This window comes from Arachis hypogaea, chromosome 13 (genome assembly GCF_003086295.3).
Source record: "Arachis hypogaea cultivar Tifrunner chromosome 13, arahy.Tifrunner.gnm2.J5K5, whole genome shotgun sequence".
NCBI lineage: Eukaryota > Viridiplantae > Streptophyta > Magnoliopsida > Fabales > Fabaceae > Arachis > Arachis hypogaea.
In genome coordinates this window covers 66,204,062-66,275,564 of record NC_092048.1, presented here as the reverse complement: position 1 = coordinate 66,275,564, position 71,503 = coordinate 66,204,062, and positions in this window count along the sequence as shown.

Genomic DNA, 71,503 nt, shown 5'->3' with positions numbered 1-71,503 from the left:
TCCTACCGAAGATGAGGCCATTACGGCTAGCATTTAGTTGTCCTCCTCGCGATACGTCATTTAAAGAACGAGGGTCAGCACAACGTAAAAAAAAAGGAAAAGAAAACGGAGGAGCCAGTAGAAGATGAGGGCATAACGGCTCGCTTTAGGTGTCCTCTTCGGGATAGCGTCATTTAAAGAACGAGGGTCAGCACAACGTAAAGAAAACTAGAAAAAAATCGGAAAAAAAACGGAGGAGACTTGCCGAAGATGAGACCATTACGGCTCGCCTTTAGGTGTCCTCCTCGGGATAGCGTCATTTAAAGAACAAGGGTCAGCACAACGTAAAAAGAAATCGGAAAAAAAAACCCGGAGGATCCTGCCGAAGTTGAGGCCATTACGGCTCGCCTTTAGTTGTCCTCCTCGCGATAGCGTCATTTGAAGAACGAGGGTCAGCACAATGTAAAAAAAAAAGGAAAAAAAAAATGGAAGAGCCAGTATAGATGAGGGCATAACGGCTCGCATTTAGCTGTCCTCCTCGGGATAGCGTCATTTAAAGAACGAGGGTCAGCACAACGTAAAAAAAAAACTAGAAAAAAACTGGGAAAAAAAACGGAGGAGACTTGCCGAAGATAAGACCATTACGGCTCGCCTTTAGGTGTCCTCCTCGGGATAGCGTCATTTAAAGAACGAGGGTCAGAACAATGTAAAAAAATACGGAAAAAAAAAACCGGAGGAGCTTGCCGAAGATGAGGCCATTACGGCTCGCCTTTATGTGTCTTCCTCGGGATAGCGTCATTTAAAGAACGCGGGTCAGCACAACGTACAAAAAAAACCCAGTAAAAAAAACGGAGGAGCCTGCCGAAGATGAGATCATTACGGCTCGCCTTTAGGTGTCCTCCTCGGGATAGGTCAGTTAAAGAACGAGGGACAGCACAACGTAAAAAAAAACCGAAAAAAAATCGGAGGAGCCTGCCGAAGATGAGGCCATTACGGCTCGCCTTTAGGTGTCCTCCTCGGGATAACGTCATTTGAAGAACAAGAGTCAGCACAACGTAAAAAAAAACAAGAAAAAAAATTGGAGGAGCCTGCCGAAGATGAGGCCATAACGGCTCGCCTTTAGGTGTCCTCCTCGGGATAGCATCATTTAAAGAACGAGGGTCAGACAACGTCAAAAAGAGCCCATTACATCTTGCCTTTAGGTGTCCTCCTCAGGATAGCGTTATTTAAAGAACGAGAGTCAGCACAACGTAAAAAAAAAAAAAACCGGAGGATCCTGCCGTAGATGAGGCCGTTACGGCTCGCCTTTAGTTGTCCTCCTCGGGATATTGTCATCTAAACAACGATGGTCAGCACAACTTAAAAAAAAAAAACCGGAAGAGCCTGCCGAAGATGAGGCCATTACGGCTCGCCTTTAGTTGTCCTCTTCGGGATAACATCATTTAAAGAACGAGGGTCAACACAACGTAAAAAAAAAAACCAAAAAAGAAATGGAGGAGCCTACCGAAGATGTGGCCATTACGGCTCGCCTTTAGGTGTCCTCCTCGGGATAGCGTCATTTAAAGAATGAGGGTCAGCACAACGGAAAAAAAAAATTACCGAGGAGCCTGCCGAAGATGAGGCAATTTCGGCTCGTGTTTAGGTGTCCTCCTCGGGATAGCGTCATTTAAAGAACGAGGGTCAGCACAACGTAAAAAAAATGAAAAAAAAAAAACAGAGGAGCCTGCCGAAGATGAGGCCATTATGGCTCGCGTTTAGGTGTCCTCCTCGGATAGCGTCATTTAAAGAACGAGGGTCAGCAAAACGTAAAAAAAAAACTTGAAAAAAACCGGGAAAAAAAATCGGAGGAGACTTGCCGAAGATGAGGCCATTATGGCTCGCATTTAGCTGTCCTCCTCGGGATAGCGTCATTTAAAGAACGAGGGTCAGCACAACGTAAAAAAAAACTAGAAAAAAACTGGGAAAAAAAACGGAGGAGACTTGCCGAAGATAAGACCATTACGGCTCGCCTTTAGGTGTCCTCCTCGGGATAGCGTCATTTAAAGAACGAGGGTCAGAACAATGTAAAAAAATACGGAAAAAAAAAACCGGAGGAGCTTGCCGAAGATGAGGCCATTACGGCTCGCCTTTATGTGTCTTCCTCGGGATAGCGTCATTTAAAGAACGCGGGTCAGCACAACGTACAAAAAAAACCCAGTAAAAAAAACGGAGGAGCCTGCCGAAGATGAGATCATTACGGCTCGCCTTTAGGTGTCCTCCTCGGGATAGGGTCAGTTAAAGAACGAGGGACAGCACAACGTAAAAAAAAACCGAAAAAAAAATCGGAGGAGCCTGCCGAAGATGAGGCCATTACGGCTCGCCTTTAGGTGTCCTCCTCGGGATAACGTCATTTGAAGAACAAGAGTCAGCACAACGTAAAAAAAAAACAAGAAAAAAATTGGAGGAGCCTGCCGAAGATGAGGCCATAACGGCTCGCCTTTAGGTGTCCTCCTCGGGATAGCATCATTTAAAGAACGAGGGTCAGACAACGTCAAAAAGAGCCCATTACATCTTGCCTTTAGGTGTCCTCCTCGGGATAGCGTCATTTAAAGAATGAGGGTCAGCACAACGGAAAAAAAAATTACCGAGGAGCCTGCCGAAGATGAGGCAATTCGGCTCGTGTTTAGGTGTCCTCCTCGGGATAGCGTCATTTAAAGAACGAGGGTCAGCACAACGTAAAAAAAATGAAAAAAAAAAAACAGAGGAGCCTGCCGAAGATGAGGCCATTATGGCTCGCGTTTAGGTGTCCTCCTCGGGATAGCGTCATTTAAAGAACGAGGGTCAGCAAAACGTAAAAAAAAAACTTGAAAAAAAACCGGGAAAAAAAATCGGAGGAGACTTGCCGAAGATGAGACCATTACGGCTCGCCTTTAGGTGTCCTCCTCGGGATAGCGTCATTTAAAGAACAAGGGTTTGCACAACGTAAAAAAAATCGGAAAAAAACAAACCCGGAGGATCCTACCGAAGATGAGGCCATTACGGCTCGCATTTGGTTGTCCTCCTCGCGATAACGTCATTTAAAGAACGAGGGTCAGCACAACGTAAAAAAAAAAGGAAAAGAAAACGGAGGAGCCAGTAGAAGATGAGGGCATAACGGCTCGCCTTTAGGTGTCCTCTTCGGGATAGCGTCATTTAAAGAACGAGGGTCAGCACAACGTAAAGAAAACTAGAAAAAAATCGGGAAAAAAAAACAGAGGAGACTTGCCGAAGATGAGACCATTACGGCTCGCCTTTAGGTGTCCTCCTCGGGATAGCGTCATTTAAAGAACGAGGGTCAGCACAACGTAAAAAAAATGGAGGAGCCTGCCGAAGACGAGGCCGTTACGGCTCGCGTTTAGGTGTCCTCCTCAGGATAGCGTCAATTAAAGAACGAGGGTCAGCACAACATAAAAAAAAAGAAAAAACAGAAAATAAAACCGGAGAAACCTGCTGAAGATTAGGCCATTACGGTTCGCCTTTAGGTGTCCTCCCCGGGATAGCGTCATTTAAAGAACGAGGGTCAGCACAACGTAAAAAAAATGGAAAAAAATCGGAAAAAAAACCAAAGGAGCCTGCTGAAGATGAGGCCATTACGGCTCGCCTTTAGTTGTCCTCCTTGGGATAACGTCATTTGAAGAACGAGGGTCAGCACAACGTAAAAAAAAAAAGAAAAAAAACCCAAAGGAGCCTGCCGAAGATGAGGCCATCATGGCTCGCGTTTAGGTGTCCTCCTCGGGATAGCATCATTTAAAGAACGAGGGTAAGCACAACGTAAAAAAATAATCGGAGGAGCCTGCCGAAGATGAGGCCTTTACGGCTCGAGTTTAGGTGTCCTCCTCGGGATAGAGTCATTTAAAGAACGAGGGTAAAAAAAAAGAAACCAGAAAAAACGGGAGAAACCTTTCAGAGATGAGGCCATTACGGCCCGCCTTTAGGTGTCCTCCTCGGGATAGCGTCATTTAAAGAACGAGCGTTAGCACAACGTAAAAAAAAAATAACTAGAGGAGCCTGTCGAATATGAGGTTTTTACGGCTCGCGTTTACGTGTCCTCCTCGGGATAGCATCATTTAAAGAACGAGGTTTAGCAAAACATAAAAAAAAACCGGAAAAAAATCGAGAAAAAAAAATGGAGGAGCCTTGCCGAAGATGAGGTCATTACGGCTCGCCTTTTGGTGTCCTCCTCGGGATAACGTCATTTAAAGAACGAGGGTCAGCACAACATAAAAAAATGGAGGAGCCTGTCGAAGATAAGGCCGTTACGGCTCTCATTTAGGTGTCCTTCTCGGGATAGCGTCATTTAAAGAACGAGGGTCAGCACAACGTAAAAAAAAAAGAAAAAAACCGGAAAAAAAACCGGAGGAACCTGCCGAAGATTAGGCCATTATGGCTCGCCTTTAGGCGTCCTCCCCGGGATAGCGTCATTTAAAAAACGAGTGTCAGCACAACGTAAAAAAATGCAAAAAAAATCGAAAAAAAAACCGGAGGTGCCTGCCGAAGATGAGGCCGTTACGGCTCGTGTTTAGGTGTCCTCCTCGGGATAGCGTCATTTAAAGAACGAGGGTCAGCACAACGTAAAAAAAAAAAACTGGAGGAGCCTGCCAAAGATGAGGCATTACGGCTCGTGTTTAGTGTCCTTCTCGGGATAGCCTCATTTAAAGAACGAGGGTCACCACAACGTTAAAAAAATAAAAAAATTCGGAAAAAAAATAACCGGAGGAGCCTGGAAGATGAGGCCATTACGGCTCGAGTTTAGGTGTCCTCCTCGGGATAGCATCATTTAAAGAACGAGGGTAAAAAAAAAAAACCGGAAAAAAAACCGAAGGAACCTGCCGAAGATGAGGCCATTACGGCTCGCCTTTAGTTGTCCTCCTCGGGATAGCATCATTTAAAGAACGAGGGTCACACAACGTAAAAAAAAGGGAAAAAACCGGAAAAATAAAGAGGAGCTTGATGAAGATGAGGCCATTACGGCTCGCTTTAGGTGTCCTCCTCAGGATAGCGTCATTTAAAGAACGAGGGTCAGCACAACGAAAAAAAAAAATAAAAATAAAAATAAAAACCCGGAAAAAAACCGAAAAAATTGAAGTAGCCTGCCGAAGATTATGCCATTACGGCTCGCCTTTAGTGTCCTCCTCGAGATAGCGTCATTTAAAGAACGAGGGTCAGCACAACGAAAAAAAACCAAAAAAAAAATCGGAGGAGCCTGCCGAAGATGAGGCCATTACGGCTCACCTTTAGGTGTCTTCCTCGGATAATGTCATTTAAAGAACAAAGATCAGCACAACGAAAAAAAAACCTGGAAAAAAAATCGGAGGATCCTGCCGAAGATTATGCCATTACGGCTCGCCTTTAGGTGTCCTCCTCGGGATAGCGTCAACGAGGGTCAGCACAACGTTTAAAAAATTCGGAAAAAAACCCGAAAAAAAAAATCGGAGGAGCCTGCCGAAGATGAGGCCATTACGGCTCGCCTTAGGTGTCTTCCTCGGGATAGCGTCATTTAAAGAACGAGGGTCAGCACAACGTAAAAAAAAAACCAGAAAAAAATCGAAAAAAACAGGAGGAGCCTGCCGAAGATGAGGCTATTACAGCTCGCCTTTAGGTGTCCTCCTCGGGATAGCGTCATTTAAAGAACGAGGGTCAGCACAACATACAAAAAAAACCCGGTAAAAAAAACCGGAGGAGCTTGCCGAAGATGAGGCCATTACGGCACGCCTTCAGGTGTCCTCCTCGGGATAGCATCATTTAATGAACGAGGATCAGCACAATGTAAAAAAAAAAGGAAATAAAAAAAAGAGTAGCCTGCTGAAGATGAGGCCATTACGACTCGCCTTTAGGTATCCTCCTCACGATAGCGTCATTTAAAGAACGAGGGTCAGCACAACGTTAAAAAAAAACCGGAAAAAGCACCGGTGGAGCCTGCCGAAGATGAGGCCATTACGGCTCGCCTTTAGGTGTCCTCCTTGGGATAGAGTCATTTAAAGAACGAGGGTTAGTACAACGTAAAAAAACCAGAAGAAAAACCGAAAGAAAACCGGAGGAGCCTGCCGAAGATGAGGCCATTACGGCTCGCCTTTAGTTGTCCTCCTCGGGATAGCGTCATTTAAAGAACGAGGGTCAGCACAACGTAAAAAAAAACTGGAAAAAACGGAAAAAAAATCGGAGGAGCTTGCCGAAGATGAGCCATTACGGCTCGCCTTTAGGTGTCCTCCTTGGGATAGCGTCATTTAAAGAACGAGGGTCAGCACAACGTAAAAAAAAATCGGAAAAAAAAACCAAGAGGACCTACCGAAGATGAGGCCATTACGGCTCGCTTTAGTTGTCCTCCTCGCGATAGCGTCATTTAAAGAATGAGGGTCAGCACAACGTAAAAAAAAGGAAAAAAAACGGAGGACCTGCAGAAGATGAGGGCATTACGGCTCACCTTTAGGTGTCCTCTTCGGGATAGCGTCATTTAAAGAACGAGAGTCAGCACAACGTAAAAAAAAAACGAAAGAAAAAAACTGAGGAGACTGCCGAAGATGAGGCCATTACGGCTCGCCTTTAGGTGTCCTCCTCGGGATAGCGTCATTTAAAGAACGAGGGTCAGCACAACGTAAAAAAAAAAAATGGAGGAGCCTGCCGAAGATGAGGCCTTACGGCTCGCTTTAGGTGTCCTCCTCAGGATAGCGTCATTTAAAGAACGAGGGTCAGCACAACGTAAAAAAAAAAGAAAAAAAAAAAAAAACGGAGACCTGCCGAAGATGAGGCCATTACGGTCGCCTTTAGGTGTCCTCCTCGGGATAGCGTCATTTAAAGAACGAGGGTCAGCACAACATAAAAAAACGAAAAAAAAACCAGGAGCCTGCCGAAGATGAGCCATTACGGCTCGCCTTTAGTGTCCTCCTCGGGATAGCGTCATTTAAAGAACGAGGGTCAGCACAACGTAAAAAAAAAAAGAAAAAAACCGGAAAAAAAACCGGAGGAACCTGCCGAAGATGAGGCCATTAGGCTCGCCTTTAGGGTCCTCCCCGGGATAGCGTCATTTAAAAAACGAGGTCAGCACAACGTAAAAAAAAAAAAAAACGAAAAAAAACCGGAGGGCCTGCCGAAGATGAGGCCGTTACGGCTCGTGTTTAGGTGTCCTCCTCGGGATAGCGTCATTTAAAGAACGAGGGTCAGCACAACGTAAAAAAAAAAAAACTGGAGGAGCCTGCCAAAGATGAGGCTATTACGGCTCGTGTTTAGTGTCCTTCTCGGGATAGCCTCATTTAAAGAACGAGGGTCACCACAACGTTAAAAAAATAAAAAAATCGGAAAAAAAATAACCGGAGGAGCCTGGAAGATGAGGCCATTACGGCTCGAGTTTAGGTGTCCTCCTCGGGATAGCATCATTTAAAGAACGAGGGTAAAAAAAAAAAAAAACCGGAAAAAAAACCGAAGGAACCTGCCGAAGATGAGGCCATTACGGCTCGCCTTTAGTTGTCCTCCTCGGGATAGCATCATTTAAAGAACGAGGGTCTACACAACGTAAAAAAAAGGGAAAAAAACCGGAAAAAAAAAGAGGAGCTTGATGAAGATGAGGCCATTACGGCTCGCTTTAGGTGTCCTCCTCAGGATAGCGTCATTTAAAGAACGAGGGTCAGCACAACGTAAAAAAAAAAAAAAAAAAACCCGGAAAAAAAACCGAGGAGCCTGCCGAAGATGAGCCATTACGGCTCGCCTTTAGTGTCCTCCTCGGATAGCGTCATTTAAAGAACGAGGGTCAGCACAACGAAAAAAAAACAAAAAAAAAAATCGGAGGAGCCTGCCGAAGATGAGGCCATTACGGCTCGCCTTTAGGTGTCCTCCTCGGGATAAGTCATTTAAAGAACAAGATCAGCACAACGAAAAAAAAACCTGGAAAAAAAATCGGAGGATCCTGCCGAAGATTATGCCATTACGGCTCGCCTTTAGGTGTCCTCCTCGGGATAGCGTCAACGAGGGTCAGCACAACGTAAAAAATGGAAAAAAACCGAAAAAAAAAATCGGAGGAGCCTGCCGAAGATGAGGCCATTACGGCTCGCCTTAGGTGTCCTCCTCGGATAGCGTCATTTAAAGAACGAGGGTCAGCACAACGTAAAAAAAAAACAGAAAAAAATCGAAAAAAAACAGGAGGAGCCTGCCGAAGATGAGGCCATTACGCTCGCCTTTAGGTGTCCTCCTCGGATAGCGTCATTTAAAGAACGAGGGTCAGCACAACATACAAAAAAAAAACGGAAAAAAAAAACCGGAGGAGCTTGCCGAAGATGAGGCCATTACGGCACGCCTTAGGTGTCCTCCTCGGGATAGCATCATTTAATGAACGAGGATCAGCACAATGTAAAAAAAAAGGAAAAACCGGAAAAAAAAGAGTAGCCTGCTGAAGATGAGGCCATTACGCTCGCCTTTAGGTATCCTCCTCGATAGCGTCATTTAAAGAACGAGGGTCAGCACAACGTTAAAAAAAAAACCCGGAAAAAGCACCGGTGGAGCTGCCGAAGATGAGGCCATTACGGCTCGCCTTTAGGTGTCCTCCTTGGGATAGAGTCATTTAAAGAACGAGGGTAGACAACGTAAAAAAAAAGAAAAAAACCGAAAAAAAAACCGGAGGAGCCTGCCGAAGATGAGGCCATTACGGCTCGCCTTTAGTGTCCTCCTCGGGATAGCGTCATTTAAAGAACAGGGTCAGCACAACGTAAAAAAAAACTGGAAAAAAACGGGAAAAAAATCGGAGGAGACTTGCCGAAGATGAGACCATTACGGCTCGCTTTAGGTGTCCTCCTTGGGATAGCGTCATTTAAAGAACAAGGGTCAGCACAACGTAAAAAAAAATCGGAAAAAAAAAACCAGAGGATCCTACCGAAGCTGAGGCCATTACGGCTCGCCTTTAGTTGTCCTCCTCGCGATAGCCTCATTTAATGAATGAGGGTCAGCACAACGTAAAAAAAAGGAAAAGAAAACGGAGGAACCAGTAGAAGATGAGGGCATAACGGCTCACCTTTAGGTGTCCTCTTCGGGATAGCGTCATTTAAAGAACGAGGGTCAGCACAACGTAAAAAAAAAACTGGAAAAAAACCGGGAAAAAAAAACTGGAGGAGACTTGCCGAAGATGAGACCATTACGGCTCGCCTTTAGGTGTCCTCCTCGGGATAGCGTCATTTAAAGAACGAGGGTCAGCACAACGTAAAAAAAATGGAGGAGCCTGCCGAAGACGAGGCCGTTACGGCTCGCATTTAGGTGTCCTCCTCAGGATAGCGTCATTTAAAGAACGAGGGTCAGCACAACGTAAAAAAAAAAAGAAAAAAATAGAAAATAAAACCGGAGAAACCTGCCGAAGATGAGGCCATTACGGTTCGCCTTTAGGTGTCCTCCCGGGATAGCGTCATTTAAAGAACGAGGGTCAGCACAACGTAAAAAAAATCGGAAAAAAAAACCAAGGAGCCTGCCGAAGATGAAGCCATTACGGCTCGCCTTTAGTTGTCCTCCTCGGGATAACGTCATTTAAAGAACGAGGGTCAGCACAACGTAAAAAAAAAGAAAAAGAAAACGGAGGAGCAGTAGAAGATGAGGCATAACGGCTCACCTTTAGGTGTCCTTCGGGATAGCGTCATTTAAAGAACGAGGGTCAGCACAACGTAAAAAAAACTGAAAAAACCGGGAAAAAAAATGGAGGAGACTTGCCGAAGATGAACCATTACGGCTCGCCTTTAGGTGTCCTCCTCGGGATAGCGTCATTTAAAGAACGAGGGTCAGCACAACGTAAAAAAAAATGGAGGAGCCTGCCGAAGATGAGGCCGTTACGGCTCGCGTTTAGGTGTCCTCCTCAGGATAGCGTCATTTAAAGAACGAGGGTCAGCACAACGTAAAAAAAAAAAAAAAAAGAAAAAAACGGAGAACTGCCGAAGATGAGGCCATTACGGCTCGCCTTTAGGTGTCCTCCCGGGATAGCGTCATTTAAAGAACGAGGGTCAGCACAACGTAAAAAAAAAAAAAAAAAAAAAACGGAGGAGCCTGCCGAAGATGAGGCCATTACGGCTCGCCTTTAGTGTCCTCCTCGGGATAGCGTCATTTAAAGAACGAGGGTCAGCACAACGTAAAAAAAAAAGAAAAAAAAACGGAGGAGCCTGCCGAAGATGAGGCCATTACGGCTCGCTTTAGTGTCCTCCTCGGGATAGCGTCATTTAAAGAACGAGGGTCAGCACAACGTAAAAAAAAACTGAAAAAAATCGGAAAAAAAATCGGAGGAGACTTGCCGAAGATGAGACCATTACGGCTCGCCTTTAGGTGTCCTCCTCGGGATAGCGTCATTTAAAGAACGAGGGTCAGCACAACGTAAAAAAAAATCGGAAAAAAAAAACCGGAGGATCCTACCGAAGATGAGGCCATTACGGCTCGCCTTTAGTGTCCTCCTCGCGATAGCGTCATTTAAAGAACGAGGGTCAGCACAACGTAAAAAAAAAGGAAAAAAAACGGAGGAGCCAGTGAAGATGAGGCATTACGGCTCCCTTTAGGTGTCCTCTCGGGATAGCGTCATTTAAAGAACGAGGGTCAGCACAACGTAAAAAAAAAAAAAACCGGGAAAAAAAACGGAGGAGACTTGCCGAAGATGAGCCATTACGGCTCGCCTTTAGGTGTCCTCCTCGGATAGCATCATTTAAAGAACGAGGGTCAGCACAACGTAAAAAAAAAATGGAGGAGCCTGCCGAAGATGAGGCCATTACGGCTCGCTTTAGGTGTCCTCCTCGGATAGCGTCATTTAAAGAACGAGGGTCAGCACAACGTAAAAAAAAACTGAAAAAAACGGAAAAAATCGGAGGAGACTGCCGAAGATGAGCCATTACGGCTCGCCTTTAGGTGTCCTCCTCGGGATAGCGTCATTTAAAGAACAGGGTCAGCACAACGTAAAAAAAATCGGAAAAAAAAACCGGAGGACCTCCGAAGATGAGGCCATTACGGCTCGCCTTTAGTTGTCCTCCTCGGGATAGCGTCATTTAATGAACGAGGTCAGCACAACGTAAAAAAAAAGGAAAAAAAAGGAGGAGCCTGAAGATGAGGCATACGCTCCCTTTAGGTGTCCTCTTCGGGATAGCGTCATTTAAAGAACGAGGGTCAGCACAACGTAAAAAAAAAAAAACGGAAAAAAAAACGGAGGAGCTTGCCGAAGATGAGACCATTACGGCTCGCCTTTAGGTGTCCTCCTCGGGATAGCGTCATTTAAAGAACGAGGGTCAGCACAACGTAAAAAAAAGAAAAAATGAGGAGCCTGCCGAAGATGAGGCCATTACGGCTCGCTTTAGGTGTCCTCCTCGGATAGCGTCATTTAAAGAACGAGGGTCAGCACAACGTAAAAAAAAAAAGAAAAAAAAAAAATCGGAGAGACCTGCCGAAGATGAGGCCATTACGGCTCGCCTTTAGGTGTCCTCCTCGGATAGCGTCATTTAAAGAACGAGGGTCAGCACAACGTAAAAAAAAATCGAAAAAAAAACCGAGGAGCCTGCCGAAGATGAGGCCATTACGGCTCGCCTTTAGTGTCCTCCTCGGGATAGCGTCATTTAAAGAACGAGGGTCAGCACAACGTAAAAAAAAAAAAAAAAAAATCGGAGGAGCCTGCGAAGATGAGGCCATTACGGCTCGCCTTTAGGTGTCCTCCTCGGGATAGCGTCATTTAAAGAACGAGGGTCAGCACAACGTAAAAAAAAACTGGAAAAAAAACGGGAAAAAAAACGGAGGAGACTGCCGAAGATGAGACCATTACGGCTCGCCTTTAGGTGTCCTCCTCGGGATAGCGTCATTTAAAGAACGAGGGTCAGCACAACGTAAAAAAAATGGAAAAAAAAAACGGAGGACCTGCCGAAGATGAGGCCATTACGGCTCGCTTTAGGTGTCCTCCTCGGATAGCGTCATTTAAAGAACGAGGGTCAGCACAACGTAAAAAAAAAAGAAAAAAGAAAACGGAGGAGCCTGCGAAGATGAGGCCATTACGGCTCGCCTTTAGGTGTCCTCCTCGGGATAGCGTCATTTAAAGAACGAGGGTCAGCACAACGTAAAAAAATGAAAAAAACGAAAAAAAAACCGAGGAGCCTGCCGAAGATGAGGCCATTACGGCTCGCCTTTAGGTGTCCTCCTCGGGATAGCGTCATTTAAAGAACGAGGGTCAGCACAACGTAAAAAAAAAAAAAAAAAAACGGAGGAGCCTGCCGAAGATGAGGCCATTACGGCTCGCGTTTAGGTGTCCTCCTCAGGATAGCGTCATTTAAAGAACGAGGGTCAGCACAACGTAAAAAAAAACTGGAAAAAAACCGGGAAAAAAATCGGAGGAGACTTGCCGAAGATGAGACCATTACGGCTCGCCTTTAGGTGTCCTCCTCGGGATAGCGTCATTTAAAGAACAAGGGTCAGCACAACGTAAAAAAAAATCGGAAAAAAAAACCGGAGGATCCTACCGAAGATGAGGCCATTACGGCTCGCCTTTAGTTGTCCTCCTCGGATAGCGTCATTTAAAGAACGAGGGTCAGCACAACGTAAAAAAAAAGGAAAAGAAAACGGAGGAGCCAGGAAGATGAGGCATACGGCTCCCTTTAGGTGTCCTCTCGGGATAGCGTCATTTAAAGAACGAGGGTCAGCACAACGTAAAAAAAACTGGAAAAAAACCGGAAAAAAAAACGGAGGAGACTGCCGAAGATGAGCCATTACGGCTCGCCTTTAGGTGTCCTCCTCGGATAGCGTCATTTAAAGAACGAGGGTCAGCACAACGTAAAAAAAATGGAGGAGCCTGCGAAGAGAGGCCTTACGGCTCGCTTAGGTGTCCTCCTCGGATAGCGTCATTTAAAGAACGAGGGTCAGCACAACGTAAAAAAAAAAGAAAAAAAACGGAGGAGCTGCCGAAGATGAGGCATTACGGCTCGCCTTTAGGTGTCCTCCTCGGGATAGCGTCATTAAAGAACGAGGGTCAGCACAACGTAAAAAAAAATGGAAAAAAAAAAAACGGAGGAGCCTACCGAAGATGAGGCCATTACGGCTCGCCTTTAGGTGTCCTCCTCGGATAGCGTCATTTAAGAACGAGGGTCAGCACAACGTAAAAAAAAGGAAAAAAAAGGAGGAGCCTGCGAAGATGAGGCATTACGGCTCGCCTTTAGGTGTCCTCTCGGGATAGCGTCATTTAAAGAACGAGGGTCAGCACAACGTAAAAAAAACGGAAAAAAACGGAAAAAAAACGGAGGAGACTGCCGAAGATGAGGCCATTACGGCTCGCCTTTAGGTGTCCTCCTCGGGATAGCGTCATTTAAAGAACGAGGGTCAGCACAACGTAAAAAAAAAGGAGGAGCCTGCGAAGAGAGGCCTACGGCTCGTTTAGGTGTCCTTCGGATAGCGTCATTTAAAGAACGAGGGTCAGCAAACGTAAAAAAAAAAAAAAAAAAAATCGGAGGAGACTTGCGAAGATGAGCCATTACGGCTCGCCTTTAGGTGTCCTCCTCGGGATAGCGTCATTTAAAGAACAGGGTCAGCACAACGTAAAAAAAAATCGAAAAAAAAAACCGGAGGAGCCTCCGAAGATGAGGCCATTACGGCTCGCTTTAGTGTCCTCCTCGGATAGCGTCATTTAAAGAACGAGGGTCAGCACAACGTAAAAAAAAAGGAAAAAAAACGGAGGAGCCAGTAGAAGATGAGGCATACGGCTCCCTTTAGGTGTCCTCTCGGGATAGCGTCATTTAAAGAACGAGGGTCAGCACAACGTAAAAAAAATGAAAAAACGGAAAAAAAAAGGAGGACTTGCCGAAGATGAGACCATTACGGCTCGCCTTTAGGTGTCCTCCTCGGGATAGCGTCATTTAAAGAACGAGGGTCAGCACAACGTAAAAAAAATGGAGGAGCCTGCCGAAGACGAGGCCGTTACGGCTCGCGTTTAGGTGTCCTCCTCAGGATAGCGTCATTTAAAGAACGAGGGTCAGCACAACGTAAAAAAAAAAAAAAAAAAAAAAAAACCGGAGAACCTGCCGAAGATGAGGCCATTACGGTCGCCTTTAGGTGTCCTCCCGGGATAGCGTCATTTAAAGAACGAGGGTCAGCACAACGTAAAAAAATGGAAAAAAAAAAAAAAAACCAGGAGCCTGCCGAAGATGAGGCCATTACGGCTCGCCTTTAGTGTCCTCCTCGGGATAACGTCATTTAAAGAACGAGGGTCAGCACAACGTAAAAAAAAAAAGAAAAAAAAAACCGGAGGAGCTGCCGAAGATGAGGCCATTACGGCTCGCTTTAGGTGTCCTCCTCGGATAGCGTCATTTAAAGAACGAGGGTCAGCACAACGTAAAAAAAAACTGAAAAAAACGGGAAAAAAATCGGAGGAGACTTGCCGAAGATGAGACCATTACGGCTCGCCTTTAGGTGTCCTCCTCGGATAGCGTCATTTAAAGAACAAGGGTCAGCACAACGTAAAAAAAAATGGAAAAAAAAACCGGAGGAGCCTACCGAAGATGAGGCCATTACGGCTCGCCTTTAGTTGTCCTCCTCGGATAGCGTCATTTAAAGAACGAGGGTCAGCACAACGTAAAAAAAAAAGGAAAAGAAAACGGAGGAGCCGTGAAGATGAGGCATACGGCTCACCTTTAGGTGTCCTCTCGGGATAGCGTCATTTAAAGAACGAGGGTCAGCACAACGTAAAAAAAAACTGGAAAAAAACGGAAAAAAAACGGAGGAGACTTGCCGAAGATGAGGCCATTACGGCTCGCCTTTAGGTGTCCTCCTCGGGATAGCGTCATTTAAAGAACGAGGGTCAGCACAACGTAAAAAAAATGGAGGAGCCTGCCGAAGATGAGGCCATTACGGCTCGCGTTTAGGTGTCCTCCTCAGGATAGCGTCATTTAAAGAACGAGGGTCAGCACAACGTAAAAAAAAAAAAAAAAAAAAAAAATCGGAGGAGACTGCCGAAGATGAGCCATTACGGCTCGCCTTTAGGTGTCCTCCTCGGGATAGCGTCATTTAAAGAACAGGGTCAGCACAACGTAAAAAAATGAAAACGAAAAAAAACCGGAGGACCTGCCGAAGATGAGGCCATTACGGCTCGCCTTTAGTTGTCCTCCTCGGATAGCGTCATTTAAAGAACGAGGGTCAGCACAACGTAAAAAAAAAAAGAAAAAAAACGGAGGAGCCTGCGAAGATGAGGCATTACGGCTCGCTTTAGGTGTCCTCCTCGGGATAGCGTCATTTAAAGAACGAGGGTCAGCACAACGTAAAAAAAAACTGGAAAAAAACCGGGAAAAAAAAACGGAGGAGACTTGCCGAAGATGAGACCATTACGGCTCGCCTTTAGGTGTCCTCCTCGGGATAGCGTCATTTAAAGAACAAGGGTCAGCACAACGTAAAAAAAATGGAAAAAAAAACCGGAGATCTACCGAAGATGAGGCCATTACGGCTCGCCTTTAGTTGTCCTCCTCGCGATAGCGTCATTTAATGAACGAGGGTCAGCACAACGTAAAAAAAAAGGAAAAGAAAACGGAGGAGCCAGTAGAAGATGAGGCATAACGGCTCACCTTTAGGTGTCCTCTCGGGATAGCGTCATTTAAAGAACGAGGGTCAGCACAACGTAAAAAAAAAACTGGAAAAAAACCGGGAAAAAAAAACGGAGGAGACTTGCCGAAGATGAGACCATTACGGCTCGCCTTTAGGTGTCCTCCTCGGGATAGCTCATTTAAAGAACGAGGGTCAGCACAACGTAAAAAAAATGGAGGAGCCTGCCGAAGACGAGGCCGTTACGGCTCGCGTTTAGGTGTCCTTCAGGATAGCGTCATTTAAAGAACGAGGGTCAGCACAACGTAAAAAAAAGAAAAAAAAAAAAAATCGGAGGAACTGCCGAAGATGAGCATTACGGCTCGCCTTTAGGTGTCCTCCTCGGATAGCGTCATTTAAAGAACAGGGTCAGCACAACGTAAAAAAAAATGGAAAAAAAAAACCGGAGACCTACCGAAGATGAGGCCATTACGGCTCGCCTTTAGTGTCCTCCTCGGATAGCGTCATTTAAGAACGAGGGTCAGCACAACGTAAAAAAAAAGAAAAGAAAAAACCGAGAAGATGAGGCATACGGCTCCCTTTAGGTGTCCTCTCGGATAGCGTCATTTAAAGAACGAGGGTCAGCACAACGTAAAAAAAACTGGAAAAAAACGGAAAAAAAAACGGAGGAGACTTGCCGAAGATGAGACCATTACGGCTCGCCTTTAGGTGTCCTCCTCGGGATAGCGTCATTTAAAGAACGAGGGTCAGCACAACGTAAAAAAAATGAAAAAAAAACGGAGGACCTCCGAAGATGAGGCCATTACGGCTCGCCTTTAGTGTCCTCCTCGGATAGCGTCATTTAAGAACGAGGGTCAGCACAACGTAAAAAAAAAAAAAAAAAAAAAACGGAGGAGCCTGCCGAAGATGAGGCCATTACGGCTCGCCTTTAGGTGTCCTCCTCGGGATAGCGTCATTTAAAGAACGAGGGTCAGCACAACGTAAAAAAAATGGAAAAAAAAAAAAAAACGGAGGAGCTGCCGAAGATGAGGCCATTACGGCTCGCCTTTAGGTGTCCTCCTCGGGATAGCGTCATTTAAAGAACGAGGGTCAGCACAACGTAAAAAAAAAAAAAAATGGAGGAGCCTGCCGAAGATGAGGCCATTACGGCTCGCGTTTAGGTGTCCTCTCAGGATAGCGTCATTTAAAGAACGAGGGTCAGCACAACGTAAAAAAAAACTGGAAAAAAACGGAAAAAAAATCGGAGGAGACTTGCCGAAGATGAGACCATTACGGCTCGCCTTTAGGTGTCCTCCTCGGGATAGCGTCATTTAAAGAACAGGGTCAGCACAACGTAAAAAAAATGGAAAAAAAAACCGGAGGACCTACGAAGATGAGGCCATTACGGCTCGCCTTTAGTTGTCCTCCTCGGATAGCGTCATTTAAGAACGAGGGTCAGCACAACGTAAAAAAAAAAGGAAAAGAAAACGGAGGAGCCAGTAGAAGATGAGGCATAACGGCTCCCTTTAGGTGTCCTCTCGGGATAGCGTCATTTAAAGAACGAGGGTCAGCACAACGTAAAAAAAAAACTGGAAAAAAAAAAAAAACGGAGGAGCTTGCCGAAGATGAGACCATTACGGCTCGCCTTTAGGTGTCCTCCTCGGGATAGCGTCATTTAAAGAACGAGGGTCAGCACAACGTAAAAAAAAATGGAGGAGCCTGCCGAAGACGAGGCCGTTACGGCTCGCGTTTAGGTGTCCTCCTCAGGATAGCGTCATTTAAAGAACGAGGGTCAGCACAACGTAAAAAAAAACTGGAAAAAAAACCGGAAAAAAATCGGAGGAGACTTGCCGAAGATGAGACCATTACGGCTCGCCTTTAGGTGTCCTCCTCGGGATAGCGTCATTTAAAGAACAAGGGTCAGCACAACGTAAAAAAAAATCGGAAAAAAAAAAACCCGGAGGATCCTACCGAAGATGAGGCCATTACGGCTCGCCTTTAGTTGTCCTCCTCGCGATAGCGTCATTTAATGAACGAGGGTCAGCACAACGTAAAAAAAAAGGAAAAGAAAATGGAGGAGCCAGTAGAAGATGAGGGCATAACGGCTCACCTTTAGGTGTCCTCTTCGGGATAGCGTCATTTAAAGAACGAGGGTCAGCACAACGTAAAAAAAAACTGGAAAAAAACGGGAAAAAAAAACGGAGGAGACTTGCCGAAGATGAGACCATTACGGCTCGCCTTTAGGTGTCCTCCTCGGGATAGCGTCATTTAAAGAACGAGGGTCAGCACAACGTAAAAAAAAATGGAGGAGCCTGCCGAAGACGAGGCCGTTACGGCTCGCGTTTAGGTGTCCTCCTCAGGATAGCGTCATTTAAAGAACGAGGGTCAGCACAACGTAAAAAAAAAAGAAAAAAAAGAAAAAAAACCGGAGAACCTGCCGAAGATGAGGCCATTACGGTCGCCTTTAGGTGTCCTCCCGGGATAGCGTCATTTAAAGAACGAGGGTCAGCACAACGTAAAAAAAGGAAAAAATCGAAAAAAAAAAACCAGGAGCCTGCCGAAGATGAGGCCATTACGGCTCGCCTTTAGTTGTCCTCCTCGGGATAACGTCATTTAAAGAACGAGGGTCAGCACAACGTAAAAAAAAAAGAAAAAAAAACGGAGGAGCATGCCGAAGATGAGGCCATTACGGCTCGCTTTAGGTGTCCTCCTCGGGATAGCGTCATTTAAAGAACGAGGGTCAGCACAACGTAAAAAAAAACTGGAAAAAAACGGGAAAAAAAACGGAGGAGACTTGCCGAAGATGAGACCATTACGGCTCGCCTTTAGGTGTCCTCCTCGGGATAGCGTCATTTAAAGAACGAGGGTCAGCACAACGTAAAAAAAATGGAGGAGCCTGCCGAAGACGAGGCCGTTACGGCTCGCTTTAGGTGTCCTCCTCGGATAGCGTCATTTAAAGAACGAGGGTCAGCACAACGTAAAAAAAAAAGAAAAAAAAGAAAAAAAACGGAGAACCTGCCGAAGATGAGGCCATTACGGTCGCCTTTAGGTGTCCTCCCGGGATAGCGTCATTTAAAGAACGAGGGTCAGCACAACGTAAAAAAATGGAAAAAATCGAAAAAAAAAACCAGGAGCCTGCCGAAGATGAGGCCATTACGGCTCGCCTTTAGTTGTCCTCCTCGGGATAGCGTCATTTAAAGAACGAGGGTCAGCACAACGTAAAAAAAAAAAAAAAAAACGGAGGAGCTGCCGAAGATGAGGCCATTACGGCTCGCGTTTAGGTGTCCTCCTCGGGATAGCGTCATTTAAAGAACGAGGGTCAGCACAACGTAAAAAAAAACTGGAAAAAAAACGGAAAAAAAACGGAGGAGACTTGCCGAAGATGAGACCATTACGGCTCGCCTTTAGGTGTCCTCCTCGGGATAGCGTCATTTAAAGAACAGGGTCAGCACAACGTAAAAAAAAACGGAAAAAAAAACCGGAGGACCTACCGAAGATGAGGCCATTACGGCTCGCCTTTAGTGTCCTCCTCGGATAGCGTCATTTAAGAACGAGGGTCAGCACAACGTAAAAAAAAAGGAAAAGAAAACGGAGGAGCCATAGAAGATGAGGCATAACGGCTCACCTTTAGGTGTCCTCTCGGGATAGCGTCATTTAAAGAACGAGGGTCAGCACAACGTAAAAAAAAAATGGAAAAAAACGGAAAAAAAAACGGAGGAGACTTGCCGAAGATGAGACCATTACGGCTCGCCTTTAGGTGTCCTCCTCGGGATAGCGTCATTTAAAGAACGAGGGTCAGCACAACGTAAAAAAAAAATGGAGGAGCCTGCCGAAGACGAGGCCGTTACGGCTCGCGTTTAGGTGTCCTCTCGGATAGCGTCATTTAAAGAACGAGGGTCAGCACAACGTAAAAAAAAACTGAAAAAAAACGGAAAAAAATCGGAGGAGACTTGCCGAAGATGAGACCATTACGGCTCGCCTTTAGGTGTCCTCCTCGGGATAGCGTCATTAAAGAACAAGGGTCAGCACAACGTAAAAAAAAATCGGAAAAAAAAAACCGGAGGATCCTACCGAAGATGAGGCCATTACGGCTCGCCTTTAGTGTCCTCCTCGCGATAGCGTCATTTAATGAACGAGGGTCAGCACAACGTAAAAAAAAAGGAAAAGAAAACGGAGGAGCCAGTAGAAGATGAGGGCATAACGGCTCACCTTTAGGTGTCCTCTTCGGGATAGCGTCATTTAAAGAACGAGGGTCAGCACAACGTAAAAAAAAACTGGAAAAAAACGGAAAAAAAACGGAGGAGACTTGCCGAAGATGAGACCATTACGGCTCGCCTTTAGGTGTCCTCCTCGGGATAGCGTCATTTAAAGAACGAGGGTCAGCACAACGTAAAAAAAATGGAGGAGCCTGCCGAAGACGAGGCCGTTACGGCTCGCGTTTAGGTGTCCTTCAGGATAGCGTCATTTAAAGAACGAGGGTCAGCACAACGTAAAAAAAAAAGAAAAAAAACCGGAAAAAAATCGGAGGAGACTTGCCGAAGATGAGGCCATTACGGCTCGCCTTTAGGTGTCCTCCTCGGGATAGCGTCATTTAAAGAACAGGGTCAGCACAACGTAAAAAAAATCGAAAAAAAAAACCCGGAGGATCCTACCGAAGATGAGGCCATTACGGCTCGCCTTTAGTTGTCCTCCTCGGATAGCGTCATTTAATGAACGAGGGTCAGCACAACGTAAAAAAAAAAGGAAAAGAAAAGGAGGAGCCAGTAGAAGATGAGGCATAACGGCTCACCTTTAGGTGTCCTCTTCGGGATAGCGTCATTTAAAGAACGAGGGTCAGCACAACGTAAAAAAAAACTGGAAAAAAACCGGGAAAAAAAAACGGAGGAGACTTGCCGAAGATGAGACCATTACGGCTCGCCTTTAGGTGTCCTCCTCGGGATAGCGTCATTTAAAGAACGAGGGTCAGCACAACGTAAAAAAAAATGGAGGAGCCTGCCGAAGACGAGGCCTTACGGCTCGCGTTTAGGTGTCCTCCTCGGATAGCGTCATTTAAAGAACGAGGGTCAGCACAACGTAAAAAAAAAGAAAAAAAGAAAAAAACCGGAGAACCTGCCGAAGATGAGGCCATTACGGCTCGCCTTTAGGTGTCCTCCCGGGATAGCGTCATTTAAAGAACGAGGGTCAGCACAACGTAAAAAAAAAAAAATCGAAAAAAAAACCAGGAGCCTGCCGAAGATGAGGCCATTACGGCTCGCCTTTAGTTGTCCTCCTCGGGATAACGTCATTTAAAGAACGAGGGTCAGCACAACGTAAAAAAAAAAAGAAAAAAAAACCGGAGGAGCATGCCGAAGATGAGGCCATTACGGCTCGTTTAGGTGTCCTCCTCGGGATAGCGTCATTTAAAGAACGAGGGTCAGCACAACGTAAAAAAAAACTGGAAAAAAAACGGAAAAAAAATCGGAGGAGACTTGCCGAAGATGAGACCATTACGGCTCGCCTTTAGGTGTCCTCCTCGGGATAGCGTCATTTAAAGAACGAGGGTCAGCACAACGTAAAAAAAAATGGAAAAAAAAAACCGGAGGACCTGCCGAAGATGAGGCCATTACGGCTCGCCTTTAGTGTCCTCCTCGGGATAGCGTCATTTAAAGAACGAGGGTCAGCACAACGTAAAAAAAAAGAAAAAAAAGGAGGAGCCTGCGAAGATGAGGCCATTACGGCTCGCCTTTAGGTGTCCTCTCGGGATAGCGTCATTTAAAGAACGAGGGTCAGCACAACGTAAAAAAAAATGAAAAAAAAAAAAAAAACGGAGGAGACTGCCGAAGATGAGACCATTACGGCTCGCCTTTAGGTGTCCTCCTCGGGATAGCGTCATTTAAAGAACGAGGGTCAGCACAACGTAAAAAAAAATGAAAAAAAAAACGGAGGAGCCTGCCGAAGATGAGGCCATTACGGCTCGCCTTTAGGTGTCCTCCTCGGATAGCGTCATTTAAAGAACGAGGGTCAGCACAACGTAAAAAAAAAGGAAAAAAAACGGAGGAGCCTGCCGAAGATGAGGCCATTACGGCTCGCCTTTAGGTGTCCTCCTCGGGATAGCGTCATTTAAAGAACGAGGGTCAGCACAACGTAAAAAAAAATGGAAAAAAACGAAAAAAAACGGAGGAACTGCCGAAGATGAGGCCATTACGGCTCGCCTTTAGTGTCCTCCTCGGGATAGCGTCATTTAAAGAACGAGGGTCAGCACAACGTAAAAAAAAAGAAAAAAAACGGAGGAGCCTGCGAAGATGAGGCCATTACGGCTCGCTTTAGGTGTCCTCCTCGGATAGCGTCATTTAAAGAACGAGGGTCAGCACAACGTAAAAAAAAAAAAAAAAAGAAAAAAAACGGAGGAGACCTGCCGAAGATGAGGCCATTACGGCTCGCCTTTAGGTGTCCTCCTCGGGATAGCGTCATTTAAAGAACGAGGGTCAGCACAACGTAAAAAAAAAAAATGAAAAAAAAACGGAGGAGCCTGCCGAAGATGAGGCCATTACGGCTCGCCTTTAGGTGTCCTCCTCGGGATAGCGTCATTTAAAGAACGAGGGTCAGCACAACGTAAAAAAAAAGAAAAAAAAACCGGAGGAGCAGCCGAAGATGAGGCCATTACGGCTCGCCTTTAGGTGTCCTCCTCGGATAGCGTCATTTAAAGAACGAGGGTCAGCACAACGTAAAAAAAAAGGAAAAAAAAACGGAGGAGCCTGCCGAAGATGAGGCCATTACGGCTCGCCTTTAGGTGTCCTCCTCGGGATAGCGTCATTTAAAGAACGAGGGTCAGCACAACGTAAAAAAAAATGGAAAAAAAAAAAAAACGGAGGAGACTGCCGAAGATGAGCCATTACGGCTCGCCTTTAGGTGTCCTCCTCGGGATAGCGTCATTTAAAGAACGAGGGTCAGCACAACGTAAAAAAAAAAATGGAGGAGCCTGCCGAAGATGAGGCCATTACGGCTCGCCTTTAGGTGTCCTCCTCGGATAGCGTCATTTAAAGAACGAGGGTCAGCACAACGTAAAAAAAAAAAAAAAAAAAAAAAAAACCGGAGGAACCTGCCGAAGATGAGGCCATTACGGCTCGCCTTTAGGTGTCCTCCTCGGGATAGCGTCATTTAAAGAACGAGGGTCAGCACAACGTAAAAAAATGGAAAAAAATCGGAAAAAAAAAACCGAGGAGCCTGCCGAAGATGAGGCCATTACGGCTCGCCTTTAGTGTCCTCCTCGGGATAGCGTCATTTAAAGAACGAGGGTCAGCACAACGTAAAAAAAAAAGAAAAAAAAAACCGGAGGAGCTGCCGAAGATGAGGCCATTACGGCTCGCTTTAGGTGTCCTCCTCGGGATAGCGTCATTTAAAGAACGAGGGTCAGCACAACGTAAAAAAAAAAAAAAAAACGGAAAAAAAATCGGAGGAGACTTGCCGAAGATGAGCCATTACGGCTCGCCTTTAGGTGTCCTCCTCGGGATAGCGTCATTTAAAGAACGAGGGTCAGCACAACGTAAAAAAAAATGGAAAAAAAAAACCGGAGGACCTCCGAAGATGAGGCCATTACGGCTCGCCTTTAGTGTCCTCCTCGGATAGCGTCATTTAAAGAACGAGGGTCAGCACAACGTAAAAAAAAATGGAGGAGCCTGCCGAAGAGAGGCCATTACGGCTCGCTTTAGGTGTCCTCTCGGATAGCGTCATTTAAAGAACGAGGGTCAGCACAACGTAAAAAAAAAAAAAAAAACGGAAAAAAAACGGAGGAGACTGCCGAAGATGAGGCCATTACGGCTCGCCTTTAGGTGTCCTCCTCGGGATAGCGTCATTTAAAGAACGAGGGTCAGCACAACGTAAAAAAAAAAAAAAAAAAAACGGAGGAGCCTGCCGAAGATGAGGCCATTACGGCTCGCCTTTAGGTGTCCTCTCGGGATAGCGTCATTTAAAGAACGAGGGTCAGCACAACGTAAAAAAAAATGGAAAAAAACGGAAAAAAAACGGAGGAGACTTGCCGAAGATGAGACCATTACGGCTCGCCTTTAGGTGTCCTCCTCGGGATAGCGTCATTTAAAGAACGAGGGTCAGCACAACGTAAAAAAAAATGGAGGAGCCTGCGAAGAGAGGCCATTACGGCTCGCTTTAGGTGTCCTCCTCGGATAGCGTCATTTAAAGAACGAGGGTCAGCACAACGTAAAAAAAAAAAAAAAAAAAAAAAACGGAGAACTGCCGAAGATGAGGCCATTACGGCTCGCCTTTAGGTGTCCTCCCGGGATAGCGTCATTTAAAGAACGAGGGTCAGCACAACGTAAAAAAATGGAAAAAACGAAAAAAAAACAGGAGCCTGCCGAAGATGAGGCCATTACGGCTCGCCTTTAGTGTCCTCCTCGGATACGTCATTTAAAGAACGAGGGTCAGCACAACGTAAAAAAAAAAGAAAAAAAAACGGAGGAGCTGCCGAAGATGAGGCCATTACGGCTCGCTTTAGGTGTCCTCCTCGGGATAGCGTCATTTAAAGAACGAGGGTCAGCACAACGTAAAAAAAATGGAAAAAAACGAAAAAAAATCGGAGGAGACTTGCCGAAGATGAGACCATTACGGCTCGCCTTTAGGTGTCCTCCTCGGGATAGCGTCATTTAAAGAACAGGGTCAGCACAACGTAAAAAAAAATGGAAAAAAAAAACCGGAGGATCCTACCGAAGATGAGGCCATTACGGCTCGCCTTTAGTTGTCCTCCTCGGATAGCGTCATTTAATGAACGAGGGTCAGCACAACGTAAAAAAAAAGGAAAAGAAAACGGAGGAGCCAGTAGAAGATGAGGCATAACGGCTCACCTTTAGGTGTCCTCTCGGGATAGCGTCATTTAAAGAACGAGGGTCAGCACAACGTAAAAAAAAATGGAAAAAAACCGGAAAAAAAACGGAGGAGACTTGCCGAAGATGAGACCATTACGGCTCGCCTTTAGGTGTCCTCCTCGGGATAGCGTCATTTAAAGAACGAGGGTCAGCACAACGTAAAAAAAAATGGAGGAGCCTGCCGAAGATGAGGCCATTACGGCTCGCTTTAGGTGTCCTCTCGGATAGCGTCATTTAAAGAACGAGGGTCAGCACAACGTAAAAAAAAATGGAAAAAAAAAAAAAAAACGGAGGAGACTGCCGAAGATGAGCCATTACGGCTCGCCTTTAGGTGTCCTCCTCGGATAGCGTCATTTAAAGAACGAGGGTCAGCACAACGTAAAAAAAAAAGAAAAAAAAACGGAGGAGCCAGGAAGATGAGGCATAACGGCTCACCTTTAGGTGTCCTCTCGGGATAGCGTCATTTAAAGAACGAGGGTCAGCACAACGTAAAAAAAAACTGGAAAAAAACGGAAAAAAAACGGAGGAGACTTGCCGAAGATGAGACCATTACGGCTCGCCTTTAGGTGTCCTCCTCGGGATAGCGTCATTTAAAGAACGAGGGTCAGCACAACGTAAAAAAAATGGAGGAGCCTGCCGAAGACGAGGCCGTTACGGCTCGCGTTTAGGTGTCCTCCTCGGATAGCGTCATTTAAAGAACGAGGGTCAGCACAACGTAAAAAAAAAAGAAAAAAAAAAAAAAAACGGAGAACCTGCCGAAGATGAGGCCATTACGGTTCGCCTTTAGGTGTCCTCCCGGGATAGCGTCATTTAAAGAACGAGGGTCAGCACAACGTAAAAAAATGGAAAAAAATCGAAAAAAAAAACAAAGGAGCCTGCCGAAGATGAGGCCATTACGGCTCGCCTTTAGTTGTCCTCCTCGGGATAACGTCATTTAAAGAACGAGGGTCAGCACAACGTAAAAAAAAAAGAAAAAAAAACCGGAGGAGCATGCCGAAGATGAGGCCATTACGGCTCGTGTTTAGGTGTCCTCCTCGGGATAGCGTCATTTAAAGAACGAGGGTCAGCACAACGTAAAAAAAACTGGAAAAAAACGGGAAAAAAATCGGAGGAGACTTGCCGAAGATGAGACCATTACGGCTCGCCTTTAGGTGTCCTCCTCGGGATAGCGTCATTTAAAGAACAAGGGTCAGCACAACGTAAAAAAAAATCGGAAAAAAAAAACCCGGAGGATCCTACCGAAGATGAGGCCATTACGGCTCGCCTTTAGTTGTCCTCCTCGCGATAGCGTCATTTAATGAACGAGGGTCAGCACAACGTAAAAAAAAAGGAAAAGAAAACGGAGGAGCCAGTAGAAGATGAGGGCATAACGGCTCACCTTTAGGTGTCCTCTTCGGGATAGCGTCATTTAAAGAACGAGGGTCAGCACAACGTAAAAAAAAACTGGAAAAAAACCGGGAAAAAAAAACGGAGGAGACTTGCCGAAGATGAGACCATTACGGCTCGCCTTTAGGTGTCCTCCTCGGGATAGCGTCATTTAAAGAACGAGGGTCAGCACAACGTAAAAAAAATGGAGGAGCCTGCCGAAGACGAGGCCGTTACGGCTCGCGTTTAGGTGTCCTCCTCAGGATAGCGTCATTTAAAGAACGAGGGTCAGCACAACGTAAAAAAAAAAGAAAAAAACAGAAAATAAAACCGGAGAAACCTGCCGAAGATGAGGCCATTACGGTTCGCCTTTAGGTGTCCTCCCCGGGATAGCGTCATTTAAAGAACGAGGGTCAGCACAACGTAAAAAAATGGAAAAAAATCGAAAAAAAAAACCAAAGGAGCCTGCCGAAGATGAGGCCATTACGGCTCGCCTTTAGTTGTCCTCCTCGGGATAACGTCATTTAAAGAACGAGGGTCAGCACAACGTAAAAAAAAAAGAAAAAAAAACCGGAGGAGCATGCCGAAGATGAGGCCATTACGGCTCGTGTTTAGGTGTCCTCCTCGGGATAGCGTCATTTAAAGAACGAGGGTCAGCACAACGTAAAAAAAAACTGGAAAAAAACGGGAAAAAAAATCGGAGGAGACTTGCCGAAGATGAGACCATTACGGCTCGCCTTTAGGTGTCCTCCTCGGGATAGCGTCATTTAAAGAACAAGGGTCAGCACAACGTAAAAAAAAATCGGAAAAAAAAACCCGGAGGATCCTACCGAAGATGAGGCCATTACGGCTCGCCTTTAGTTGTCCTCCTCGCGATAGCGTCATTTAATGAACGAGGGTCAGCACAACGTAAAAAAAAAGGAAAAGAAAACGGAGGAGCCAGTAGAAGATGAGGGCATAACGGCTCACCTTTAGGTGTCCTCTTCGGGATAGCGTCATTTAAAGAACGAGGGTCAGCACAACGTAAAAAAAAACTGGAAAAAAACGGGAAAAAAAAACGGAGGAGACTTGCCGAAGATGAGACCATTACGGCTCGCCTTTAGGTGTCCTCCTCGGGATAGCGTCATTTAAAGAACGAGGGTCAGCACAACGTAAAAAAAAATGGAGGAGCCTGCCGAAGACGAGGCCGTTACGGCTCGCGTTTAGGTGTCCTCCTCAGGATAGCGTCATTTAAAGAACGAGGGTCAGCACAACGTAAAAAAAAACTGGAAAAAAAACCGGAAAAAAAATCGGAGGAGACTTGCCGAAGATGAGACCATTACGGCTCGCCTTTAGGTGTCCTCCTCGGGATAGCGTCATTTAAAGAACAAGGGTCAGCACAACGTAAAAAAAAATCGGAAAAAAAAAACCCGGAGGATCCTACCGAAGATGAGGCCATTACGGCTCGCCTTTAGTTGTCCTCCTCGCGATAGCGTCATTTAATGAACGAGGGTCAGCACAACGTAAAAAAAAAGGAAAAGAAAACGGAGGAGCCAGTAGAAGATGAGGGCATAACGGCTCACCTTTAGGTGTCCTCTTCGGGATAGCGTCATTTAAAGAACGAGGGTCAGCACAACGTAAAAAAAAACTGGAAAAAAACCGGGAAAAAAAAACGGAGGAGACTTGCCGAAGATGAGACCATTACGGCTCGCCTTTAGGTGTCCTCCTCGGGATAGCGTCATTTAAAGAACGAGGGTCAGCACAACGTAAAAAAAATGGAGGAGCCTGCCGAAGACGAGGCCGTTACGGCTCGCGTTTAGGTGTCCTCCTCAGGATAGCGTCATTTAAAGAACGAGGGTCAGCACAACGTAAAAAAAAAAAGAAAAAAAAGAAAATAAAACCGGAGAAACCTGCCGAAGATGAGGCCATTACGGTTCGCCTTTAGGTGTCCTCCCGGGATAGCGTCATTTAAAGAACGAGGGTCAGCACAACGTAAAAAAATGGAAAAAAATCGAAAAAAAAAACCAAAGGAGCCTGCCGAAGATGAGGCCATTACGGCTCGCCTTTAGTTGTCCTCCTCGGGATAACGTCATTTAAAGAACGAGGGTCAGCACAACGTAAAAAAAAAAAAAAAAAAAACCGGAGGAGCATGCCGAAGATGAGGCCATTACGGCTCGTGTTTAGGTGTCCTCCTCGGGATAGCGTCATTTAAAGAACGAGGGTCAGCACAACGTAAAAAAAAACTGGAAAAAAATCGGGAAAAAAAATCGGAGGAGACTTGCCGAAGATGAGACCATTACGGCTCGCCTTTAGGTGTCCTCCTCGGGATAGCGTCATTTAAAGAACAAGGGTCAGCACAACGTAAAAAAAAATCGGAAAAAAAAAACCCGGAGGATCCTACCGAAGATGAGGCCATTACGGCTCGCCTTTAGTTGTCCTCCTCGCGATAGCGTCATTTAATGAACGAGGGTCAGCACAACGTAAAAAAAAAGGAAAAGAAAACGGAGGAGCCAGTAGAAGATGAGGGCATAACGGCTCACCTTTAGGTGTCCTCTTCGGGATAGCGTCATTTAAAGAACGAGGGTCAGCACAACGTAAAAAAAAACTGGAAAAAAACCGGGAAAAAAAAACGGAGGAGACTTGCCGAAGATGAGACCATTACGGCTCGCCTTTAGGTGTCCTCCTCGGGATAGCGTCATTTAAAGAACGAGGGTCAGCACAACGTAAAAAAAATGGAGGAGCCTGCCGAAGACGAGGCCGTTACGGCTCGCGTTTAGGTGTCCTCCTCAGGATAGCGTCATTTAAAGAACGAGGGTCAGCACAACGTAAAAAAAAAAGAAAAAAACAGAAAATAAAACCGGAGAAACCTGCCGAAGATGAGGCCATTACGGTTCGCCTTTAGGTGTCCTCCCCGGGATAGCGTCATTTAAAGAACGAGGGTCAGCACAACGTAAAAAAATGGAAAAAAATCGAAAAAAAAAAACCAAAGGAGCCTGCCGAAGATGAGGCCATTACGGCTCGCCTTTAGTTGTCCTCCTCGGGATAACGTCATTTAAAGAACGAGGGTCAGCACAACGTAAAAAAAAAAGAAAAAAAAACCGGAGGAGCATGCCGAAGATGAGGCCATTACGGCTCGTGTTTAGGTGTCCTCCTCGGGATAGCGTCATTTAAAGAACGAGGGTCAGCACAACGTAAAAAAAACTGGAAAAAAACGGGAAAAAAAATCGGAGGAGACTTGCCGAAGATGAGACCATTACGGCTCGCCTTTAGGTGTCCTCCTCGGGATAGCGTCATTTAAAGAACAAGGGTCAGCACAACGTAAAAAAAAATCGGAAAAAAAAACCCGGAGGATCCTACCGAAGATGAGGCCATTACGGCTCGCCTTTAGTTGTCCTCCTCGCGATAGCGTCATTTAATGAACGAGGGTCAGCACAACGTAAAAAAAAAGGAAAAGAAAACGGAGGAGCCAGTAGAAGATGAGGGCATAACGGCTCACCTTTAGGTGTCCTCTTCGGGATAGCGTCATTTAAAGAACGAGGGTCAGCACAACGTAAAAAAAAACTCGGGAAAAAAAACGGAGGAGACTTGCCGAAGATGAGACCATTACGGCTCGCCTTTAGGTGTCCTCCTCGGGATAGCGTCATTTAAAGAACGAGGGTCAGCACAACGTAAAAAAAATGGAGGAGCCTGCCGAAGACGAGGCCGTTACGGCTCGCGTTTAGGTGTCCTCCTCAGGATAGCGTCATTTAAAGAACGAGGGTCAGCACAACGTAAAAAAAAAAGAAAAAAAAGAAAATAAAACCGGAGAAACCTGCCGAAGATGAGGCCATTACGGTTCGCCTTTAGGTGTCCTCCCGGGATAGCGTCATTTAAAGAACGAGGGTCAGCACAACGTAAAAAAATGGAAAAAAATCGAAAAAAAAAACCAAAGGAGCCTGCCGAAGATGAGGCCATTACGGCTCGCCTTTAGTTGTCCTCCTCGGGATAACGTCATTTAAAGAACGAGGGTCAGCACAACGTAAAAAAAAAAAGAAAAAAAAACCGGAGGAGCATGCCGAAGATGAGGCCATTACGGCTCGTGTTTAGGTGTCCTCCTCGGATAGCGTCATTTAAAGAACGAGGGTCAGCACAACGTAAAAAAAAACTGGAAAAAAACGGGAAAAAAATCGGAGGAGACTTGCCGAAGATGAGACCATTACGGCTCGCCTTTAGGTGTCCTCCTCGGATAGCGTCATTTAAAGAACAAGGGTCAGCACAACGTAAAAAAAAATCGGAAAAAAAAAACCCGGAGGATCCTACCGAAGATGAGGCCATTACGGCTCGCCTTTAGTTGTCCTCCTCGCGATAGCGTCATTTAATGAACGAGGGTCAGCACAACGTAAAAAAAAAAGGAAAAGAAAACGGAGGAGCCAGTAGAAGATGAGGGCATAACGGCTCACCTTTAGGTGTCCTCTTCGGGATAGCGTCATTTAAAGAACGAGGGTCAGCACAACGTAAAAAAAAACTGGAAAAAAACCGGGAAAAAAAAACGGAGGAGACTTGCCGAAGATGAGACCATTACGGCTCGCCTTTAGGTGTCCTCCTCGGGATAGCGTCATTTAAAGAACGAGGGTCAGCACAACGTAAAAAAAATGGAGGAGCCTGCCGAAGACGAGGCCGTTACGGCTCGCGTTTAGGTGTCCTCCTCAGGATAGCGTCATTTAAAGAACGAGGGTCAGCACAACGTAAAAAAAAAAAGAAAAAAACAGAAAATAAAACCGGAGAAACCTGCCGAAGATGAGGCCATTACGGTTCGCCTTTAGGTGTCCTCCCCGGGATAGCGTCATTTAAAGAACGAGGGTCAGCACAACGTAAAAAAATGGAAAAAAATCGAAAAAAAAAAACCAAAGGAGCCTGCCGAAGATGAGGCCATTACGGCTCGCCTTTAGTTGTCCTCCTCGGGATAACGTCATTTAAAGAACGAGGGTCAGCACAACGTAAAAAAAAAAGAAAAAAAAACCGGAGGAGCATGCCGAAGATGAGGCCATTACGGCTCGTGTTTAGGTGTCCTCCTCGGGATAGCGTCATTTAAAGAACGAGGGTCAGCACAACGTAAAAAAAACTGGAAAAAAAACGGGAAAAAAAATCGGAGGAGACTTGCCGAAGATGAGACCATTACGGCTCGCCTTTAGGTGTCCTCCTCGGGATAGCGTCATTTAAAGAACAAGGGTCAGCACAACGTAAAAAAAAATCGGAAAAAAAAAACCCGGAGGATCCTACCGAAGATGAGGCCATTACGGCTCGCCTTTAGTTGTCCTCCTCGCGATAGCGTCATTTAATGAACGAGGGTCAGCACAACGTAAAAAAAAAGGAAAAGAAAACGGAGGAGCCAGTAGAAGATGAGGGCATAACGGCTCACCTTTAGGTGTCCTCTTCGGGATAGCGTCATTTAAAGAACGAGGGTCAGCACAACGTAAAAAAAAACTGGAAAAAAACCGGGAAAAAAAACGGAGGAGACTTGCCGAAGATGAGACCATTACGGCTCGCCTTTAGGTGTCCTCCTCGGGATAGCGTCATTTAAAGAACGAGGGTCAGCACAACGTAAAAAAAATGGAGGAGCCTGCCGAAGACGAGGCCGTTACGGCTCGCGTTTAGGTGTCCTCCTCAGGATAGCGTCATTTAAAGAACGAGGGTCAGCACAACGTAAAAAAAAAAGAAAAAAAAGAAAATAAAACCGGAGAAACCTGCCGAAGATGAGGCCATTACGGTTCGCCTTTAGGTGTCCTCCCGGGATAGCGTCATTTAAAGAACGAGGGTCAGCACAACGTAAAAAAATGGAAAAAATCGAAAAAAAAAAACCAAAGGAGCCTGCCGAAGATGAGGCCATTACGGCTCGCCTTTAGTTGTCCTCCTCGGGATAACGTCATTTAAAGAACGAGGGTCAGCACAACGTAAAAAAAAAAAAAAAAAAACCGGAGGAGCATGCCGAAGATGAGGCCATTACGGCTCGTGTTTAGGTGTCCTCCTCGGGATAGCGTCATTTAAAGAACGAGGGTCAGCACAACGTAAAAAAAAACTGGAAAAAAAACGGGAAAAAAATCGGAGGAGACTTGCCGAAGATGAGACCATTACGGCTCGCCTTTAGGTGTCCTCCTCGGGATAGCGTCATTTAAAGAACAAGGGTCAGCACAACGTAAAAAAAAATCGGAAAAAAAAACCCGGAGGATCCTACCGAAGATGAGGCCATTACGGCTCGCCTTTAGTTGTCCTCCTCGCGATAGCGTCATTTAATGAACGAGGGTCAGCACAACGTAAAAAAAAAAGAAAAGAAAACGGAGGAGCCAGTAGAAGATGAGGCATAACGGCTCACCTTTAGGTGTCCTCTTCGGGATAGCGTCATTTAAAGAACGAGGGTCAGCACAACTAAAAAAAAAAAAAAAAAAAAAAAACGGAGGAGCTGCCGAAGATGAGGCCATTACGGCTCGTGTTTAGGTGTCCTCCTCGGGATAGCGTCATTTAAAAACGAGGGTCAGCACAACGTAAAAAAAACTGGAAAAAAAGGAAAAAAAATCGGAGGAGACTGCCGAAGATGAGACCATTACGGCTCGCCTTTAGGTGTACTCCTCGGGATAGCGTCATTTAAAGAACGAGGGTCAGCACAACGTAAAAAAAAATCGGAAAAAAAAACCGGAGGATCCTACCGAAGATGAGGCCATTAGGCTCGCCTTTAGTGTCCTCCTCGGATAGTGTCATTTAAAGAACAAGGGTCAGCACAACGTAAAAAAAAATCGAAAAAAAAACCGAGACTACCGAAGATTTAATGAACGAGGGTCAGCACAACGTAAAAAAAAAGGAAAAGAAAACGGAGGAGCCAGTAGAAGATGAGGGCATAACGGCTCACCTTTAGGTGTCCTCTTCGGGATAGCGTCATTTAAAGAACGAGGGTCAGCACAACGTAAAAAAAAACTGGAAAAAAACTGGGAAAAAAAAATGGAGGAGACTTGCCGAAGATGAGACCATTACGGCTCGCCTTTAGGTGTCCTCCTCGGGAAGCGTCATTTAAAGAACGAGGGTCAGCACAACGTAAAAAAAATGGAGGAGCCTGCCGAAGACGAGGCCGTTACGGCTCGCGTTTAGGTGTCCTCCTCAGGATAGCGTCATTTAAAGAACGAGGGTCAGCACAACGTAAAAAAAAAAGAAAAAAAAGAAAATAAAACCGGAGAAACCTGCCGAAGATGAGGCCATTACGGTTCGCCTTTAGGTGTCCTGCCCGGGATAGCGTCATTTAAAGAACGAGGGTCAGCACAACGTAAAAAAATGGAAAAAAGTCGAAAAAAAAAAACCAAAGGAGCCTGCCGAAGATGAGGCCATTACGGCTCGCCTTTAGTTGTCCTCCTCGGGATAACGTCATTTAAAGAACGAGGGTCAGCACAACGTAAAAAAAAAAAAAAAAAAAGTAGAAATGAAAACGCAAGGTCCCGGATAGCGTAAAAAAAAAAAAAAAAAAAAAAAAAAAAAAAAACCGGAGGAGCATGCCGAAGATGAGGCCATTACGGCTCGTGTTTAGGTGTCCTCCTCGGGATAGCGTCATTTAAAAACGAGGGTCAGCACAACGTAAAAAAAACGGAAAAAAACGGGAAAAAAAATCGGAGGAGACTTGCCGAAGATGAGACCGTTACGGCTCGCCTTTAGGTGTCCTCCTCGGGATAGCGTCATTTAAAGAACAAGGGTCAGCACAACGTAAAAAAAAATCGGAAAAAAAAAACCCGGAGGATCCTACCGAAGATGAGGCCATTAGGCTCGCCTTTAATTGTCCTCCTCGCGATAGTGTCATTTAATGAACGAGGGTCAGCACAACGTAAAAAAAAAAGGAAAAGAAAACGGAGGAGCCAGTAGAAGATGAGGGCATAACGGCTCACCTTTAGGTGTCCTCTTCGGGATAGCGTCATTTAAAGAATGAGGGTCAGCACAACGTAAAAAAAAACTGGAAAAAAACCGGGAAAAAAAAATGGAGGAGACTTGCCGAAGATGAGACCATTACGGCTCGCCTTTAGGTGTCCTCCTCGGGAAAGCGTCATTTAAAGAACGAGGGTCAGCACAACATAAAAAAAATGGAGGAGCCTGCCGAAGACGAGGCCGTTACGGCTCGCGTTTAGGTGTCCTCCTCAGGATAGCGTCATTTAAAGAACGAGGGTCAGCACAACGTAAAAAAAAAAGAAAAAAACAAAAATAAAACCGGAGAAACCTGCCGAAGATGAGGCCATTACGGTTCGCCTTTAGGTGTCCTCCCCGGGATAGCGTCATTTAAAGAACGAGGGTCAGCACAACGTAAAAAAATGGAAAAAAATCGGAAAAAAAAAAACCAAAGGAGCCTGCCGAAGATGAGGCCATTACGGCTCGCCTTTAGTTGTCCTCCTCGGGATAACGTCATTTAAAGAACGAGGGTCAGCACAACATAAAAAAAAAAAGAAAAAAAAACCGGAGGAGCATGCCGAAGATGAGGCCATTACGGCTCGTGTTTAGGTGTCCTCCTCGGGATAGCGTCATTTAAAGAACGAGGGTCAGCCAACGTAAAAAAAAACTGGAAAAAAAATCGGGAAAAAAAATCGGAGGAGACTTGCCGAAGATGAGACCGTTACGGCTCGCCTTTAGGTGTCCTCCTCGGGATAGCGTCATTTAAAGAACAAGGATCAGCACAACGTAAAAAAAAATCGGAAAAAAAAACCCGGAGGATCCTACCGAAGATGAGGCCATTATGGCTCGCCTTTAGTTGTCCTCCTCGCGATAGCGTCATTTAATGAACGAGGGTCAGCACAACGTAAAAAAAAAAGAAAAGAAAACGGAGGAGCCAGTAGAAGATGAGGGCATAACGGCTCACCTTTAGGTGTCCTCTTCGGGATAGCGTCATTTAAAGAACGAGGGTCAGCACAACGTAAAAAAAAAATGGAAAAAAACCGGGAAAAAAAAACGGAGGAGACTTGCCGAAGATGAGACCATTACGGCTCGCCTTTAGGTGTCCTCCTCGGGATAGCGTCATTTAAAGAACGAGGGTCAGCACAACGTAAAAAAAATGGAGGAGCCTGCCGAAGACGAGGCCGTTACGGCTCGCGTTTAGGTGTCCTTTCAGGATAGCGACATTTAAAGAACGAGGGTCAGCATAACGTAAAAAAAAACCTGGAAAAAAACCGCGAAAAAAATCGGAGGAGACTTTCCGAAGATGAGACCATTACGGCTCGCCTTTAGGTGTCCTCCTCGGGATAGCGTCAATTAAAGAACAAGGGTCAACACAACGTAAAAAAAAATCGGAAAAAAAAAAGCCCGGAGGATCCTACCGAAGATGAGGCCATTATGGCTCGCCTTTAGTTGTCCTCCTCGCGATAGCGTCATTTAATGAACGAGGGTCAGCACAACGTAAAAAAAAAAGAAAAGAAAAAGGAAGGGCCAGTAGAAGATGAGGGCATAAAGGCTCACCTTTATGTGTCCTCTCCGGGATAGCGTCATTTAAAGAATGAGGGTCAGCACAACGTAAAAAAAAACTGGAAAAAAACCGGGAAAAAAAAATGGAGGAGACTTGCCGAAGATGAGACCATTACGGCTTGCCTTTAGGTGTCCTCCTCGGGATAGCGTCATTTAAAGAACGAGGGTCAGCACAACGTAAAAAAAATGGAGGAGCCTGCCGAAGACGAGGCCGTTACGGCTCGCGTTTAGGTGTCCTCCTCAGGATAGCGTCATTTAAAGAACGACGGTAAGCACAACGTAAAAAAAAAAAGAAAAAAAAAAATAAAACCGGAGAAACCTGACGAAGATGAGGCCATTACGGTTCGCCTTTAGGTGTCCTCCCCGGGATAGCGTCATTTAAAGAACGAGGGTCAGCACAACGTAAAAAAATGGAAAAAAATCGGAAAAAAAAAACCAAAGGAGCCTGCAGAAGATGAGGCCATTACGGCTCGCCTTTAGTTGTCCTCCTCGGGATAACGTCATTTAAAGAACGAGGGTCAGCACAACATAAAAAAAAAAAGAAAAAAAAAACCGGAGGAGCATGCCGAAGATGAGGCCATTACGGCTCGTGTTTAGGTGTCCTCCTCGGGATAGCGTCATTTAAAGAACGAGGGTCAGCCCAACGTAAAAAAAAACTGGAAAAAAATCGGGAAAAAAAATCGGAGGAGACTTGCCGAAGATGAGACCATTACGGCTCGCCTTTAGGTGTCCTCCTCGGGATAGCGTCAATTAAAGAACAAGGGTCAACACAACGTAAAAAAAAATCGGAAAAAAAAAAGCCCGGAGGATCCTACCGAAGATGAGGCCATTATGGCTCGCCTTTAGTTGTCCTCCTCGCGATAGCGTCATTTAATGAACGAGGGTCAGCACAACGTAAAAAAAAAGGAAAAGAAAATGGAGGAGCCAGTAGAAGATGAGGGCATAACAGCTTACCTTTAGGTGTCCTCTTCGGGATAGCGTCATTTAAAGAACGAGGGTCAGCACAACGTAAAAAAAAAACTGGAAAAAAACAGGGAAAAAAAAACGGAGGAGACTTACCGAAGATGAGACCATTACGGCTCGCCTTTAGGTGTCCTCCTCGGGATAGCGTCATTTAAAGAACGAGGGTCAGCACAACGTAAAAAACTGGAAAAAAATCCAAAAAAAAAAAACCAAAGGAGCCTGCCGAAGATGAGGCCATTACGGCTCGCCTTTAGTTGTCCTCCTTGGGATAATGTCATTTAAAGAACGAGGGTGAGCACAACGTAAAAAAGAAAAGAAAAAAAAAACCCGGAGGAGCATGGCGAAGATGAGGCCATTACGGCTCGTGTTTAGGTGTCCTCGTCGGGATAGCGTCATTTAAAGAACGAGGGTCAGCACAACGTAAAAAAAAAACTGGAAAAAAACCGGGAAAAAAAATCGGAGGAGACTTGCCGAAGATGAGACCATTACGGCTCGCCTTTAGGTGTCCTCCACGGGATAGCGTCATTTAAAGAACAAGGGTCAGCACAACGTAAAAAAAAATCGGAAAAAAAAAACCCGGAGGATCCTACCGAAGATGAGGCCATTACGGCTCGCCTTTAGTTGTCCTCCTCGCGATAGCGTCATTTAATGAACGAGGGTCAGCACAACGTAAAAAAAAAGGAAAAGAAGATGGAGGAGCCAGTAAAAGATGAGGGCATAACGGCTCACCTTTAGGTGTCCTCTTCGGGATAGCGTCATTTAAAGAACGAGGGTCAGCACAACGTAAAAAAAAATTGGAAATAAACTGGGAAAAAAAAACGGAGGAGACTTGCCGAAGATGAGACCATTACGGCTCGCCTTTAGGTGTCCTCCTCGGGATAGCATCATTTAAAGAACGAGGGTCAGCGCAACGTAAAAAAAATGGAGGAGCCTGCCGAAGACGAGGCCGTTACGGCTCGCGTTTAGGTGTCCTCCCTAGGATAGCGTCATTTAAAGAACGAGGGTAAGCACAACGTAAAAAAAAAAAGAAAAAAACAGAAAATAAAACCGGAGAAACCTGCCAAAGATGAGGCCATTACGGTTTGCCTTTAAGTGTCCTCCCCGGGATAGCGTCATTTAAAGAACGAGGGTCAGCACAACGTAAAAAAATGGAAAAAAATCGGAAAAAAAAAAACCACAGGAGCCTGCCGAAGATGAGGCCATTACGGCTCGCCTTTAGTTGTCCTCCTCGGGATAACGTCATTTAAAGAACGAGGGTCAGCACAACATAAGAAAAAAAAGCAAAAAAAAACCGGAGGAGCATGCCGAAGATGAGGCCATTACGGCTCGTGTTTAGGTGTCCTCCTCGGGATAGCGTCATTTAAAGAACGAGGGTCAACACAACGTAAAAAAAAACTGGAAAAAAACCGGGAAAAAAAATCGGAGGAGACTTGCCGAAGATGAGACCATTACGGCTCGCCTTTAGGTGTCCTCCTCGGGATAGCGTCATTTAAAGAACAAGGGTCAGCACAACGTAAAAAAAAATCGGAAAAAAAAAACTCGGAGGATCCTACCGAAGATGAGGCCATTACGGATCGCCTTTAGTTGTCCTCCTCGCGATAGCGTCATTTAATGAACGAGGGTCAGCACAACGTAAAAAAAAAGGAAAAGAAGATGGAGGAGCCAGTAGAAGATGAGGGCATAACGGCTCACCTTTAGGTGTCCTCTTCGGGATAGCGTCATTTAAAGAACGAGGGTCAGCACAACGTAAAAAAAAATTGGAAAAAAACCGGGAAAAAAAACGGAGGAGACTTGCCGAAGATGAGACCATTACGGCTCGCCTTTAGGTGTCCTCCTCGGGATAGCATCATTTAAAGAACGAGGGTCAGCACAACGTAAAAAAAATGGAGGAGCCTGCCGAAGACGAGGCCGTTACGCCTCGCGTTTAGGTGTCCTCCCAGGATAGCGTCATTTAAAGAACGAGGGTAAGCACAACGTAAAAAAAAAAAGAAAAAAACAGAAAATAAAACCGGAGAAACCTGCCGAAGATGAGGCCATTACGGTTTGTCTTTAGGTGTCCTCCCCGGGATAGCGTCATTTAAAGAACGAGGGTCAGCACAACGTAAAAAAATGGAAAAAAATCGGAAAAAAAAAACCAAAGGAGCCTGCCGAAGATGAGGCCATTACGGCTCGCCTTTAGTTGTCCTCCTCGGGATAACGTCATTTAAAGAACGAGGGTCAGCACAACATAAGAAAAAAAAAGAAAAAAAAAACCGGAGGAGCATGCCGAAGATGAGGCCATTACGGCTCGTGTTTAGGTGTCCTCCTCGGGATAGCGTCATTTAAAGAACGAGGGTCAGCACAACGTAAAAAAAAACTGGAAAAAAAATCGGGAAAAAAAATCGGAGAAGACTTGCCGAAGATGAGACCATTACGGCTCGCCTTTAGGTGTCCTCCTCGGGATAGCGTCATTTAAAGAACAAGGGTCAGCACAACGTAAAAAAAATCGGAAAAAAAAACCCGGAGGATCCTACCGAAGATGAGGCCATTAAGGCTCGCCTTTAGTTGTCCTCCTCGCGATAGCGTCATTTAATGAACGAGGGTCAGCACAACGTAAAAAAAAAGGAAAAGAAAACGAAGGAGCCAGTAGAAGATGAGGGCATAATGGCTCACCTTTAGGTGTCCTCTTCGGGATTGCGTCATTTAAAGAATGAGGGTCAGCACAACGTAAAAAAAAACTGGAAAAAAACCGGGAAAAAAAAACGGAGGAGACTTGCCGAAGATGAGACCATTACGGCTCGCCTTTAGGTGTCCTCCTCGGGATAGCGTCATTTAGAGAACGAGGGTCAGCACAACGTAAAAAAAATGGAGGAGCCTGCCGAAGACGAGGCCGTTACGGCTCGCGTTTAGGTGTCCTCCTCAGGATAGCGTCATTTAAAGAACGAGGGTCAGCACAACGTAAAAAAAAAAAGAAAAAAACAGAAAATAAAACCGGAGAAACCTGCCGAAGATGAGGCCATTACGGTTCGCCTTTAGGTGTCCTCCCCGGGATAGCGTCATTTAAAGAACGAGGGTCAGCACAACGTAAAAAAATGGAAAAAAATCGGAAAAAAAAAACCAAAGGAGCCTGCCGAAGATGAGGCCATTACGGCTCGCCTTTAGTTGTCCTCCTCGGGATAACGTCATTTAAAGAACGAGGGTCAGCACAATATAAAAAAAAAAAGAAAAAAAAAACCGGAGGAGCATGCGGAAGATGAGGCCATTACGGCTCGTGTTTAGGTGTCCTCCTCAGGATAGCGTCATTTAAAGAACGAGGGTCAGCACAACGTAAAAAAAAACTGGAAAAAAAATCGGGAAAAAAATTGGAGGAGACTTGCCGAAGATGAGACCATTACGGCTCGCCTTTAGGTGTCCTCCTAACAAGGGTCAGCACAACGTAAAAAAAATCGGAAAAAAAAAACCCGGAGGATCCTACCGAAGATGAGGCCATTACGGCTCGCCTTTAGTTGTCCTCCTCGCGATAGCGTCATTTAATGAACGAAGGTCAGCACAACGTAAAAAAAAAGGAAAAGAAAACGGAGGAGCCAGTAGAAGATGAGGGTATAACGGCTCACCTTTAGGTGTCCTCTTCGGGATAGCGTCATTTAAAGAACGAGGGTCAGCACAACGTAAAAAAAAACTGGAAAAAAACCGGGAAAAAAAAACGGAGGAGACTTGCCGAAGATGAGACCATTACGGCTCGCCTTTAGGTGTCCTCCTCGGGATAGCGTCATTTAGAGAACGAGGGTCAGCACAACGTAAAAAAAATGGAGGAGCCTGCCGAAGACGAGGCCGTTACGGCTCGCGTTTAGGTGTCCTCCTCAGGATAGCGTCATTTAAAGAACGAGGGTCAGCACAACGTAAAAAAAAAAAGAAAAAAATAGAAAATAAAACCGGAGAAACCTGCCGAAGATGAGGCCATTACGGTTCGCCTTTAGGTGTCCTCCCCGGGATAGCGTCATTTAAAGAACGAGGGTCAGCACAACGTAAAAAAATGGAAAAAAATCGGAAAAAAAAAAAAACCAAAGGATCCTGCCGAAGATGAGGCCATTACGGCTCGCCTTTAGTTGTCCTCCTCGGGATAACGTCATTTAAAGAACGAGGGTCAGCACAACATAAAAAAAAAAAAGAAAAAAAAACCGGAGGAGCATGCCGAAGATGAGGCCATTACGGCTCGTGTTTAGGTGTCCTCCTCGGGATAGCGTCATTTAAAGAACGAGGGTCAGCACAACGTAAAAAAAAACTGGAAAAAAACCGGGAAAAAAAACGGAGGAGACTTGCCGAAGATGAGACCATTACGGCTCGCCTTTAGGTGTCCTCCTCTGGATAGCGTCATTTAAAGAACGAGGGTCAGCACAACGTAAAAAAAATGGAGGAGCCTGCCGAAGACGAGGCCGTTACGGCTCGCGTTTAGGTGTCCTCCTCAGGATAACGTCATTTAAAGAACGAGGGTCAGCACAACGTAAAAAAAAAAAAGAAAAAAACAGAAAATAAAACCGGAGAAACCTGCCGAAGATGAGGCCATTACGGTTCGCCTGTAGGTGTCCTCCCCGGATAGCGTCATTTAAAGAACGAGGGTTAGCACAACGTAAAAAAATGAAAAAAAATCGGAAAAAAAAAAACCAAAGGAGCCTGCCGAAGATGAGGCCTGATGAGATATTTTGGAGGAAAAATAAATCTCCCCCAAAACACACAAATCTAACCGGCAAGTATACCGGGTCGTATCAAGTAATAAAAACTCACGGGAGTGAGGTCGATCCCACAGGGATTGAAGGATTGAGCAATTTTAGTTTAGTGGTTGATTTAGTCAAGCGAATCAAGATTTGGTTGAGAGATTTGTGATTTGCAGAAATTAAATTGCATTGAAGTAAAAAGAACAAGAAATAAATTGCTGAAATGTAAAGAACAAAAAATTAAATGGCAGAAACTTAGAGTGCAAGAAATGTAAATTGCGGAAACTTAAAGTGCAAGGAATGTAAATTGCTTGAAATGTAAAGGGGATTGGGACGTGGATTTGCAGTAATTAAACAAGGAAAAGTTAAATTGCATCAAACAGAAGAGTAAAAGGGGATTGGGATTGGATCGGATCTTATAGCAGAAAAGTAAATGAACATGGAAAGGAAGAAACAGAATGTAAATTGGAGATTTGGATCTCAGGACCCAAAGACTAGAAAACTAAGTCTAGATCTCAATGCCTTCCTAGATCCAATAAGAACAATTGCAAGGGAATTGTAAATTGCAAAGAGAATAGATGAAGAGCAATTAACCGGAAATGAAATTCAATTAACAGTAAAGAAACAGAGAGATCCAAGATTGAGATTGAAACATAATTTCTTCAATTCTCCAATCCAAGATCCAAGACAAGTGTAAATGAAATTGAAAGCAATCAAAACAAAGAAATTAAAGTTCACTCAATAACAAAAGCTCTCCGAAAACTATTATGAAAAATTCCAAAAGGAAAGCTCCCGAAAACTTGAATTCTATCCTATTTATACACTTTCTTCCAATGATCTTCAAGCCTTGAGTTGGGCCTTTGCTCTTGGTGGAATTGGGTTGAAAGAGGCCTTGGTTGATTGCTCTTGAAGTTTGAAGAAGAACCAAAGTGAACCAATTGAACCGGGTTTGAGTTTTGCAAAAGTTGGACCAAAAGTTGGAGCTAAAGTTAGGGGTCTAACTTTGGCTCCAACTTTTCATAGCAGCCCACAAAACTTGCTGGTATGAACGTTGGTGCCAACGTTAGGGGTCTAACTTTGACCCTAACGTTGGCCTTGCCTTGTGTGCTAGTGGCGCCAACGTTAGCCACCAAGTTAGGGGGCTAACGTTGGCGCAAACTTTTGCTCCTCTTCCTTGAATTTTCATGTGCCAACGTTAGCCTCCAAGTTAGGGGTCTAACGTTGGCGCAAACGTTGGTGCCCAGGGGAGAAATTCATGTGCCAACGTTAGCCTCAAAGTTAGGGGGCTAACGTTGGCGCAAACTTTTGGTGCCCAGGGGAGAAATTCATGTGCCAATGTTAGCCTCAAAGTTAGGGGGCTAACGTTGGCGCAAACTTTTGGTGCCCAGGGGAGAAATTCCAAGTTCCAACGTTAGCCTCTAAGTTAGGGGGCTAACGTTGGGGCTAACTTTTCAACCAAAAGTTTGTGCAAAAGTTTGATGCTAACTTTAGGTCCAGCTTCTTGCTTCCTGGTTCAATTTCACTTATTCCATTGTCCTCTCTTCACTCCTAGCCATTCCTTCTTGCTTCAACCTTTCTCCAAGCTTTCTTCACCTATCATTAATCAACCAAACTCATCAAAGCTATGCTCAAAATCATGAGATATTCAATCTTTCATAATATGCAACAAATATAGCATAAAACCTCATGAAATGGCATGAATTCATACATGGTTGATTCAATCAAGGGAAACATAAAAATCTACTCAATTAGCTTGCTTGTAGCTCAAGAAAGTGCATAATTCTAATGAAAACAAAAGAAAAAGACTAGTTAAAATAGGCTAGGATGACTTGTCATCACAACACCAAACTTAAAGCTTGCTTGTCCCCAAGCAAGAAAAGATTTATTGAGAAGAAAGAATGAAATGGAAGAGGATGTTCATGCTAGCAGAGTATTATTGATAGTTCATGGGGTTTTGTGTGGATATGCAAATACTCACTTCTTATTGACTCCTAGGCCTAGAAAGTCTCCTTCAAGCTTCAAGTGACATACTGCTATGACTTCTCATTATTCCTTTATCCTTGGCTATTACTTTGTTCATAAGCTTTATTTGAGTGTCATGTGTAGCAAGTTCATTTTTTTTTCTTTATACTTGACACATTATTCACCATAGACACTTGGCTCACATTCCTTCTTAAAACATTGATGCCCAGCACCTCTTTGGGTTACTAAATGCCTTGTAGTTAGGTTGCTCTTGATAGTGGACTTTCAGCTGATGATCCCGGATTAGTTAACCCAAGTCACCGAGTGTTGAGGCACTCCTAAGAGCTTACTAATCCAAGCAGATCCTAGTACAAAGACATCACAGGCATATATTTCAAAGTTCAAGCTATTGGTGTCCAGCTTTGTTTCTTTTTGTTTTTCTTTTGTTCTGCCGCTTTTTGGCTATCTTTTTCTTCTTTCCTTCTTTTTTGTTTTTCTTTCTAACCAAGGAATTTAATTGAATTGAGATTCCTAGACAGTAGGCCACTCTTTACTTATAAGGAGATATCCTAGCTCTTTATTCACTAAAAGTGAGCTATTATACAATCACACACATACCACCATTTACTTTTATTCCACTTCTAACTAACAGAGACTATCTTGCTTCACATTCAAACTGTTCTTTTATTGAATTTAAAGATGTAGGGGACAACACATGCTTCTTGTCAAGTGAAAATAAACACACAAGCACACACATAAACTAGCCCAATTATTTAAAAGAAACAAACATAATGCAAAGGCTTAAGAAGAACTACTTAGAAATGCAAAGACAACTTAGAACAGATAGAATGCATGCTTTTTCTTTGTAGTGATGAACAAGGAGCAAGTCCACCTTTCATTTGTCATGCCTTTTCTTTCTCCTTTCATACACTTGGCTGCTAGTGTTCCCGCCATCCTTGTTTGGTGCCTGTTGATTTTGCCAAAAGCCAGCCTTATTCATAGCCTCATCCACTCTATCTTCGAGTCTCATAGCCCTGCTCACTTCTACCTCACTTCTCATTTTGAAGAATTCATCAAAAGTTGGGAATGCCGGATCCATGTTGTGCAAATGTTCTCCAATATAGTTCAGTTTGATTTGGCTATTGATGTTGTAATCGGCTTGTACTTCATACCTTGCATCTTGGAGTGTTGTGAACTCTTTAAGAGCCTTCAAATTTTCAGCTTGCATTTGTTCCAACTTCCCAAAAGATTCATGAGATTGAAAGGCATGTTCTTCTTGCATCACAAGAAATCTTGACTCGAATTCATTTTGTTTGTTCATTATTCTTAGCTCCCTTTCTTCTTGTGCTTGTTGGTTTTTCATGTACAGAGAATGGTATTCCTCTTGCCTTTCTTGGATTCTCGTGTACTGTTGAGACAATCTCCCTATTGCTTCTTGCATTTGAGTCATATCCATATTGCCATGTGGGAAAAAGTGTGGCTGTTCCTCCTCCTCTTGTGGCTCTTCTTCTATGTGTGGCTCATCTTCTTCCATTGGTTCTTCTCTTTCCTTTCCTCCATGTGGTCTTCGGCCTTGATGTGCTTCAAGGGGCATCATCATTCGTTCAATGGTTATGGGCATGCCTTGGCTTAACCACATTGGATTCTCCTCCTCCATTGGAACCTTAGCCTTTGCACACAACCTCCAAATGGTGCTCGGATAGTACAACCAAGATCCGGCCGAATTCTTTTCAGCTAGCTTTTGAATGTCTCTTGCAAGGATTTCATGAACTCTTATCTCTCCTCCCACAATGATGCAATGCAGCATCACGGCTCTCTCCCTGTTAACTTCTGAGGTGTTCACTGTCCCCAGAATTGATCTTTTCATCAACTCATACCATCCTTTTGCTTCCGGAGTGAGGTTACATCTCTTCAGGAACTTGTATCTATTCTTGTTATCTCCTTCCCACTCTGAGTTCTCAAAACAAATGTCTCTCGCAATCTCCTCATAATCCTGATCCTCATTCAATCTTTGTTGGTATCCCGGTTCATCAAAGCGGACTGTCTTTAGTTTCAAGACTTTCTTGATTGCGTCCGGGCTAAAGTCTACTTCCACCCCCGCACATAGCTCTTGTACGTTGGGGGCTCACGTATGTCAAGCCTTGGGACATTTGCATAGAACTCTCTTATGATATTGGTATTAATTCGGGTGGCTGGTGATGTAAGTTCCTCCCATCTCCTCTTCTGGATTTTGTTCTTCATTTCTTGACATCCATCATCCGGCAACATGAATGGAATTTCAGGATAGATTCTTTTCTCGTTCATCCATTGAATTTGCATTTGATGAAACCAAGACTTGAACCTCCGTTGGTCATATTCATGTGTTTCTTCCTCCACTATTGGATCTTTTCCTTTTCGTCGTTTGGTTCTTGAGGAGGATGCCATGATCACTTGGTTGGTTGAGAGGGAATGTGAAGAATGTTGGAGAGTTTGATGTGTGTTTGGAGGAAGAAGAAATTAAGGCCGAACTTACTATGACAAGGAATAATGAAGAGAAGTTTAAGTGGTTGGAGTTTAAAGTAAGAGATATGTTGCACTAAGCTCGTTATGTTGAGGAGTGATTCGGTCATGTGCATGGCTTGAAGGTGGTATGCTTTTAAATGAGCAATGAAGGGTTGGGATGCAATTAGACTTATGGAGATCAAAGGTATGCATGTAAGGATGAATGAAGACAAAGTTTGCTCCTTCCCTTTCCTTTGCCGTGATCATTCTCAAGGAGTGGCAGATTTCTTTCTTGGAGCATGTGATGGGATTTTGTCCTTATGCTATGCTTTCCTTTGTTTTGTCTTTTTCATTGAAGATTCTTTGACCTCCTAGTCATCACAACAAGACAACATACATTAGTCTTATCCAACCGTAGCAAGAGTGTTCTTTTAGTAATACCATGTGAACCATAAATTCTTGTATTAATTGAACCGTGACACTCTCTCTTTAAGACAACAAACTTAGTGTTTGGTCATATATAAAGAAAATGAGTATCTTCCTCCAATTAGTGAGATTCAAATATTAAATGTTCATAAGAATTGTTTTCATCATACTTTCTTTTTCTCTTTTCTCTTTTTTTTTTCATGAAGGATCAATTGTATCCCTAAATCGGTGCATCAAGGTTTGGTGAACACCAAACTTGTTTCTTGTCAAAGGGTACATCACAATCAATGCCTTCATTACCGGAAAAGAATTTTTTTCATTTATAAGATTTTGAAAAACAACAATTGTATGATTATTGATGCATGAGTTTCTACTTTTCATGAAGCTATGTGGACACCAAACTTAGTGTTCGGCCATATGCTTTGTCAAGAAGCTCCAAACATGCAAAATGGGATTATTTGTAACATTGGTTTAGTGTGCTTGAAGGCACACCAAACTTAGCATATGTTTCAAAATAGTGCATGCAATCAATGGATATGTTCATGAAAAGAGAAAAGAATTCATGCTCAATTGATCATAACTTATTGAATTTAAAATGACATGAATTTTAAAGCATGGGTTGCCTCCCATGGAGCGCTCTTTTATTGTCATTAGCTTGACATTGAGGCTTTCTTTTATGGTGGTTGGTGCTTGTAAGGCCTCAATTTGTCTCCCCTGACCGTGATCCTCTTCTTTGTTCTCTCGTGTTCAATTTCAGCATGCTCTAATGATAGTATGTTGCTGACCGTCTAGTAATCCTCGGTTTGTTGATTTGCCCCCAGCTGTTGATATATCAGTTGCACTTTGTCACCTTTGGAAAGCCCCTCTGTTGGAATCTTTCTGTTCTTCCAGCCCCTTTTTGCTTTGTTTCTGCGCTTCATCTTTCCTTTTGTTGATCTTTCTTTTCTGGCTGTAGGCTTTCCTTGGGGACCTCTCTTCTTAGTGGCCAGTACTCTAATATCCTCTTGGGCTTCTTCATCAATCTGCACAATCCTTAGCATTGGGATGTTGCTGTGACTTTCTTGGTCCTTTTTCATATAGTCTTTCTTCTCCTTGTTAAATTGTGCCTCTGGTAATACCTTCAGAGTGACACTCTGGTCATGCATCCTTAGAGTTAATTCCCCTTCCTCTACGTCTATGATAGCTCTAGCAGTGGCCAAGAATGGCCTTCCCAGTATAACAGAGTCACCATCATCATCGTTTGATTCTAGAACCACAAAATCAGCAGGGTATATAAAACTATCCACCTTGACCAAAAGATTTTCAATTACACCCCTGGGGTATACCATTGACTTGTCTACCAGCTCCAGAGACATTTGTACTGGTTTGACCTCCTCTATATGCAGCTTTTTCACCAAGGAGGATGATATTAAGTTAATACTTGCTCCGAGATCACACATTGCTTTAGTGATTGTCAATTCCCCAATGGTGCAAGGCAACAGGAAGCTTCTTGGGTCCTCAAGCTTGGGAGGAAGCCCCTTTTGAATCAAGGCCCTGCATTCCTCAGCAATCATTATGGTTTCTTTCTCATCCCAGCTTCTTTTCTTGTTGACAAGATCCTTCAGAAACTTGGAATATAGAGGCATTTGCTCAAGTGCTTCAGCCAAGGGAATATTGATTTCCAACTTCTTAAAAATCTCAAGGAATTTGTGAAAATGCTGGTCTTTAACCTCTTTGTTAAACCTCTGGGGATATGGCAGTGGAGGTGTGATGCTTTTTCCTATTTGCTGCTGCCCCTGAGCTACTTCCTTTGAGCTATGTGGCTGGTTGTCCTTCTCTTTGAGTTTCTCAGTGCCTTTGTTTGGCATCACAACTTGCTTCTTAGCCTCTTCTGCCTTTGTTTGCTTCTCATCCTCCGTTGGTTCTTTGATGTTCTCTGCTTGCTTCTGTGTAGTGTCATTGTTGCTTATCAATGTTCTCCCACTCCTTAATTGTATTGCCTTGCATTCCTCCTTGGGATTTGGAATTGTGTCACTGGGCAGTGAGTTTGAAGGTCTCTCAACAGATACTTGCTTGGAGAGTTGCCCCATCTGTCTCTCTAGGCTCTTCAGGGAAGCTTCCTGATTCTTGGTTACCATTTCCTGGTGTTTCAACATTTTGTCTATCATGGCCTCCAAGTGAGTGATTCTTTGGGCTTCAGGTGATACTTGAGGTGGGTTATGAGATGTGGGTGGTGGATGGTAGGCATTTTGGTTGGTGGGTTGGTTATTAGATTGGTATTGGTTGAGGTTAGGGTAGTTGTTTTGAGGTTTTCTGTAGGGGTTTTGGTTAGTTTGCTGCTGGTTGTGGTTTTGGTTGCTTCTTGGGTTGTGTTGGTTTGAGTTCCTCTGCCATGGTTATTGGTTTTGGGCATGGTTATCTCCCCATCTGAGGTTTAGGTGGTTTTTCCAGGATGGATTGTATGTATCACCATACACTTCATTTGGTCCTTGATTGTGCATATACTGTACTTGCTCTTGTTGTTGTTCTTCTTGAGTTTCTTCACTCTGTCCCCATGTGGTTGATGGTTGGCTAGTGTTGACTGCTGCAACTTGGAGACTATCAATTCTCTTGGCCATTTGCTCAAATTGTTGCTGAATTTGCGGCTGCATCATCTTGTTTTGAGCTAGGATTGAATCCACTCCTTCTAGCTCCATTACTCCTCTCCTTTGTGATGGTTGGCGGCCTCTTTGATGAGCAAAGAAATATTGGTTGTTGGACACCATATCAATGAGTTCTTGAGCCTCCTCTGTAGTTTTCATGAGTTGCAAGGAACCTCCAGCTGAATGATCCAAAGCTTCCTGGGATTTCAGTGTTAAGCCTTCATAGAAGTTTTGAAGCTTCTCCCACTCATTAAACATGGCAGGGGGGCATTTCCTGATCAGAGCCTTGTACCTCTCCCATGCCTCATAGATGGGTTCGGCCTCCATTTGTGTAAATGTTTGTACCTCAGCCTTTAACCTTATAATCCTCTGAGGTGGATAAAACTTGGCAAGAAACTTGGTTACCAAATCATCCCAGTTGTTGATGCTGTCCCTTGGAAACGATTCCAACCATTGAGTGGCCTTGTCCCTGAGAGAAAATGGGAATAGCATCAGTTTGTAACTGTCAGGGGGCACTCCATTAGTTTTGACAGTGTTGCATATCCTCAAGAAAGTGGACAAATGTTGGTGTGGGTCCTCAAGTGGTCCTCCACCAAAAGAGCAGTTGTTCTGAACCAAAGTGATGAGTTGTGGCTTGAGCTCAAAATTGTTAGCATTGACATTTGGAGCCAAGATGCTGCTCCCACAATGTCTAGGATTTGCAAAGGTATAGGAAGCCAAAACTCTCCTCTGGGGTGGGTTGCCATTGTTGTTGTCTTCTCCACCTGGTGGATTGGTTAGATGTTCCTCCATCTCCTGGAATTCTTCGTCTGATTCCTCTTCTCCAACAATATTTTTCCCTCTTTCAGCTCTTCTTAACCTCCTGAGAGTTCTTTCGTCTTGTTCATGAAAATTGGGTATGGTTCTTCTTGTACCTGACATACAAGCAGAGCATGAGAAATGCACAAAACCAGTGACACTTCAATTTACTGCCAGATTGAAGTGTTAGTTAGTTTAAGCAAAAAATCAAACAGTTAGTGGGTTAATCAAAATTAAAGAAAAAGTGCTTGATCTAGATTACCACCTCACTTAATCATTGTCAATCTAATCAATCCCCGGCAACGGCGCCAAAAACTTGATGAGATATTTTGGAGGAAAAATAAATCTCCCCCAAAACACACAAATCTAACCGGCAAGTATACCGGGTCGTATCAAGTAATAAAAACTCACGGGAGTGAGGTCGATCCCACAGGGATTGAAGGATTGAGCAATTTTAGTTTAGTGGTTGATTTAGTCAAGCGAATCAAGATTTGGTTGAGAGATTTGTGATTTGCAGAAATTAAATTGCATTGAAGTAAAAAGAACATGAAATAAATTGCTGAAATGTAAAGAACAAGAAATTAAATGGCAGAAACTTAGAGTGCAAGAAATGTAAATTGCGGAAACTTAAAGTGCAAGGAATGTAAATTGCTTGAAATGTAAAGGGGATTGGGACGTGGATTTGCAGTAATTAAACAAGGAAAAGTTAAATTGCATCAAACAGAAGAGTAAAAGGGGATTGGGATTGGATCGGATCTTATAGCAGAAAAGTAAATGAACATGGAAAGGAAGAAACAGAATGTAAATTGGAGATTTGGATCTCAGGACCTAGAGACTAGAAAACTAAGTCTAGATCTCAATGCCTTCCTAGATCCAATAAGAACAATTGCAAGGGAATTGTAAATTGCAAAGAGAATAGATGAAGAGCAATTAACCGGAAATGAAATTCAATTAACAGTAAAGAAACAGAGAGATCCAAGATTGAGATTGAAACATAATTTCTTCAATTCTCCAATCCAAGATCCAAGACAAGTGTAAATGAAATTGAAAGCAATCAAAACAAAGAAATTAAAGTTCACTCAATAACAAAAGCTCTCCGAAAACTATTATGAAAAATTCCAAAAGGAAAGCTCCCGAAAACTTGAATTCTATCCTATTTATACACTTTCTTCCAATGATCTTCAAGCCTTGAGTTGGGCCTTTGCTCTTGGTGGAATTGGGTTGAAAGAGGCCTTGGTTGATTGCTCTTGAAGTTTGAAGAAGAACCAAAGTGAACCAATTGAACCGGGTTTGAGTTTTGCAAAAGTTGGACCAAAAGTTGGAGCTAAAGTTAGGGGTCTAACTTTGGCTCCAACTTTTCATAGCAGCCCACAAAACTTGCTGGTATGAACGTTGGTGCCAACGTTAGGGGTCTAACTTTGACCCTAACGTTGGCCTTGCCTTGTGTGCTAGTGGCGCCAACGTTAGCCACCAAGTTAGGGGGCTAACGTTGGCGCAAACTTTTGCTCCTCTTCCTTGAATTTTCATGTGCCAACGTTAGCCTCCAAGTTAGGGGTCTAACGTTGGCGCAAACGTTGGTGCCCAGGGGAGAAATTCATGTGCCAACGTTAGCCTCAAAGTTAGGGGGCTAACGTTGGCGCAAACTTTTGGTGCCCAGGGGAGAAATTCATGTGCCAACGTTAGCCTCAAAGTTAGGGGGCTAACGTTGGCGCAAACTTTTGGTGCCCAGGGGAGAAATTCCAAGTTCCAACGTTAGCCTCTAAGTTAGGGGGCTAACGTTGGGGCTAACTTTTCAACCAAAAGTTTGTGCAAAAGTTTGATGCTAACTTTAGGTCCAGCTTCTTGCTTCCAGGTTCAATTTCACTTATTCCATTGTCCTCTCTTCACTCCTAGCCATTCCTTCTTGCTTCAACCTTTCTCCAAGCTTTCTTCACCTATCATTAATCAACCAAACTCATCAAAGCTATGCTCAAAATCATGAGATATTCAATCTTTCATAATATGCAACAAATATAGCATAAAACCTCATGAAATGGCATGAATTCATACATGGTTGATTCAATCAAGGGAAACATGAAAATCTACTCAATTAGTTTGCTTGTAGCTCAAGAAAGTGCATAATACTAATGAAAACAAAAGAAAAAGACTAGTTAAAATAGGCTAGGATGACTTGTCATCAAGGCCATTACGGCTCGCCTTTAGTTGTCCTCCTCGGGATAACGTCATTTAAAGAACGAGGGTCAGCACAACATAAAAAAAAAAAGAAAAAAAAACCGGAGGAGCATGCCGAAGATGAGGCCATTACGGCTCGTGTTTAGGTGTCCTCCTCGGGATAGCGTCATTTAAAGAACGAGGGTCAGCACAACGTAAAAAAAAACTGGAAAAAAAATCGGGAAAAAAATCGGAGGAAACTTGCCGAAGATGAGACCATTACGGCTCGCCTTTAGGTGTCCTCCTCGGGATAGCGTCATTTAAAGAACAAGAGTCAGCACAACGTAAAAAAAATCGGAAAAAAAAACCCGGAGGATCCTACCGAAGATGAGGCCATTACGGCTCGCCTTTAGTTGTCCTCCTCGCGATAGCGTCATTTAATGAACGAGGGTCAGCACAACGTAAAAAAAAAGGAAAAGAAAACGGTGGAGCCAGTAGAAGATGAGGGCATAACGGCTCACCTTTAGGTGTCCTCTTCGGGATAGCGTCATTTAAAGAACGAGGGTCAGCACAACGTAAAAAAAAACTGGAAAAAACCGGGAAAAAAAAATGGAGGAGACTTGCCGAAGATGAGACCATTACGGCTCGCCTTTAGGTGTCCTCCTCGGGATAGCGTCATTTAGAGAACGAGGGTCAGCACAACGTAAAAAAAATGGAGGAGCCTGCCGAAGACGAGGCCGTTACGGCTCGCGTTTAGGTGTCCTCCTCAGGATAGCGTCATTTAAAGAACGAGGGTCAGCACAACGTAAAAAAAAAAAGAAAAAAACAAAAAATAAAACCGGAGAAACCTGCCGAAGATGAGGCCATTACGGTTCGCCTTTAGGTGTCCTCCCCGGGATAGCGTCATTTAAAGAACGAGGGTCAGCACAACGTAAAAAAATGGAAAAAAATCAGAAAAAAAAAACCAAAGCAGCCTGCCGAAGATGAGGCCATTACGGCTCGCCTTTAGTTGTCCTCCTTGGGATAACGTCATTTAAAGAACGAGGGTCAGCACAACATAAAAAAAAAAGAAAAAAAAAACCGGAGGAGCATGCCGAAGATGAGGCCATTACGGCTCGTGTTTAGGTGTCCTCCTCGGGATAGCGTCATTTAAAAAACGAGGGTCAGCACAACGTAAAAAAAACTGGAAAAAAATCGGGAAAAAAAATCGGAGGAGACTTGCCGAAGATGAGACCATTACGGCTCGCCTTTAGGTGTCCTCCTCGGGATAGCGTCATTTAAAGAACAAGGGTCAGCACAACGTAAAAAAAAATCGGAAAAAAAAACCCGGAGGATCCTACCGAAGATGAGGCCATTACGGCTCGCCTTTAGTTGTCCTCCTCGGGATAACGTTATTTAAAGAACGAGGGTCAGCACAACATAAAAAAAAAAGAGAACAAAAAAACCGGAGGAGCATGCCGAAGATGAGGCCATTACGGCTCGTGTTTAGGTGTCCTCCTCGGGATAGCGTCATTTAAAGAACGAGGGTCAGCACAACGTAAAAAAAACTGGAAAAAAAAATTGGGAAAAAAATCGGAGGAGACTTGCCGAAGATGAGACCATTACGGCTCGCCTTTAGGTGTCCTCCTCGGGATAGCGTCATTTAAAGAACAAGAGTCAGCACAACGTAAAAAAATCAGAAAAAAAAACCCGGAGGATCCTACCGAAGATGAGGCCATTACGGCTCGCCTTTAGTTGTCCTCCTCGCGATAACGTCATTTAATGAACGAGGGTTAGCACAACGTAAAAAAAAAAAGAAAAGAAAACGGAGGAGCCAGTAGAAGATGAGGGCATAACGGCTCACCTTTAGGTGTCCTCTTCGGGATAGCGTCATTTAAAGAACGAGGGTCAGCACAACGTAAAAAAAAACTGGAAAAAAACCGGGAAAAAAAACGGAGGAGACTTGCCGAAGATGAGACCATTACGGCTCGCCTTTAGGTGTCCTCCTCGGGATAGCGTCATTTAGAGAACGAGGGTCAGCACAACGTAAAAAAAATGGAGGAGCCTGCCGAAGACGAGGCCGTTACGGCTCGCGTTTAGGTGTCCTCCTCAGGATAGCGTCATTTAAAGAACGAGGGTCAGCACAACGTAAAAAAAAAAGAAAAAGATAGAAAATAAAACCGGAGAAACCTGCCAAAGATGAGGCCATTACGGTTCGCCTTTAGGTGTCCTCCCGGGATAGCGTCATTTAAAGAACGAGGGTCAGCACAACGTAAAAAAATGGAAAAAAATCAGAAAAAAAAAAAACAAAGGAGCCTGCCGAAGATGAGGCCATTACGGCTCGCCTTTAGTTGTCCTCCTTGGGATAACGTCATTTAAAGAACGAGGGTCAGCACAACATAAAAAAAAAAAGAAAAAAAAACCGGAGGAGCATGCCGAAGATGAGGCCATTACGGCTCGTGTTTAGGTGTCCTCCTCGGGATAGCGTCATTTAAAAAACGAGGGTCAGCACAACGTAAAAAAAAACTGGAAAAAAAATCGGGAAAAAAAATCGGAGGAGACTTGCCGAAGATGAGACCATTACGGCTCGCCTTTAGGTGTCCTCCTCGGGATAGCGTCATTTAAAGAACAAGGGTCAGCACAACGTAAAAAAAATCGGAAAAAAAAACCCGGAGGATCCTACTGAAGATGAGGCCATTACGGCTCGCCTTTAGTTGTCCTCCTCGGGATAACGTTATTTAAAGAACGAGGGTCAGCACAACATAAAAAAAAAAGAGAACAAAAAAACCGGAGGAGCATGCCGAAGATGAGGCCATTACGGCTCGTGTTTAGGTGTCCTCCTCGGGATAGCGTCATTTAAAGAACGAGGGTCAGCACAACGTAAAAAAAACTGGAAAAAAATTGGGAAAAAAATCGGAGGAGACTTGCCGAAGATGAGACCATTACGGCTCGCCTTTAGGTGTCCTCCTCGGGATAGCGTCATTTAAAGAACAAGAGTCAGCACAACGTAAAAAAAATCGGAAAAAAAAACCCGGAGGATCCTACCGAAGATGAGGCCATTACGGCTCGCCTTTAGTTGTCCTCCTCGCGATAACGTCATTTAATGAACGAGGGTTAGCACAACGTAAAAAAAAAAAGAAAAGAAAACGGAGGAGCCAGTAGAAGATGAGGGCATAACGGCTCACCTTTAGGTGTCCTCTTCGGGATAGCGTCATTTAAAGAACGAGGGTCAGCACAACGTAAAAAAAAAACTGGAAAAAAACCGGGAAAAAAAAACGGAGGAGACTTGCCGAAGATGAGACCATTACGGCTCGCCTTTAGGTGTCCTCCTCGGGATAGCGTCATTTAGAGAACGAGGGTCAGCACAACGTAAAAAAAATGGAGGAGCCTGCCGAAGACGAGGCCGTTACGGCTCGCGTTTAGGTGTCCTCCTCAGGATAGCGTCATTTAAAGAACGAGGGTCAGCACAACGTAAAAAAAAAAAGAAAAAGACAGAAAATAAAACCGGAGAAACCTGCCAAAGATGAGGCCATTACGGTTCGCCTTTAGGTGTCCTCCCGGGATAGCGTCATTTAAAGAACGAGGGTCAGCACAACGTAAAAAAATGGAAAAAAATCGGAAAAAAAAAACCAAAGGAGCCTGCCGAAGATGAGGCCATTACGGCTCGCCTTTAGTTGTCCTCTCGGGATAACGTCATTTAAAGAACGAGGGTCAGCACAACATATAAAAAAAAGAAAAAAAAAAACCGGAAGAGCATGCCGAAGATGAGGCCATTACGGCTCGTGTTTAGGTGTCCTCCTCGGGATAGCGTCATTTAAAAATGAGGGTCAGCACAACGTAAAAAAAAACTGGAAAAAAAATCGGGAAAAAAATCAGAGGAGACTTGCCGAAGATGAGACCATTACGGCTCGCCTTTAGGTGTCCTCCTCGGGATAGCGTCATTTAAAGAACAAGGGTCAGCACAACGTAAAAAAAAATCGGAAAAAAAAACCCGGAGGATCCTACCGAAGATGAGGCCATTACGACTCGCCTTTAGTTGTCCTCCTCGGGATAACGTCATTTAAAGAACGAGGGTCAGCACAACATAAAAAAAAAAGAAAAAAAAACCGGAGGAGCATGCCGAAGATGAGGCCATTACGGCTCGTGTTTAGGTGTCCTCCTCGGGATAGCGTCATTTAAAGAACGAGGGTCAGCACAACGTAAAAAAATACTGGAAAAAAAATCAGGAAAAAAATCGGAGGAGACTTGCCGAAGATGAGACCATTACGGCTCGCCTTTAGGTGTCCTCCTCGGGATAGCGTCATTTAAAGAACAAGGGTCAGCACAACGTAAAAAAAATTGGAAAAAAAAAACCCGGAGGATCCTACCGAAGATGAGGCCATTACGGCTCGCCTTTAGTTGTCCTCCTCGCGATAGCGTCATTTAATGAACGAGGGTCAGCACAACGTAAAAAAAAAAAGGAAAAGAAAACGGAGGAGCCAGTAGAAGATGAAGGCATAACGGCTCACCTTTAGGTGTCCTCTTCGGGATAGCGTCATTTAAAGAACGAGGGTCAGCACAACATAAAAAAAACTGGAAAAAAATCGGGAAAAAAAACGGAGGAGACTTGCCGAAGATGAGACCATTACGGCTCGCCTTTAGGTGTCCACCTCGGGATAGCGTCATTTAGAGAACGAGGGTCAGCACAACGTAAAAAAAATGGAGGAGCCTGCCGAAGACGAGGCCGTTACGGCTCGCGTTTAGGTGTCCTCCTCAGGATAGCGTCATTTAAAGAACGAGGGTCAGCACAACGTAAAAAAAAAAGAAAAAAACAAAAATAAAACCGGAGAAACCTGCCGAAGATGAGGCCATTACGGTTCGCCTTTAGGTGTCCTCCCGGGATAGCGTCATTTAAAGAACGAGGGTCAGCACAACGTAAAAAAATGGAGAAAAATCGGAAAAAAAAAAAACCAAAGGAGCCTGCCGAAGATGAGGACATTACGGCTCGCCTTTAGTTGTCCTCCTGGGATAACGTCATTTAAAGAACGAGGGTCAGCACAACATAAAAAAAAAAGAAAAAAAAAACCGGAGGAGCATGCCGAAGATGAGGCCATTACGGCTCGTGTTTAGGTGTCCTCCTCGGGATAGCGTCATTTAAAAACAAGGGTCAGCACAACGTAAAAAAAACTGGAAAAAAATCGGGAAAAAAAATCGGAGGAGACTTGCCGAAGATGAGACCATTACGGCTCGCCTTTAGGTGTCCTCCTCGGGATAGCGTCATTTAAAGAACAAGGGTCAGCACAACGTAAAAAAAAATCGGAAAAAAAAACCCGGAGGATCCTACCGAAGATGAGGCCATTACGGATCGCCTTTAGTTGTCCTCCTCAGGATAACGTCATTTAAAGAACGAGGGTCAGCACAACATAAAAAAAAAAGAAAAAAAAACCGGAGGAGCATGCCGAAGATGAGGCCATTACGGCTCTGTTTAGGTGTCCTCCTCGGGATAGCGTCATTTAAAGAACGAGGGTCAGCACAACGTAAAAAAAAACTGGAAAAAAAATCGGAAAAAAAATCGGAGGAGACTGCTGAAGATGAGACCATTACGGCTCGCCTTTAGGTGTCCTCCTCGGATAGCGTCATTTAAAGAACAAGGGTCAGCACAACGTAAAAAAAATTAGAAAAAAAACCCGGAGGATCCTACCGAAGATGAGGCCATTACGGCTCGCCTTTAGTTGTCCTCCTCGCGATAGCGTCATTTAATGAACGAGGGTCAGCACAACGTAAAAAAAAAAGGAAAAGAAAACGGAGGAGCATGCCGAAGATGAGGCCATTACGGCTCGTGTTTAGGTGTCCTCCTCGGGATAGCGTCATTTAAAGAACGAGGGTCAGCACAACGTAAAAAAAAACTGGAAAAAAAATCGGAAAAAAATCGGAGGAGACTTGCCGAAGATGAGACCATTACGGCTCGCCTTTAGGTGTCCTCCTCGGATAGCGTCATTTAAAGAACAAGGGTCTGCACAACGTAAAAAAAATAGAAAAAAAAACCCGGAGGATCCTACCGAAGATGAGGCCATTACGGCTCGCCTTTAGTTGTCCTCCTCGCGATAGCGTCATTTAATGAACGAGGGTCAGCACAACGTAAAAAAAAAAGGAAAAGAAAACGGAGGAGCCAGTAGAAGATGAGGGCATAACGGCTCACCTTTAGGTGTCCTCTTCGGGATAGCGTCATTTAAAGAACGAGGGTCAGCACAACGTAAAGAAAAACTGGAAAAAAAACCGGGAAAAAAAACGGAGGAGACTTGCCGAAGATGAGACCATTACGGCTCGCCTTTAGGTGTCCTCCTCGGGAAAGCGTCATTTAGAGAACGAGGGTCAGCACAACGTAAAAAAAATGGAGGAGCCTGCCGAAGACGAGGCCGTTACGGCTCGCGTTTAGGTGTCCTCCTCAGGATAGCGTCATTTAAAGAACGAGGGTCAGCACAACGTAAAAAAAAAAGAAAAAAACACAAAATAAAACCGGAGAAACCTGCCGAAGATGAGGCCATTACGGTTCGCCTTTAGGTGTCCTCCCGGGATAGCGTCATTTAAAGAACGAGGGTCAGCACAACGTAAAAAATGGAAAAAAATCGGAAAAAAAAAAACCAAAGGAGCCTGCCGAAGATGAGGCCATTACGGCTCGCCTTTAGTTGTCCTCCTGGGATAACGTCATTTAAAGAACGAGGGTCAGCACAACATAAAAAAAAAAGAAAAAAAAACCGGAGGAGCATGTCGAAGATGAGGCCATTACGGCTCGTGTTTAGGTGTCCTCCTCGGGATAGCGTCATTTAAAAAACGAGGGTCAGCACAACGTAAAAAAAAACTGGAAAAAAAATCGGGAAAAAAATCGGAGGAGACTTGCCGAAGATGAGACCATTACGGCTCGCCTTTAGGTGTCCTCCTCGGGATAGCGTCATTTAAAGAACAAGGGTCAGCACAACGTAAAAAAAATCGGAAAAAAAACCGGAGGATCCTACCGAAGATGAGGCCATTACGGCTCGCCTTTAGTTGTCCTCCTCGGATAACGTCATTTAAAGAACGAGGGTCAGCACAACATAAAAAAAAAAAAGAAAAAAAAACCGGAGGAGCATGCCGAAGATGAGGCCATTACGGCTCGTGTTTAGGTGTCCTCCCGGGATAGCGTCATTTAAAGAACGAGGGTCAGCACAACGTAAAAAAAAATGGAAAAAAATCGGAAAAAAAACGGAGGAGACTTGCCGAAGATGAGACCATTACGGCTCGCCTTTAGGTGTCCTCCTCGGGATAGCGTCATTTAAAGAACGAGGGTCAGCACAATGTAAAAAAAATGGAGGAGCCTGCCGAAGACGAGGCCGTTACGGCTCGCGTTTAGTGTCCTCCTCAGGATAGCGTCATTTAAAGAACGAGGGTCAGCACAACGTAAAAAAAAAGAAAAAAAAAAAATAAAACCGGAGAAACCTGCCGAAGATGAGGCCATTACGGTTCGCCTTTAGGTGTCCTCCCGGGATAGCGTCATTTAAAGATCGAGGGTCAGCACAACGTAAAAAAATGAGAAAAATCGGAAAAAAAAAAACCAAAGGAGCCTGCCGAAGATGAGGCCATTACGGCTCGCCTTTAGTTGTCCTCCTTGGATAACGTCATTTAAAGAACGAGGGTCAGCACAACATAAAAAAAAAAAGAAAAAAAAACCGGAGGAGCTGCCGAAGATGAGGCCATTACGGCTCGTTTTAGGTGTCCTCCTCGGGATAGCGTCATTTAAAAACGAGGGTCAGCACAACGTAAAAAAATGGAGAAAAATCGAAAAAAAAAAACCAAAGGAGCCTGCCGAAGATGAGGCCATTACGGCTCGCCTTTAGTGTCCTCCTTGGGACAACGTCATTTAAAGAACGAGGGTCAGCACACATAAAAAAAAAAGAAAAAAAAAAACCGGAGGAGCATGCCGAAGATGAGGCATTACGGCTCGTGTTTAGGTGTCCTCCTCGGGATAGCGTCATTTAAAAACGAGGGTCAGCACAACGTAAAAAAAACTGGAAAAAAAATCGGGAAAAAAAATCGGAGGAGACTTGCCGAAGATGAGACCATTACGGCTCGCCTTTGGTGTCCTCCTCGGATAGCGTCATTTAAAGAACAAGGGTCAGCACAACGTAAAAAAAAATCGGAAAAAAAAACCGGAGGACCTACCGAAGATGAGGCCATTACGGCTCGCCTTTAGGTGTCCTCCTCGGGATAGCGTCATTTAAAGAACGAGGGTCAGCACAACGTAAAAAAAACTGGAAAAAAAATCGGAAAAAAAATCGGAGGAGACTGCCGAAGATGAGACCATTACGGCTCGCCTTTAGGTGTCCTCCTCGGGATACGTCATTTAAAGAACAAGGTCAGCACAACGTAAAAAAAATCGAAAAAAAAAACCGGAGATCCTACCGAAGATGAGGCATTACGGCTCGCCTTTAGTTGTCCTCCTCGGATAGCGTCATTTAAAGAACGAGGGTCAGCACAACATAAAAAAAAAAGAAAAAAAAACCGGAGGAGCATGCCGAAGATGAGGCCATTACGGCTCGTTTAGGTGTCTCCTCGGGATAGCGTCATTTAAAGAACGAGGGTCAGCACAACGTAAAAAAAAACTGGAAAAAAAAACCGGAGGACTTCCGAAGATGAGGCCTTACGGCTCGCCTTTAGTTGTCCTCCTCGGATAGCGTCATTTAATGAACGAGGGTCAGCACAACGTAAAAAAAAAGGAAAAAAAACGGAGGAGCCGTAGAAGATGAGGCATACGGCTCGCCTTTAGGTGTCCTCTCGGGATAGCGTCATTAAAAGAACGAGGGTCAGCACAACGTAAAAAAAACTGGAAAAAAAGGAAAAAAAAACGGAGGAGACTGCCGAGGATGAGACCATTACGGCTCGCCTTTAGGTGTCCTCCTCGGGATAGCGTCATTTAGAGAACGAGGGTCAGCACAACGTAAAAAAAAAAAAAAAAATGGAGGAGCCTGCCGAAGACGAGGCCGTTACGGCTCGCATTTAGGTGTCCTCCTCGGGATAGCGTCATTTAAAGAACGAGGGTCAGCACAACGTAAAAAAAAAAGAAAAAAACAGAAAAAAAACCGGAGAACCTGCCGAAGATGAGGCCATTACGATTGCCTTTAGGTGTCCTCCCGGGATAGCGTCATTTAAAGAACGAGGGTCAGCACAACGTAAAAAAATGGAAAAAATCGGAAAAAAAAAACCAAGGAGCCTGCCGAAGATGAGGCCATTACGGCTCGCCTTTAGTTGTCCTCCTCGGGATAGCGTCATTTAAAGAACGAGGGTCAGCACAACATAAAAAAAAAAAAAAGAAAAAAAAACCGGAGGAGCATGCCGAAGATGAGGCCATTACGGCTCGCTTTAGGTGTCCTCCTCGGGATAGCGTCATTTAAAAACGAGGGTCAGCACAACGTAAAAAAAACTGGAAAAAAATCGGAAAAAAAATCGGAGGAGACTGCCGAAGATGAGCCATTACGGCTCGCCTTTAGGTGTCCTCCTCGGATAGCGTCATTTAAAGAACAAGGGTCAGCACAACGTAAAAAAAAATGGAAAAAAAACCCGGAGGATCCTACCGAAGATGAGGCCATTACGGCTCGCCTTTAGGTGTCCTCCTCGGGATAGCGTCATTTAAAGAACGAGGGTCAGCACAACGTAAAAAAAAAAAAGAAAAAAAAAACCCGGAGGATCCTACCGAAGATGAGGCCATTACGGCTCGCCTTTAGTTGTCCTCCTGGGGATAACGTCATTTAAAGAACGAGGGTCAGCACAACATAAAAAAAAAAGAAAAAAAAAACCGGAGGAGCATGCCGAAGATGAGGCCATTACGGCTCGTGTTTAGGTGTCCTCCTCGGGATAGCGTCATTTAAAGAACGAGGGTCAGCACAACGTAAAAAAAAACTCGAAAAAAAACCGGGAAAAAAAATCGGAGGAGACTTGCCGAAGATGAGACCATTACGGCTCGCCTTTTGGTGTCCTCCTCGGGATAGCGTCATTTAAAGAACAAGGGTCAGCACAACGTAAAAAAAATCGGAAAAAAAAAACCCGGAGGATCCTACCGAAGATGAGGCCATTACGGCTCGCCTTTAGTTGTCCTCCTCCGATAGCGTCATTTAATGAACGAGGGTCAGCACAACGTAAAAAAAAAAGGAAAAGAAAACGGAAGAGCCAGTAGAAGATGAAGGCATAACGGCTCACCTTTAGGTGTCCTCTTCGGGATAGCGTCATTTAAAGAACGAGGGTCAGCACAACGTAAAAAAAAACTGGAAAAAAATCGGGAAAAAAAACGGAGGAGACTTGCCGAAGATGAGACCATTACGGCTCGCCTTTAGGTGTCCTCCTCGGGATAGCGTCATTTAGAGAACGAGGGTCAGCACAATGTAAAAAAAATGGAGGAGCCTGCCGAAGACGAGGCCGTTACGGCTCGCGTTTAGGTGTCCTCCTCAGGATAGCGTCATTTAAAGAACGAGGGTCAGCACAACGTAAAAAAAAAAGAAAAAAACAAAAAAAAACCGGAGAAACCTGCCGAAGATGAGGCCATTACGGTTCGCCTTTAGGTGTCCTCCCGGGATAGCGTCATTTAAAGAACGAGGGTCAGCACAACGTAAAAAAATGGAAAAAATCGGAAAAAAAAAACCAAGGAGCCTGCCGAAGATGAGGCCATTACGGCTCGCCTTTAGTTGTCCTCCTTGGGATAACGTCATTTAAAGAACGAGGGTCAGCACACATAAAAAAAAAGAAAAAAAAAACCGGAGGAGCATGCCGAAGATGAGGCCATTACGGCTCGTGTTTAGGTGTCCTCCTCGGGATAGCGTCATTTAAAAACGAGGGTCAGACAACGTAAAAAAAAACTGGAAAAAAATCGGGAAAAAAAATCGGAGGAGACTTGCCGAAGATGAGACCATTACGGCTCGCCTTTGGTGTCCTCCTCGGGATAGCGTCATTTAAAGAACAGGGTCAGCACAACGTAAAAAAAAATCGGAAAAAAAACCCGGAGGATCCTACCGAAGATGAGGCCATTACGGCTCGCCTTTAGTTGTCCTCCTCGGGATAACGTCATTTAAAGAACGAGGGTCAGCACAACATAAAAAAAAAAAAAGAAAAAAAAACCGGAGGAGCATGCCGAAGATGAGGCCATTACGGCTCGTGTTTAGGTGTCCTCCTCGGGATAGCGTCATTTAAAGAACGAGGGTCAGCACAACGTAAAAAAAACTGGAAAAAAAATCGGAAAAAAATCGGAGGAGACTTGCCGAAGATGAGACCATTACGGCTCGCCTTTAGGTGTCCTCCTCGGGATAACGTCATTTAAAGAACAGGTCAGCACAACGTAAAAAAAATAGAAAAAAAAACCCGGAAGACCTACCGAAGATGAGGCATTACGGCTCGCCTTTAGTTGTCCTCCTCGGATAGCGTCATTTAATGAACGAGGGTCAGCACAACGTAAAAAAAAAAGAAAAAAAAACCGGAGGAGCATGCCGAAGATGAGGCCATTACGGCTCGTGTTTAGGTGTCTCCTCGGATAGCGTCATTTAAAGAACGAGGGTCAGCACAACGTAAAAAAAAACTGGAAAAAAATCGGAAAAAAATCGGAGGAGACTTGCCGAAGATGAGACCATTACGGCTCGCCTTTAGGTGTCCTCCTCGGGATAGCGTCATTTAAAGAACAAGGGTCAGCACAACGTAAAAAAAAATCGAAAAAAAAAACCCGGAGGATCCTACCGAAGATGAGGCCTTTACGGCTCGCCTTTAGTTGTCCTCCTCGCGATAGCGTCATTTAATGAACGAGGGTCAGCACAACGTAAAAAAAAAGGAAAAGAAAACGGAGGAGCCAGTAGAAGATGAGGGCATAACGGCTCACCTTTAGGTGTCCTCTTCGGGATAGCGTCATTTAAAGAACGAGGGTCAGCACAACGTAAAAAAAAACTGGAAAAAAACCGGGAAAAAAAAACGGAGGAGACTTGCCGAGATGAGACCATTACGGCTCGCCTTTAGGTGTCCTCCTCGGGATAGCGTCATTTAGAGAACGAGGGTCAGCACAACGTAAAAAAAATGGAGGAGCCTGCCGAAGACGAGGCCGTTACGGCTCCTTTAGGTGTCCTCCTCAGGATAGCGTCATTTAAAGAACGAGGGTCAGCACAACGTAAAAAAAAAAAGAAAAAAACAGAAAATAAAACCGGAGAAACCTGCCGAAGATGAGGCCATTACGATTCGCCTTTAGGTGTCCTCCCGGGATAGCGTCATTTAAAGAACGAGGGTCAGCACAACGTAAAAAAATGGAAAAAAATCGGAAAAAAAAAAAACCAAGGAGCCTGCCGAAGATGAGGCCATTACGGCTCGCCTTTAGTTGTCCTCCTCGGGATAACGTCATTTAAAGAACGAGGGTCAGCACAACTAAAAAAAAAAAGAAAAAAAAACGGAGGAGCATGCCGAAGATGAGGCCATTACGGCTCGTGTTTAGGTGTCCTCCTCGGGATAGCGTCATTTAAAAACGAGGGTCAGACAACGTAAAAAAAACTGAAAAAAAATCGGGAAAAAAAATCGGAGGAGACTTGCCGAAGATGAGACCATTACGGCTCGCCTTTGGTGTCCTCCTCGGGATAGCGTCATTTAAAGAACAAGGGTCAGCACAACGTAAAAAAAAATCGGAAAAAAAAACCCGAGGATCCTACCGAAGATGAGGCCATTACGGCTCGCCTTTAGTTGTCCTCCTCGGGATAACGTCATTTAAAGAACGAGGGTCAGCACAACATAAAAAAAAAAAAAGAAAAAAAAACCGGAGGAGCATGCCGAAGATGAGGCCATTACGGCTCGTGTTTAGGTGTCCTCCTCGGGATAGCGTCATTTAAAGAACGAGGGTCAGCACAACGTAAAAAAAAACTGGAAAAAAATCGGGAAAAAAATCGGAGGAGACTTGCCGAAGATGAGACCATTACGGCTCGCCTTTAGGTGTCCTCCTCGGGATAACGTCATTTAAAGAACAAGAGTCAGCACAACGTAAAAAAAATCAGAAAAAAAAAACCCGGAAGATCCTACCGAAGATGAGGCATTACGGCTCGCCTTTAGTTGTCCTCCTCGGATAGCGTCATTTAATGAACGAGGGTCAGCACAACATAAAAAAAAAAAAGAAAAAAAACCGGAGGAGCATGCCGAAGATGAGGCCATTACGGCTCGTGTTTAGGTGTCCTCCTCGGGATAGCGTCATTTAAAGAACGAGGGTCAGCACAACGTAAAAAAAAACTGGAAAAAAATCGGGAAAAAAATCGGAGGAGACTTGCCGAAGATGAGACCATTACGGCTCGCCTTTAGGTGTCCTCCTCGGGATAGCGTCATTTAAAGAACAAGGGTCAGCACAACGTAAAAAAAATCGAAAAAAAAAACCCGGAGGATCCTACCGAAGATGAGGCCTTACGGCTCGCCTTTAGTTGTCCTCCTCGCGATAGCGTCATTTAATGAACGAGGGTCAGCACAACGTAAAAAAAAAGGAAAAGAAAACGGAGGAGCCAGTAGAAGATGAGGGCATAACGGCTCACCTTTAGGTGTCCTCTTCGGGATAGCGTCATTTAAAGAACGAGGGTCAGCACAACGTAAAAAAAAACTGGAAAAAAACCGGGAAAAAAAAACGGAGGAGACTTGCCGAGATGAGACCATTACGGCTCGCCTTTAGGTGTCCTCCTCGGGATAGCGTCATTTAAGAACGAGGGTCAGCACAAAGTAAAAAAAATGGAGGAGCCTGCCGAAGACGAGGCCGTTACGGCTCGCATTTAGGTGTCCTCCTCAGGATAGCGTCATTTAAAGAACGAGGGTCAGCACAACGTAAAAAAAAAAGAAAAAAAAGAAAATAAAACCGGAGAAACCTGCCGAAGATGAGGCCATTACGATTCGCCTTTAGGTGTCCTCCCGGGATAGCGTCATTTAAAGAACGAGGGTCAGCACAACGTAAAAAAATGGAAAAAAATCGGAAAAAAAAAACCACAGGAGCCTGCCGAAGATGAGGCCATTACGGCTCGCCTTTAGTTGTCCTCCTCGGGATAACGTCATTTAAAGAACGAGGGTCAGCACAACATAAAAAAAAAAGAAAAAAAACCGGAGGAGCATGCCGAAGATGAGGCCATTACGGCTCGTGTTTAGGTGTCCTCCTCGGGATAGCGTCATTTAAAAACGAGGGTCAGCACAACGTAAAAAAAACTGGAAAAAAAACGGGAAAAAAAATCGGAGGAGACTTGCCGAAGATGAGACCATTACGGCTCGCCTTTAGGTGTCCTCCTCGGGATAGCGTCATTTAAAGAACAAGAGTCAGCACAACGTAAAAAAAAATCGGAAAAAAAAACCGGAGGATCCTACCGAAGATGAGGCCATTACGGCTCGCCTTTAGTTGTCCTCCTCGCGATAGCGTCATTTAATGAACGAGGGTCAGCACAACGTAAAAAAAAAGGAAAAGAAAACGGAGGAGCCAGTAGAAGATGAGGGCATAACGGCTCACCTTTAGGTGTCCTCTTCGGGATAGCGTCATTTAAAGAACGAGGGTCAGCACAACGTAAAAAAAAACTGGAAAAAAACCGGGAAAAAAAACGGAGGAGACTTGCCGAAGATGAGACCATTACGGCTCGCCTTTAGGTGTCCTCCTCGGGATAGCATCATTTAAGAACGAGGGTCAGCACAACGTAAAAAAAATGGAGGAGCCTGCCGAAGACGAGGCCGTTACGGCTCGCGTTTAGGTGTCCTCCTCAGGATAGCGTCATTTAAAGAACGAGGGTCAGCACAACGTAAAAAAAAAAAGAAAAAACAAAAATAAAACCGGAGAAACCTGCCGAAGATGAGCCATTACGGTTCGCCTTTAGGTGTCCTCCCCGGGATAGCGTCATTTAAAGAACGAGGTCAGCACAACGTAAAAAAATGGAAAAAAATCGGAAAAAAAAAAACCAAAGGAGCCTGCCGAAGATGAGGCCATTACGGCTCGCCTTTAGTTGTCCTCCTGGGATAACGTCATTTAAAGAACGAGGGTCAGCACAACATAAAAAAAAAAAAAAAAAAAACGAGGAGCATGCCGAAGATGAGGCCATTACGGCTCGTGTTTAGGTGTCCTCCTCGGGATAGCGTCATTTAAAAACGAGGGTCAGCACAACGTAAAAAAAAACTGGAAAAAAACGGGAAAAAAAATCGGAGGAGACTTGCCGAAGATGAGACCATTACGGCTCGCCTTTAGGTGTCCTCCTCGGGATAGCGTCATTTAAAGAACAAGGTCAGCACAACGTAAAAAAAATCGGAAAAAAAAACCCGGAGGATCCTACCGAAGATGAGGCCATTACGGCTCGCCTTTAGTTGTCCTCCTCGCGATAGCGTCATTTAATGAACGAGGGTCAGCACAACGTAAAAAAAAAGGAAAAGAAAACGGAGGAGCCAGTAGAAGATGAGGGCATAACGGCTCACCTTTAGGTGTCCTCTTCGGGATAGCGTCATTTAAAGAACGAGGGTCAGCACAACGTAAAAAAAAACTGGAAAAAAACCGGGAAAAAAAACGGAGGAGACTTGCCGAGATGAGACCATTACGGCTCGCCTTTAGGTGTCCTCCTCGGGATAGCGTCATTTAGAGAACGAGGGTCAGCACAACGTAAAAAAAATGGAGGAGCCTGCCGAAGACGAGGCCGTTACGGCTCGCTTTAGGTGTCCTCCTCAGGATAGCGTCATTTAAAGAACGAGGGTCAGCACAACGTAAAAAAAAAAAGAAAAAAACAGAAAATAAAACCGGAGAAACCTGCCGAAGATGAGGCCATTACGTTCGCCTTTAGGTGTCCTCCCCGGGATAGCGTCATTTAAAGAACGAGGGTCAGCACAACGTAAAAAAATGGAAAAAAATCGGAAAAAAAAAAACCAAGGAGCCTGCCGAAGATGAGGCCATTACGGCTCGCCTTTAGTTGTCCTCCTCGGGATAACGTCATTTAAAGAACGAGGGTCAGCACAACATAAAAAAAAAAAGAAAAAAAAACCGGAGGAGCATGCCGAAGATGAGGCCATTACGGCTCGTGTTTAGGTGTCCTCCTCGGGATAGCGTCATTTAAAAACGAGGGTCAGCACAACGTAAAAAAAAACTGGAAAAAAATCGGGAAAAAAAATCGGAGGAGACTTGCCGAAGATGAGACCATTACGGCTCGCCTTTAGGTGTCCTCCCGGGATAGCGTCATTTAAAGAACGAGGTCAGCACAACGTAAAAAAAAAAAAATCGGAAAAAAAAAACCAAGGAGCCTGCCGAAGATGAGGCCATTACGGCTCGCCTTTAGTTGTCCTCCTGGATAACGTCATTTAAAGAACGAGGGTCAGCACAACATAAAAAAAAAAAAAAAAAAAAAAACGGAGGAGCATGCCGAAGATGAGGCCATTACGGCTCGTGTTTAGGTGTCCTCCTCGGGATAGCGTCATTTAAAAACGAGGGTCAGCACAACGTAAAAAAAAACTGGAAAAAAAATCGGGAAAAAAAATCGGAGGAGACTTGCCGAAGATGAGACCATTACGGCTCGCCTTTAGGTGTCCTCCTCGGGATAGCGTCATTTAAAGAACAAGGGTCAGCACAACTAAAAAAAAATCGGAAAAAAAAACCCGGAGGATCCTACCGAAGATGAGGCCATTACGGATCGCCTTTAGTTGTCCTCCTCGGGATAACGTCATTTAAAGAACGAGGGTCAGCACAACATAAAAAAAAAAGAAAAAAAAACCGGAGGAGCATGCCGAAGATGAGGCCATTACGGCTCGTGTTTAGGTGTCCTCCTCGGGATAGCGTCATTTAAAAACGAGGGTCAGCACAACGTAAAAAAAAACTGGAAAAAAAATCGGGAAAAAAAATCGGAGGAGACTTGCCGAAGATGAGACCATTACGGCTCGCCTTTAGGTGTCCTCCTCGGGATAGCGTCATTTAAAGAACAAGGGTCAGCACAACGTAAAAAAAATCGGAAAAAAAAACCCGGAGGATCCTACCGAAGATGAGGCCATTATGGCTCGCCTTTAGTTGTCCTCCTCGCGATAGCGTCATTTAATGAACGAGGGTCAGCACAACGTAAAAAAAAAAGGAAAAGAAAAGGAGGAGCCAGTAGAAGATGAAGGCATAACGGCTCACCTTTAGGGTCCTCTTCGGGATACCGTCATTTAAAGAACGAGGGTCTGCACAACGTAAAAAAAAACTGGAAAAAAACCGGGAAAAAAAAACGGAGGAGACTTGCCGAAGATGAGACCATTACGGTTCGCCTTTAGGTGTCCTCCTCGGGATAGCGTCATTTAGAGAACGAGGGTCAGCACAACGTAAAAAAAATGGAGGAGCCTGCCGAAGACGAGGCCGTTACGGCTCGCGTTTAGGTGTCCTCCTCAGGATAGCGTCATTTAAAGAACGAGGGTCAGCACAACGTAAAAAAAAAAAGAAAAAAAAAGAAAATAAAACCGGAGAAACCTGCTGAAGATGAGGCCATTACGGTTCGCCTTTAGGTGTCCTCCCCGGGATAGCGTCATTTAAAGAACGAGGGTCAGCACAACGTAAAAAAATGGAAAAAAATCGGGAAAAAAAAACCAAAGGAGCCTGCCGAAAATGAGGCCATTACGGCTCGCCTTTAGTTGTCCTCCTCGGGATAACGTCATTTAAAGAACGAGGGTCAGCACAACATAAAAAAAAAAGAAAAAAAAAACCGGAGGAGCATGCCGAACATGAGGCCATTACGGCTCGTGTTTAGGTGTCCTCCTCGGGATAGCGTCATTTAAAACACGAAGGTCAGCACAACGTAAAAAAAAATCGGAAAAAAAAACCCGGAGGATCCTACCGAAGATGAGGCCATTACGGCTCGCCTTTAGTTGTCCTCCTCGGGATAACGTCATTTAAAGAACGAGGGTCAGCACAACATAAAAAAAAAAAGAAAAAAAAAACGGAGGAGCATGCCGAAGATGAGGCCATTACGGCTCGGTTTAGGTGTCCTCCTCGGGATAGCGTCATTTAAAGAACGAGGGTCAGCACAACGTAAAAAAAAACTGGAAAAAAAATCGGGAAAAAAATCGGAGGAGACTTGCCGAAGATGAGACCATTACGGCTCGCCTTTAGGTGTCCTCCTCGGGATAGCGTCATTTAAAGAACAAGAGTCAGCACAACGTAAAAAAAATCGGAAAAAAAAACCCGGAGGATCCTACCGAAGATGAGGCCATTACGGCTCGCCTTTAGTTGTCCTCCTCGCGATAGCGTCATTTAATGAACGAGGGTCAGCACAACGTAAAAAAAAAGGAAAAGAAAACGGAGGAGCCAGTAGAAGATGAGGGCATAACGGCTCACCTTTAGGTGTCCTCTTCGGGATAGCGTCATTTAAAGAACGAGGGTCAGCACAACGTAAAAAAAAACTGGAAAAAAACCGGGAAAAAAAACGGAGGAGACTTGCCGAAGATGAGACCATTACGGCTCGCCTTTAGGTGTCCTCCTCGGGATAGCGTCATTTAGAGAACGAGGGTCAGCACAACGTAAAAAAAATGGAGGAGCCTGCCGAAGACGAGGCCGTTACGGCTCGCGTTTAGGTGTCCTCCTCAGGATAGCGTCATTTAAAGAACGAGGGTCAGCACAACGTAAAAAAAAAAGAAAAAAACAAAAAATAAAACCGGAGAAACCTGCCGAAGATGAGGCCATTACGGTTCGCCTTTAGGTGTCCTCCCCGGGATAGCGTCATTTAAAGAACGAGGGTCAGCACAACATAAAAAAATGGAAAAAAATCGGAAAAAAAAAAACCAAAGGAGCCTGCCGAAGATGAGGCCATTACGGCTCGCCTTTAGTTGTCCTCCTTGGGATAACGTCATTTAAAGAACGAGGGTCAGCACAACATAAAAAAAAAAGAAAAAAAAAACCGGAGGAGCATGCCGAAGATGAGGCCATTACGGCTCGTGTTTAGGTGTCCTCCTCGGGATAGCGTCATTTAAAAAACGAGGGTCAGCACAACGTAAAAAAAAATTGGAAAAAAAATCGGGAAAAAAAATCGGAGGAGACTTGCCGAAGATGAGACCATTACGGCTCGCCTTTAGGTGTCCTCCTCGGGATAGCGTCATTTAAAGAACAAGGGTCAGCACAACGTAAAAAAAAATTGGAAAAAAAAAACCCGGAGGATCCTACCGAAGATGAGGCCATTACGGCTCGCCTTTAGTTGTCCTCCTCGGGATAACGTCATTTAAAGAACGAGGGTCAGCACAACATAAAAAAAAAAAGAAAAAAAAAACCGTAGGAGCATGCCGAAGATGAGGCCATTACGGCTCGTGTTTAGGTGTCCTCCTCGGGATAGCGTCATTTAAAGAACGAGGGTCAGCACAACGTAAAAAAAAACTGGAAAAAAAATCGGGAAAAAAATCGGAGGAGACTTGCCGAAGATGAGACCATTACGGCTCGCCTTTAGGTGTCCTCCTCGGGATAGCGTCATTTAAAGAACAAGGGTCAGCACAACGTAAAAAAAATCGGAAAAAAAAACCCGGAGGATCCTACCGAAGATGAGGCCATTATGGCTCGCCTTTAGTTGTCCTCCTCGCGATAGCGTCATTTAATGAACGAGGGTCAGCACAACGTAAAAAAAAAAGGAAAAGAAAATGGAGGAGCCAGTAGAAGATGAAGGCATAACGGCTCACCTTTAGGGGTCCTCTTCGGGATACCGTCATTTAAAGAACGAGGGTCTGCACAACGTAAAAAAAAACTGGAAAAAAACCGGGAAAAAAAAACGGAGGAGACTTGCCGAAGATGAGACCATTACGGTTCGCCTTTAGGTGTCCTCCTCGGGATAGCGTCATTTAGAGAACGAGGGTCAGCACAACGTAAAAAAAATGGAGGAGCCTGCCGAAGACGAGGCCGTTACGGCTCGCGTTTAGGTGTCCTCCTCAGGATAGCGTCATTTAAAGAACGAGGGTCAGCACAACGTAAAAAAAAAAAAGAAAAAAACAGAAAATAAAACCGGAGAAACCTGCCGAAGATGAGGCCATTACGGTTCGCCTTTAGGTGTCCTCCCCGGGATAGCGTCATTTAAAGAACGAGGGTCAGCACAACGTAAAAAAATGGAAAAAAATCGGGAAAAAAAAAACCAAAGGAGCCTGCCGAAAATGAGGCCATTACGGCTCGCCTTTAGTTGTCCTCCTCGGGATAACGTCATTTAAAGAACGAGGGTCAGCACAACATAAAAAAAAAAGAAAAAAAAACCGGAGGAGCATGCCGAACATGAGGCCATTACGGCTCGTGTTTAGGTGTCCTCCTCGGGATAGCGTCATTTAAAACACGAAGGTCAGCACAACGTAAAAAAAAATCGGA